The 56486-nt window shown below is 30.7% G+C and overlaps 1 protein-coding gene and 3 long non-coding RNA genes across 8 annotated transcripts; 2 read left to right on the top strand and 2 right to left on the bottom strand.

The window, feature by feature from the left end:
• Nucleotides 1-5841: 5841 nt before the first annotated feature.
• Nucleotides 5842-20715, bottom strand: LOC134696561 (all-trans retinoic acid-induced differentiation factor-like). Of its 2 annotated transcripts, none has more exons than XM_063558418.1 (7): nucleotides 20616-20715; nucleotides 12877-12995; nucleotides 11975-12046; nucleotides 9208-9279; nucleotides 8580-8695; nucleotides 7957-8057; nucleotides 5842-7355 (listed from the first exon to the last, which is right to left on the bottom strand). In XM_063558418.1, exons 1-7 carry the CDS (start codon nucleotides 20670-20672, stop codon nucleotides 7248-7250), a joined length of 645 nt encoding a protein of 214 aa, XP_063414488.1. In that variant the 5' UTR covers nucleotides 20673-20715; the 3' UTR covers nucleotides 5842-7247. The 2 variants fall into 2 exon arrangements, with proteins under 2 accessions (XP_063414488.1, XP_063414497.1); XM_063558427.1 differs by having other exon boundaries at nucleotides 12877-12991; nucleotides 20616-20713.
• Nucleotides 20716-21263: 548 nt separating this feature from the next.
• Nucleotides 21264-26170, top strand: LOC134711621 (uncharacterized). 3 transcript variants are annotated; one of them, XR_010106204.1, is made up of 4 exons: nucleotides 21264-21427; nucleotides 24312-24369; nucleotides 24623-24710; nucleotides 25073-26170. It is a non-coding gene; the product is annotated as an uncharacterized LOC134711621 (long non-coding RNA). The 3 variants fall into 3 exon arrangements; XR_010106206.1 differs by having other exon boundaries at nucleotides 21266-21357; XR_010106205.1 differs by lacking the exon at nucleotides 24312-24369 and having other exon boundaries at nucleotides 21360-21427.
• A 10481-nt stretch (nucleotides 26171-36651) lies between these two features.
• On the bottom strand, nucleotides 36652-43039 carry LOC134696553 (uncharacterized). The gene is made up of 3 exons (XR_010102969.1): nucleotides 42948-43039; nucleotides 38789-38911; nucleotides 36652-38452 (listed from the first exon to the last, which is right to left on the bottom strand). It is a non-coding gene; the product is annotated as an uncharacterized LOC134696553 (long non-coding RNA).
• A 2416-nt stretch (nucleotides 43040-45455) lies between these two features.
• Nucleotides 45456-55819, top strand: LOC134711617 (uncharacterized). 2 transcript variants are annotated; one of them, XR_010106202.1, is made up of 4 exons: nucleotides 45456-45602; nucleotides 52951-53089; nucleotides 54302-54351; nucleotides 55686-55819. It is a non-coding gene; the product is annotated as an uncharacterized LOC134711617 (long non-coding RNA). The 2 variants fall into 2 exon arrangements; XR_010106203.1 differs by lacking the exon at nucleotides 54302-54351.
• Nucleotides 55820-56486: the final 667 nt, after the last annotated feature.

Below are 56486 nucleotides of genomic sequence, written 5' to 3'. Positions count from 1 at the left end.
TGTTATAAAACTTCAACACAATACTTATAACGCCAAAATTCATATCAGGTACAAATATGAGGCAGTGTCACTTTTACCCTTCTTAATAAATCTGTATTGAACTGAATGCTGTTTTAAAATTTACTTAGCTTACTTCATTGGTCAAAGTTTCCTTGCGTGTTATTTATCAATGGAGTATATCTCATGAGATATACATCTAAGGAATTATTGTAATATCGTTTCTGTCTACGAAGAAATAACATCAAAAATGTGGTTCACACTAAATAACCAGCGTAGCGGTTTATTTTAAAGTATGCACCACATTTTGTATGTTATTTCGAATAGACAGATAATATATTACAGCTATTTGTTATAATATAATTCTAAATTCTATTTATAACCTGAGTAAACCATTAAAAAACGTCGATGACGTCACGGTCACATGACTAAATTATGTCTACGGTCTACTAAACGAAACAACATCAGCCAATCAGAAGACGCGTTACATCAAAAATTGAATTATATGAAAATATTAGTATTATACCTTTAAACATTATACAATGTTATACACAAAGTGAATAAACATAAATATAAATTCATGCTTTACAAATCATATCTTCACCCTAACGTTTAATGGTTACAATGTGTGTCTACTTTCTCACAAAAAAAAGTATAAAGTAATATATAGAGCGTGCTCCTTCTGGAACCTCTGGCTCCGAATATCTTTAGGAGCCGTACCAAATGAAGAGCAATTCAGCTCCTGGCTTTTTTGACGCAAATGGTAAAGATGGATTTACTCACATGGAAATGCACACTTCATCAACCAACAAGATTAATTGTATTACTCGGGAGATGATTCGATGCCCAATCTCGTGTTAGGTATATAAGATAAAAGGTGGTTCGGATTGAGGTTGGAGAGATCAATCCAATAACATTTGGTGACTTGAGGGAAATGAGAAATTAAACCAGATGTCAATTTCAATGGTATAACAAATTAAATTTGAAATAGGTGAGTGACCCCAAATGATATTAAAAGGAAGAACTGAGTGAAAATGAGGCATTTAACCATACACTTGAAAACTTCTCGTAACCACAGTATTTATATAAATAGTTATTTCAATATGATGACAAAGTGAAACTGCAATGGTGTTAATGATATTTATAATACCAAATTAAATATTAGAGTTGATCTTAATGCTACAAACATGTACATGTATATACAAATGAACAATATCAGAGATGTATTTAATTTAACTAACTGTTACATATATGTTGCTGTGTAAAATGAAAAGAGTATTTGACTTATCTCATGTATCGACAATACCAATCGAAATTTTATCTGCCCAAAGTTTAGATAAAGATATGCTTGAAATCCACACAATCACAAAAAAAATAATTTTCAACTAGAAATAAAAGACTTTCTTTCCAAAGCTGAAATATTTTTAGAAATTAACAATGGAAACAATACAAAATTTCAATCGTGGTATCTATGGTGAGTTTATTTACCAGCACTGGGTCGATGCCACTGTTGGTGGAGTTTTAATTCTCCTAGGGTATCACCAGCCCATAAGTCAGCACTTCTCTGCCGACATGAATTATAATTGATATGGTCAAAATTATTAATTGATTTAGGATCTTTGTCACACCACTGGAAGGGTGAGGGTACGTAATATTCCAGACACATGTATCTTATACCTCGAATATACTGCTTGATGGTAGAGTGGTGTTATTTCAGAATTTCAAAACAATGCCCCACGAATAGATTATTATAGTTCTTCCGATATAGGAGGTCATTTATCTCCTTTATAGTTTTTTTCCATTTTAAATCAACTTTTTTTTAAAGGTTATAATTCTGTTTCATATCACAGCTCTTCCTTTCTTGGTGACTGCATTGAACCATGTTTTTTTCTATTTTTATGTGGGTGTAGCTCTGTCTGTGAAGCAAGTGTTTGAAAGTTATCTGTTGACTAGTCAAAGTGTTAGAAATTTTGTTTTTGTGACCATGCACATGTTAAGCTCGGAAATAAAAATTACATAACGCCGCACACCATTTAAGTTAGCATGTAAGTTTTAAAAACATTCAAAAAATTTAGAAAACATTTCTAACATTTGCGACAGTAGCTTCGTATCAAATAATTTGTCCTAAATACACATCGCGTATATACAATTCATATATACTGCTATTATTGTTATTAAAATAAATAAAGCAGTTGTTTTTCACTTTTGACATTTGTTACATTTTAATGGTGACATCACCGAAAACGACTAGTCACCGATCCACTATGAGCAACCCGTAGGATACCACTAGTTGCGCATTACCTCTTCACCATTTTAAGGCGCCAGAGATCATTCCTAGTGTCAAACGGTGTTCATTTTGCTCAAGGTTTAGTTTCCTATGAAATGTTTTGTGAACTTAGCGGGTTTTTTTCTTCTTGTATAGTTTTTTGCTATTACGTTTTATGGTCTGAGTTCTTTTTAGCAACTGGTTATACAGTAAAATGTTTGCCTGTTGAATAAAGTCGCATAGTGGCCTTTTGGTTATTATTTCCTTGTCTATTGAACTCTGGTGGGTGTGGTTTCATTAAATGATCTTTTTTTTATATAAGCTTACATATAAATTTATTCTTTCAACACCCAGAAAGCCTGGTACACTTCCGTATATTTACTTTATCAACATTCCAATTATTTTGCACTGCAGATTTATCTATTTAACACAAACAAATGTTTAGTGTACAAACAAATAAAAAAAATCTATAGAAAATAATTCTAAACATGAACAATCCACCTATTTCAAATCCCATTATCTTGTATTTTAACATTTTAAAAGGAAAGAAAAAAGGGTTACCATAAATAAAAGCAAAAAAGTTAACTTCACAGCCGAGAGAAAACAAAATAAAGGTAGTCAGACCAAAACACCCCACACATTCCTTCCATTTTTTCCTTAAGTCAGAATTATCAATGCGTTTCCCGCGGTTTTGGTAAGAAACTCGGGCTTGTTTTCTCTAAATCGATTTATGACTTTTTGTCAGATTTTTTTCAACTATCGTCTTTCCATTCCATTTATTAAACAATGTTTTGCTAATGTACTGGATTTAGTACATATATGTTTTGGTAATTTTTTGTTCCGAGGACAAGCATCACAGTTCTAAAATATATGTCAATGTATTGCTTAATGTAAATAATATAATGAGGTGTTGTCATTTATATAGAGGACGATATCATAGAGGTTAATCAAAATGTATACCCAATCTTCTTATAACAAATTAATTTAGTGTTGGTGACATTTTTCAACTCTCAGCAAAAAAATGCAGCCATATAAATATTGTTTTCTTGCCGAATTCTAGTAATCCTTTTGATAGTTGCCTATTAGTCTGAAAGCTATCAGATTATGGTTCTTTTTGTAGTAAAGGTGAAGCATGCTGGTGTCAGACAAAAATGTCATGTTTATTATTTTTCGTTAAATCTTCGGGCAATCCTCTTACAAGTGTTGTATGTTGGTGATCAAGCGGTGCACTAGAATCAAATTCACTTCCTCGTCAATTAATTTCCGTACCTCTGCTTAAAAACTTTCTAAAAGGGGTAAAATTTAACTACTATTTGTTCCTAATGTAGAAAAGAAGCAATTTGGGTAAAAGAAAAAACTAAAGAAAAAACAACACGAACCCTACCAAAATCTAGGGGTGATCTCAGGTGCTCCAGAAGGTTAAGCAGATACCGCTGCACATGTGGCACCCGGGTAAGGTTGTTCAACCTTTTCTTTTTGGACTGCTGATCAGCTGTTTTTGGAAAATAAAATGTGCGTTTTGGACACTATTATCATTTGATCTGCTGTAAAATATTTTTTCTCTTTATACAATGGTTATGTATAATTTTTTGTATTCTTGTTTTTTATTTTCTCTAATGTTCTTTGTCTATATGCCTTTCTGTGTATCTTTGATACATATGACGTGGGTCTGTACTTATACATCCCGTCATTGTGTTATTGTAAGACATATTGTACTTTTTTTTTTCTTTTTTTGCTAATGTGCTTTGTCTTTACTTAGTATGTCTTTATGTGTTCCTTTCATACATATGACGTGGCTCTGTACTTATACATCCCTCCGTTGTGTTATTGTGCCATTGTACTTTTTTTGTATTCTGATCGAAGGTTGATCGCCTGAAAATAATATGGACGTTTTGCACACTATTATCGTTTGATCTGCTGTAAGATATTCTTTTTCTTTATACAATGGTTTTGTATAAATTTTTGTATTCTTGTCTTTCATTTTCGTAAATGTGCTTTGTCTTATGTCTTTATTGCACCTGTTACATATTCAATTTTTTTTTAGTGAACAATGTTGACTGTTGTACCCTTATTTTTTCTATTTTACCTATTATGTCTCAGTGGCGGATCCAGAACTTTGTGTGAGGGGACCCCGCCCCAGTGATTCTTCAGTGATTTCCTATATAATCAAACTAAATTCCCCCAGGATCTGACTATGTGTCTTTTTTTTTACCACATCGTTGTCAATATAATGGAGTTTGAGGCGACTGTAATACAAGAGAGAGGTTTAGCTAGCTATAAAATTAGCGTTTATCCACTTTTTTCTACATTAAAAATGTCTGGAGCAAGTCAGGAATATGACAGTTGTTATTCATTCGTTTGGTGTGTTTGAGCTTACGAAAATGCCATTTGATTAGGGACTTTCCTTTTTGTATTTTCAGTATTTTTGTGATTTTTTTTTTTTTCGATATATATGACAAACTGAATCATATCCTTATGCTCTATTTAGCAATGCATGGTGGCTATGTATAATGATTGATCAGTATAAAGATACACAATATAATTATTTATACAAGATACATTATGGACCAATTGGTGAAGGTGACCATTCAACTAAGGGAGTCGATTTAATTTTCAGTCTATCTTCCTCATAACTCTGTTGGAGCGTTTGTGTAAAAACCCTATAATAATGAAGTCCATATATAGTCTTAACATCCAGGAGTAACTTATCAATTGATATTAATAAACGCCCCACGATGGGAAAGAAGGTGTGTTACTGCTGAAAATGGGACATTGACGTTTGAAAGTTGAAATCATCATATTTATGAAATTTCTAGTAAAATTCGTCCATGTCGTAGTACTAGTATGCAAGAAGTGCGTTTGTATACATGAGATTCAGCAGCGTTCTTATAGGTAGAGTTTGAAAGCCAAATCAAATGCAAAGTTGAAGTAAGCGGTTCTAACAAAACGTCGATGAATACCTGTTGCATACTATTTTTCACCTTTTATGGCTCCTTATTCTCCTTTCAGCGAATTCCTAATCGAGTAATATAATGATTGCCTATAATTTGGGTTGTATTCGTTGTATTGCAAAAAGCTGCTCGCAACAATAACAAAATCTGAAAAGTTTGTAAGGTTAACATTGCAATAATTGTGTCCTACACATATGGAAAGCCCAAAAACTAAAGCTAAACACAGACAAGGAATCAGAGCATTGTATGAGGTAGTATAATTTTCATTTCAGATCAACTTTAAGTAAGAATTTGGTTGACTGTAGTCTTACTATTGACTAAATAACACCACTTGATAGTGGAAACCCATTTTCTTAATAAGATATCTTATTGTTATTTCATCTTAATTCAAGTAATGATGATAATGTAGGGTTCCATCATCCTTAGTTGTAATATACACAAATTTCATATTCCATAATTTTACTTTGAGACCTCAAAATTGTCCAAATTACCTTGAACAATTATTTTTCGTCTTATCCATCATATTTTATATTTTGACACTCATATACCAAAAATAAGTGTTTTAATTCATTTAAAGACATACAATAACATTTGGTTTATTAGATCAAACTAATAAACAATAATCAATTCAAAGAAGGTAATGCTTTTATTAACAAATTAACCTGATTTAGGTCAAATGAGTATTTTAAGAAAATTATTATATATAACAAACTAACAATATTATAAATTCTTATGAAAAAATGCAACTTTATGTTTGCTGCATTTAAATTACTCCTTTACATGCTGATTTGTTCTGTTTGACTTTTTTACATACCAATGAAAGCTTTGTAGTATTTTGCATACAATTTGTCTCAAACCATAAGATCATTAATCATAAATCACATGGTTGAAATCAAAAACTTCCCATCATCTTTTCTAGACCAAATGCTTCATATAGAATTTGTAGATCTAATGAAGAAGTTGCAGGTAAATTGGAAAACCCTTCCATGTTCAGTAGGTAAAATAAAAACTCAAAGTATCAACAAATTGGATGTGACAGCCTGGTAGTATTGAAAATGTCTAACTCTATAAAACACAATAGTATCCAACAGAGCCAGGCCAAATTTTAACTCATTCTTTGATACAAAATCTGAGTAAAAGAGTAATATGCTAAGAAAGTTAGCATGCCACTGTGAATTTGTGTACACAATTGGACATACTTGAAACTAAAGAATAATTTAACAGTGCAAGTCACCATGAAGTGCAAAGGGCACAACTTTCAGGAAAGAATGTAACCAAAACATGCACTGGAGGGTAAAAATTAATAGCTGATTCTTTAAGAACATACTAAAAATAAGAAATTATTTAGAAAGCGTAAGGGAAAAGTTAAATAAACAAAATGGGATATTCTTATACATCTTCATACCAAATATATCATTGACCTACCATTAATGGTTCCCTTCAAACAGACCTAATCACAAACTACTAAATGTAAACTTAGCAAAAGTTTAAAAGACAATATATAACATAAAGTCATTTGACTTGATTAAACCTGATCATTCTAACAAAAGAATTAAATCTCAATAGTTGACAATACACATATATCACATCATTGAACATGTATACCAACAAACTATATTAATCAAAGAAAATAGTTTATACTATCTTATATCAAATCAGTAATTATGATTCTATCAAAATGTTGCAGTATAAAGTAATATAAATAAGTGTTGCATTATCAAGTAATATAAATTACTGTCAGTAAATTAAGGCAGCAACAAAAACATAAACTTTTCAGTTCAACGTTGAAAAGTATAAATTAATAAAATAATTTCAATGTTAGCTGTTATGAAACAAGTTATATAATGTATTGAGAAAAATAGGTTTACTATTTAACAGCACATATTTAACATTATGTTGTCTCTTGGTTGCTACTACTAAGTAGAACATACCCAATCATAAGTAACTTTAAATATATAATCGTAGGATTTCACAAGGGAAAACTAGCATCTTTTGTGGAGAATTTCAAGACATTTCAAGACAATATATAAATTCTAAACTTGTTTTTTAGCCTTTCTTCTCTGTGTAACCCATAAAAGTCCTGATATCACCACTGTACTAACTCCCAGTCCTATCACAAAAGTCACTGTTGGAAATGTACCCTGAAAAACAACAAATAACATGCTTTAACTATTAGTGTGTTTTATCAATATTATTTTAACAAAGACATATGTTATGAAAGTAGAACATTTCATATAAAGCTAACATTATATAATCCAGTATGGATACATTTGAAAACTAGATAATACTTAGGATGGATAAAAAATCTGACACTTTATAATAAATGTAGCTTGCAACTATAAATCCTTGTTTGCCTTAAAAAGAGGTTAATGAAGGATTGAAACAGGTCAGGCTGTGAATCACAAACAGGTGCTTTTCCCTCCTCCTTTTAATAGTAATAATCTAATTTGATAATCTTTAATATCCTATTCATAATGGAAATTGTAAAATCAATTATTTGACTGTCAATCTTAAAAAACACCAAGTGTTGTCCTTTCATAACTTTAGCCAAGTATCAAACATCGGAACTAATATAAAACAATTCATTAAATTTAAATATTTTGTCCATGAAAAAAAATGTTTCATGACATACATCAGAATAAATAAGCCTAGAATTTTTGAGGCAATACTAGAGTATAATTAACATATACTCAAGGAAATCATTAAGTAATGCTGTAGTCATGTGAGACAAAAACATCTTACCTGACGTAAACATTTATAACCATGGTAACCAGGTTTACATAAACATTCTGTTACTTGTGGTCCAACATCAACACAATAACTGTTAACATTAGGACAGGTTACTGAAATTAAAAGAAAATTTCCTGTTAATACCATAACAATTAACAAGGTATTCATTAATCGTAATACCTTTATTTAAAATTCTTTAAAAACAAATTTTAATATACTGTGGATTCATTAATTTTCGTGGGTACTAGTTTTCTTGGATTAAGGAAAACTTGGATATTTGTGGATATTTAATTTCATGGTTTTGCTGAAGTCTGTATACAAACCTTAAGAAAATTAGTAATTTCTTCAACATTGAATTTCATGGTTTAATTGTAACCACAAAATCCAAGAAAAATTGGTATCCAAGGAATAATAATGAATCCACAGTTACTTTTTGTTTTAGAATATTATCTAAAGAAATCATTTCCCATTTTTTCAAGCATTTACCAATTGGCAAAACATCACTTTCCTTTTCAACCTGCATCAAGCAATGGTTTTCTATTCAATATTCTAAGGCCTAAATTGATATTTACAGATTTATTTATAGTATGGTTTAGCACTTGATTTGACAAATTGCACTGAATTGTTTTACCTACCATTATAAACAGTACATGAACTTAGTTCACCCGTACAAATAACAGCATCTTCTGTATGTTTTGTTTCATTCCATAACTCCCTCCCTCCTGGGCAATCTATCTTGGGAGGCAATTTTCTGTACAACAAAAATGTAAAAAGATGTACAAAACATTCTACTTCATATGTTGTACATATGGTATACAACAGTAGCCAGGGGATTCAGTACAACAAAAATTCTAAACTTCAGTTCAACAATGTACAAAACATTCTACTTTTTATGTTTTACATTTGGTAAACAATAGTAGCCAAGGGATTCAGGTAAACTCAACCCTACCCCCCTGAAAACAAAAAATTCTATTTATTTAGGACATTGGAATGCCATTTTTAACCATCACTTTGAAGAATTTTGAAACCCTAATTTGTCTTCTTTTTTGTGTATATTTCTTGCAACTGATCAACAAAACAAAGCTCCTTTTTACAACCTATCTTATACTGATTTCTTTTTTTAACATTTTGGTTTTCATAACTAGGTTAATGCCTGTTCTTGTATGTATTCTGGTCTTCAAAAGATTTGGTTTTTAGTTATGTGAGCGTACCACATCTGATTCAGAATATAAACTAACAAGACAAATACAAATACAAACTCACAAAGTTTGTAACTGTGTTAAACCATGGAATGCTTCTATAGTTGGCACTTGTATGGAATTATTTTGTAAATATCTGAAATTTAAAAAAAAATAACACTGTTAATGAGGTCATTAATTTGCAATTAATAAATTTAAATGAGCAAATTTTTCAATTGAAATTCAACAAATTTGAATGATGAACCTCTAAAAATGTTAGAATTTAATGCAAATTCATATTAGAAATAAACTAAGTCTTGTTCTTTCCATGCTGCAGAAAACATTCAATAAAAATCATGAAATCAATTTTCCTCCATTAAAAAAATCCTATTGTGTTAAGATTCTGATCAGTGTGCCTGATATTGGTTTCTAATCTGTTCTGAAACTGATGTATGAACAATATCTAATCTGTTCTGTCCAATGTGATGAACAATTATCTGATATTGAAAGATTATAATTTCAACCAGATGCTCTGCAGGGCGTAGCTTTATACGACCGCAGAGGTTGAACCCTGAACAGTTGGGGCAAGTATGGACACAACATTCAAGCTGGATTCAGCTCTAAATTTGGATTGTGATTAAATAGTTGACACAGCATAGGTTTCTGACACAGAATGAATGTGTTCTAATGAACTTAAAAATTTTGTTTTCTCTTAGAGCAATTCACTATGCTGTTGAATATTAATCCTCTCAAAAAAATGTTTGAAGAAATTTTCTTTATATTTATGAAATTTCTAATGAGAAAATTGAACCCAATTTTTTTAATCACATCCCCTTTCCCTTATTCCAAAACTAATCTCAATTAAAATTTCTAATGGAGTTTGCAACAATAACTACTCATTTAAATACATCATAAAATATTAAGATGTAAAAAAACTGCTTGTTATCACTGAATGGTAAAGATTATTTTAATTTATCAGTTGGTAGTAAAAAGTGAATATACATTGTATATTGTATATTACAAAGATTTGAGTTGATGCTGGACAAAGAAAGATAACTCCAATTAAAAAAAATTCTTGCAATTGCACAATATTGTGCAGTTAGATATTTCTTGCTTACTATTCTGGACAAAGAAAGATAACTCTAATTAAAAAAAAAATTGCTATTTCACAATATTGTGCAACTAGATATTTCTTGCCATTGCGCAATTCTGTGCAATTGAAAAGACTTGCTATTGCACAATACTTTTATAATAATTTTAGATCCTGATTTGGACCAACTTGAAAACTCGGCCCATAATCAAAAATCTAAGTACATGTTTGGATTCAGCATATCAAAGAACCCCAAGATTTCATTTTTTGTTAAAATCAAACTAAGTTTAATTTTGGACCCTTTGGACTTTAATGTAGACCAATTTGAAAACAGGACCAAAAATGAAGAATCTACATACACAGTTAGATTTGGCATATCAAAAAACCCCATTTATTCAATTTTTGATGAAATCAAACAAAGTTTAATTTTGGACCCCAATTTGGACCAACTTGAAAACTGGGCCAATAATCAAGAATCTAAGTACATTTTTAGATTCAGCATATCAAAGAACCCAACCGATTCATTTTTTGTCAAAATCAAACTAAGTTTAATTTTGGACCCTTTGGACCTTAATGTAGACCAATTTGAAAACGGGACCAAAAGTTAAGAATCTACATACACAGTTAGATTCGGCATATCAAAGAACCCCAATTATTCAATTTTGATGAAATCAAACAAAGTTTAATTTTGGACCCTTTGGGCCTCTTATTCCTAAACTGTTGGGACCAAAACTCCCAAAATCAATACCAACCTTCCTTTTATGGTCATAAACCTTGTGTTTAAATTTCATAGATTTCTATTTACTTATACTAACGTTATGGTGCGAAAACCAAGATAAATGCTTATTTGGGTCCCTTTTTGGCCCCTATTTCCTAAACTATTGGGACTTAAACTCCCAAAATCAATACCGACCTTCCTTTTGTGGTCATAAACATTGTGTTTAAATTTCATTGATTTCTATTTACTTAAACTAAAGTTATTGTGCGAAAACTAAGAATAATGCTTATTTGGGCCCTTTTTTGTCCCCTAATTCCTTAACTGTTGAAACCAAAACTCCCAAAATCAATCCCAACCTTTCTTTTGTGGTCATAAACCTTGTGTCAAAATTACATAGATTTCTATTGACTTAAACTAAAGTTATAGTGCGAAAACCAAGAAAATGCTTATTTGGGCCCTTTTTGGCCCCTAATTCCTAAAATGTTGGGACCAAAACTCCCAAATTCAATACCAACCTTCCTTTTGTGGTCATAAACCTTGTGTTAAAATTTCATAGATTTCTATTCACTTTTACTTAAGTTAGAGTGCGAAAACTAAAAGTATTCGGACGACGACGACGCAGACGACGACGCCAACGTGATAGCAATATACGACGAAATTTTTTTCAAATTTTGCAGTCGTATAAAAACTATTAGTTTTACTTTACATTATTTTTTTTATTTTTTCTATTAATTTTGTGTCTGTTTTTATCATACAATTATATATTACACGTATATACATTTTCATAATATTCATCAGGATAATATTTCACTAGTTTCATTGGATTAGCATACATTGTCATATACTCATGTATACTTGTCTGATCCAGTTTTCCTTTTCTACTGGATGATCATATACAGTTATTGTGAACTGCTCCTTAATTTTTACCCTTTAACATATTTAAAACAACCTATGGGAATTTAGTTTGAAACATAATGTCTGGTTGTAAATTAAACTGAAACTGATGTATGAACAATATGTTATAAGGCAGATTATCATACTTACAAAAACTTTAAGTTATTGAAATTGATGAACATATCTTCAATAGAAGTGATATGACAACTGGACAAATCTAACCTGAAATACAGAAAAATAACTATAAAATGAGTATACATGTAGTCATTTAACCCCGCCACATTATTTAAGTATGTGTCTGTCCCAAGTCAAGAGCCTGTAATTCAGTGGTTGTCGTTTGTTTATGTGTTATATATTTGTTTTTCGTTCATTTTTTTACATAAATAAGGCCTAAGTTTTCTCGTTTGAATTGTTTTACATGGTCTTATCAGGGCCTTTTATAGCTGACTATGCGGTATGGGCTTTGCTCATTGTTGAAGGCCGTAAGGTGACCTATAGTTGTTAATGTTTGTGTTATTTTGGTCTTGTGGGGATAGTTGTCTCATAGGCAATCATACATTTGTACCACATCTTCTTTTTTATATGATATCATAAATCTTGACAAATCTAAGTTGGAAAAAAACATTACCTGAAACAGTAAGCATGTCATTCGGGAATGCTGATAAATTATTTTGTATTACATTGTTCTATATTTCATTTTTTCTAAAAAAAAAATTATAAACTCAGGTTATGTATCCTTGTTTATTCAAGCAAGTCCAAAGCACTTTATCACTAGCAATTTTTTTTTATGTCCTTATAAATGTTGTTCTTGTTAGTAATTTGTTGCTGACCAGGGGCAGATTCAGCCATTTTAAAAAGGGGGGGTTCCTAACCAAGAACAAAGGGCCAGGGGGTTCCAACTACATGTGTCCATTCAAATGCATTGATTGTCCAAAAAAAAGGGAGGTTCCAACCCGCTGACCTTGGATCTGCCACTGGCTGTCTCATTACAGTACCTTGCAAATCTACTTTTTTTTCATAAATGTTTTACTTCCTAGTGTTAGAAATCTTACCCAACAACTGATGATTCTGTTTTTCCTTTATTAACACAACATCTTCCCAATTCTTCAGTGTTGAGTATAGAGCAGTTTAATGACATAGGATAGGAACAATTCTTCTGACATAATTCTATCTGAAATAATTACATTACATAAATGCTTCATCATAATAAGTTATTTTGATTGGTAAGTAGCAATCTGGTGTCATTCTGAAATTAACCTTCATTTCAAAATGAAATATAACATTCATGATAACAAAAGCTTCCAGAATGCATGAAACTGATGGGGAAAAGGTAAAGAAACCAAGGGTCATAAATCCTTAATCCTGGTCGACCTATTTCACAGAACTTACCCCCTGAATTTATTTTGAACAGATATATAATGTTATGGAGGGGTATTTGCGAAAAATACCAGTCAAGGGGATGTGAAATTCAACGAGCCGTAAGTCGATCGAAATTCTGTTTCAAGACCGATATTTTAGTCTCTGTACAGGTACAGATAAAAAAATAACTTGTATTAACGCTGTAATTCATCATTTCATAAACATGTTTTAATATGCATAATTTTTAGACTAGGTGGATATTATCATAGAACCGCGGGAATTATATGTAGTTATATGCATTAGCTTGCTTTTGTTATGTTAAATTTTGTCAGGAGGATGTTGGACCATCGTATTTGAGGAATTTTCATTGGCAGTGGTGAAAAACAGGCAAATTCGTTTATATTGAGAATTTTTTTTTAGAATATGCAAAAAATACACTGGCTACCAACCAATCAAAAGCTGGCATTCTTATATAACCTGTAATTATATATAAAATATTGATTGTTTATATTCTGACTTGAAACATTTGTCACTGGACATTGATAAAAAAAATATTGATACACCAATAAACATGATAAATGGGTACAAGTCAAATCGGCAACTGGTCAAATCGGCACCCATAGAAAAAGTCAAATCGGCACCTGGTTAAATCAGCATCTAGTCAAATCGGCACCTATTTAAAGTCAATTTGGCATCCAATAATATTGGATATAATATATGGGACTGGGACTACATGTATTATGCATAATAGTCCAAGATATTTATAAATAATTCTAAAAATTTATAAATTCGATCATGAGGGGTTGGATTTTATCATGCATTACATGTTAAAAAGCAGTAAAATACAAAAGTTAATCATTTAAAGTTTTCTCAAATTTTGTGACTGATGTTTCGATAAATTTTCTTTTCAATTAATTAATAAATTTAATCAAGTACATAGTGAAAACACAATGTAATAGCACCGGCTTTTGTTTCGCATATTTATGTCCTATTTTCACAACTATATGATACAATCTACTAGTGAGAATTAATACAAAAACATTATTAGACCACAAATAGACTTTTTATGGATATATATGCGTTGTGGTATCAGGAGAAAATTAAACAGGTTGGGAACAAACCCCCTGGATGGTGATTATACCTGTATAGAGGGATAAACCTTCTTTAGAGGGATAAAATTATCCCTCTATAGAGGGGTATTTGTGTTTGCACTAGATTTAAAGCAAATTAGGGCAGGATGGCATTTTCTAATTATATTGGCTATAATCTCTAGCAGTAGGGTCATCAACATATGCACTTTACTAAAAATTGGGATAACCCGTTTTCTGCTAAAGTGACAAAACTTGAAATCTATTGTATACCTATCTGAACACCTGATCAACATCAAAAGGAATAGTTGACCTTTAAATTTCTTGTTAAATCTAACAATAGAAATTCTGTTCAGTGAGGCATAAGTGAGTAGAATTTACCTGATCATCACAGCTTTCAATCATGGTGAACAATAGATTTTATATTTAGTCTGATATAAAGCAGCAAACTGGGCATGTGTATATTAAACTAAGTACATCAATTGGTGCATCAACTGTTGCAGGTTACTGCCATAATAAGTAGAGAATGCCGTTCTGCCCTGTTTTGATTTAAATCCAGTCTCAACACAAATACCCCTCTACAGAGGGTTAAAACAGTAAATTATATAAAACAGCTAAATTTCAGTAAATGGATTAAACTATCTGACTATTGAGTTTTATGGATTGAATGTTTTATAATAATTTCAGATATTAAATAAAGTCATAAATTGATAAAGATAATAACTATTTTATTTTGATATGCAGATAAGGTTAGTTATGAATTTAATATTTGTACTGCAGGTATATTCCATATTGATGACCCACCATGTCGACATCAACCTGATGTGATTGTATTCTTATTGTGTTCAAGCCTTCACAAATACCTGTGAGGTAGGTTATGTTATGTTGAATCTATGTGCGTTTTGCTTATTGTATTGTCTGCTCTAGAAAGTGCTTTATGCTTTGTTTGCACGTATGTTCTTGCTTTGCATGTATATGTTATTTTTAAATATGCTTATTTAAATTTGGTATTTAACAGTTCATTGCATTACTGTTATAATGTATTACTAATGCATCGACATATGCATTATGCAGGGTTTCAGCTAGGATTTTGAGGGCTTTAGTCACTTTTGCGCGTGATAAAAATCAGCCTTATTTTTTATAATAGCAAGGGGTCTAGGATGTTTATCAAACTAGCTATACATATATGTCCAAGTCCTTCAAGGACTAGTCTAGGATCTTTGAAGACTTTAGAATTGCTAATGTAGGCAGTTATTGGCAATATTGAATGAATTGACTGACGTGATGCTAAGATATAAAGATAAGAACAGGGATCTGGTAATATGGTTCACAACTTCACTTCAGTTATTTTCAGGGCACACCCCTAAACAAAAGTTGGGTGCCTCTATTTTTTAAACCACTGCACAAATGAACTTGTAACGACTTTTTCACTTCACAATCATTTATATCCTTGAAAATATGTTTAAATATCTATTTGGAATCAATTTCTTTAATATTTGATAGAAGGATCTGCATCTATACTTAATGTGACGATTCTAATGACTGTAGATCATGTTTACTTTCGATTTTTAAACGAAATGAAATGAAAATGGGAAGTGACAATTGAATAATAATTTCAGAATAAAACCAGATTCATCTACGAACTTTTACGCATGCGCAATACAGAGAACAGGAAGCACCTGTTTGCAAGTGAAAATATTTACGTTTTGAATAAAGTTCATTCTTTTTAATCGAAGTTGTCGAAAGTTTTTGATGAATATTTATATAAAGTATGACGAAAATACGTTAAAATGACGAAACTACGACAAGCAAACTGATCGTAAGGGAAATATTGAAATTAAAATAAAGTTGAAATGTCCGGGAAGATTATCAATTTTGTTCAAATGACGAAAATATGACAGAATTGTGAGAAATGATTAAAATGAAATGCTGACTGACTGATTTAACTTAAATAGATTATTATGATGGTCATTTATGAGGTTTTATAATAATAATTAAGGGATTAGTGACCCATCTGATTGGCGATAGGCGGATTACTTGTCATCACAACTTTTAACACCTTTGGTAAACGTTAATTATCTGAGGGTCATAAACTTGTCAGAAACATAAAGACAGGTAGAATTCAAGTAATTTGATGTGTAAATATTTTTACACTTTCCAAATTTAAGTGACGAAATTGATGTGAAATATTTTCGTCATTTCGAAAACCTTTTCGTAAAATACGAAAGTGACGAGCGCTAGCAAAATCACTGCATTATGATTAGATTTGGTATTTAGATGTATTCATGAGACAATAGAATTGGAGATAACATTTTTAAAGATAAACTTGTATCACCTGGTGTAAAAAAATGTGTGTCAAAAAACTTATAACTTGTACAAAAACCCTGTACACATTATAATTTGTACAAAGTTACATCTTGTACACAACCGTATATATATTAAACAAATTTAACATGGGTGCCGAATTGACTACATCAAGTGCCGATTTAATCAGGTGCCAATTTGACTAGGTGTCGATTAGACTATACTGGGTGCCAATTTGACCGAGTGCCGATTTAACCAGGTGCCGATTTGACTAGAATTCCCAATAAATTAATCTGGTAAAAAAGTGTCCCTCTTCTTTTAAAAGGCTTCTACCAAGGATATCGTGCCAATCACTAGAAGAAACAAATTTGACAGTAAATTAAACATTTGAAACCATCTCAGGAATATGACAGTTGGTATCCATTCGTTTGATGTGTTTTGTCCACAGGCACTTGTTTCTGTCAAAATGGGGTTTACTGTTACCTGTTACCTATTCTGTACTTTCCACCTTTCTCAGATGAACCACTTCAGTCGGAATATCCTCTTGAAGTGTAGAATCCCTTATATTCTCTATTGGATTAAAACATCTTCTTTATACACTTATATACACCGCCACCACACTTATTTAAAAGTATTCAAACTGTATATACAGTCATATTTTAAAATCTAAAACTTGATAGATTCGTCCATTGTTATTTTGTCCTTTATCTCACTCGAGTCTCTCTCCTCATCGATAGAATATATATACATCACATCTATCCACCATTCACATAGACTGTGACACTTGCTCAGCTCAGCAAATGTCTAATTCACAATCCTTATACTTAAACATACTCATCAAATGCAAACTGTAAGTCCTAACCCTTACACTTACACATAGTATATACCCCTAATCAGAGAGCCTTATTACAGAATAAGATTATTCATAGACTTAAGGTAATGAACCATTACATTGTTATTTGTACTTAAGACTTAGCGCCAAATAAACATTTAAAATCTAAAAATAATATGTAAAGTTATTACTGATCATAAAGCGTTAAAAAGACCACTTAACTTTAACAATCAGTTTAAATCTTAACTTATCATATTCATCTATACCACACTCAAAAAAAAAAAATTTCACTATATATGTCTCTTTAACTTGGAAAACTATATGAACAGTCTTTATAGTAACAAACTAGTTCTCTTCTGATGTAGACCAAAACATAAACTGCTCGACAGGCGCTCAATAGTTGTCCATAATTGTTTTAAAAACTGGAATTTTGTACAGTCCACTATTAATTGTAATAGATTATCTTCAAAGTTAAATAAGTCGTCCACAAGAAGAGCATTTATCTTATCATTTAGTAGATTTCTTAGTAGCATAATGAATTTCCTTCTCACTCCTTCCAAAGAGTTACATTTTATAAGAAAGTGCATTAAGTCTTCAGATTGTTTAAAACACAGAGGGCATAAAGAACTTGTTCTATTTCCATTAAATTTTGCTCGATCAGCTTGAAGAGTGTAAGTCCCACTTATTATTTTGGCTTTGACACATGCTCTTTTAACGGATAAAAGTTCTGGACCACAACTCTCCCAGATATTATGAACTACACCAACTTTAAAGTTATCAACATTTAGCATTTTCATAGATACTTTTGTCCTAGCTTCAAGAATTAAAATGTTTTTCCAATAGTCATTCACTGCGTTATAAACCAATTTTTTCCAAATATGCTTTTCTGGGACTAAATCCATTACCTCTATAGGGGATGGTAATTCATACATTTCTGTTAATTTTATAATTTGAATAAACCAGTTTTCAGAGTCTCTTGTTTTCAAAGCAAGCTGTCTTTGAGCGATACTACGTTCAACTGACCCGTGATTATCTGCAATGTTACGAAATAGGGAAAGCATTTTTTTGTGAATTTCAGATTCTATAGGAAGCTGACCAGTCAAGACTAAAACAGCAGAATTCGCAGTGCGTGACGGCAGATGCTGGATTTGTTTCAACAATTGTATATAATAAACAGATAGTTTTGCTATATCAGTTTTTGTTAATCGAATAATATCCAGGCCGTACAGTAGCCTCGGAGTGACAAAGCACTTTATCATATGAACTGAAACCTTCGGATTTATCCCATTCAGGCCATAGAGACCAGCGCCCATCAATGCATACACTGTTTTACGAGCAGTTTGTATTCTATCTGGTACAACTTCTTTAACTCCAAATTTAGAATTTATGTCCCTTTTTATTCCTAAGTGGGTAGCATTAATTGGTGTATTTAACTTTTGGTCGTTCATATACCAGGAATGTTCTGACTTGTCTCCTATTTTCAATACACAAGATTTCTGTTCACTAATCGTATATCTAAATTTATTTGCATGGTCCATTTGAATATTAATCATAGTTTGTAGATCATATGGATCATTAGCTATCAATGTAACATCGTCTGCTACAGTTGGAGCACCACAGTATATTGAACCTATGTACGATCCAATTTTGTTTTCCTCATAAATTTTCAGTAAAGAGTTGATAAAAACTTTATACGCAGTTGGAGACCAAACTCCTCCTTGACGAACGCCTTGTTTTTCTTTAAACCCACGTGAATAATTACCTTCCCATTTTACTTTTCTAGTTAAATCTTCATACCAAGCCCTAAATAATAACCAATTATCTCCAGATATGTTCATTTTATGCATTTCTCTAAAAAGGCCAGCATGCCATACTATATCAAAGGCTTTTTTAGCATCAGTTAATCCAATATATATGGGTAAACGTTTTTCTTTAGCTTCTATTCTTAGTTCATTTACAACCAGCCCCGCTACAGTAGGGGATTCCCCTTCAGTGAACCCTTTTTGTAATCTACTTTGCTGATTTTTAATGGAGCTTTTGTTACGGGATAAATGTAGCTTTTCTATAGTTTTTCCAATAGCACTAGTTATAGTTATACGTCTATCAGTCAGGGGTACTACTTGTACAAGTGTATTTTATTTACTTGAAGAAGTAAAAAAAAATATACACATATGAGTAAATTTGTAGGATACTTATACAAGTGAATTTTATTTACTTGTATAGGTAAAAAAAAAATTGGCTGAGTTATGTCCCTTCCGCATTCAGATTTTTTTACTTGTATAGGTAAAAAAATCATCCTTTCTTCTTTTCTTGAATTCTGAAGATTTCTTTGCTCTAATAGAATTTTAAATTGTTTACCCTTTGCAGATGTCTTTACTAATCATTTAAGTGTAATTTCATGGACAATGAAAGTCCCATTTGTCTGTTATCTTCTTAACACTGCTCATTTACAAGCCCCAAAGGAGCAATTTTTGAATGCCTTGCGCAAATATACAAGATCTTTGCTCAATCAGTTTCTTTGATGAATTAATGAGATGAAACATTGAACTTTAATGAAAAAATTTGAGCAAACCTGGGAAAAATCATTAAAGGCATGATTTTTCATCTCAAAACTTGAGCATTTTTGTGGGATTGTAAGAAAAATTTACTTGTACAAGTAAATTTTTCAGAAAAATTAAGGGGAGATTATTCAAACATTATTTATTTACTTATATGTGTATATTTTTTTTCACTTCTTCAAGTAAATAAAATACACTTGTACAAGTAGTACCCCTGACTGTCTATATGAATTTGGATCTTCTTTTGGTTTTCCTCCATTTTTAAACAGAGGGCATCCTATCCCAATTTTTAAATTATTTGGGACAGCAACAGTTTTAAAAATTAAGTTTATCAATTTAGTTTGTATATTTATAACTGTCTGTCCTCCATATTTCAAGTGTTCTATGGTGAATTTATCAACATCTGGAGCTTTTCCATTTTTAAAAGATAAAATACATTTATTCAATTCGTACTCAGTCACTTCCTGAATCGGTTCTCTTGTACTTAAAAATACTGGTATTGATAGTAAACCCCATTTTGACAGAAACAAGTGCCTGTGGTTTTGTCATTTGATTTTGCCATTTGATTAGGGACTTTCCGGTTGAATTTTCCTTGGAGTTCATGATGTTATGGGAATTATTGAAACTATATTCCTAATATTCATCGTTACCTTTTCACTCTCAAACAACGGTAATATCATACATGTGATTATTATGTAGACCAACATCGTTCAATGTTGATTTTCTTCCTGGTGAGAAGGGAAATAACTCTATTCTAGTAATATGACCTAAAACCAACATAACCTATAAAAAAATGTGTACAGTAACGTATTTTATTTACTTTCGGTTGAGGTGTCATACCACCAATCTGTTCAACCAAATTTTTACAATTTTCACAGCTCTCTAAATATTTTACCTTAAGTTTAACTTCATAGAAACCAGGTATATCCTGAATCGCACATGTATCAGCTTTCTACATGCCAATTTTCAACAGGTGTTTAAAATCATATAAAAAAGAAAAGGTCTTCCGAATAGAGGTACCGCTAAAAATAACCCCTGGTTTTCTGGAAATCTTAAATTAGTATACTATGGAGTGCATTAATCCTCAATTTTGAATGCAAACTCATAAACAAGTAAATTTTAGCTCAAAATGGTCTTAACATATTTCTCTTTCACCAAAAGTTTCATTTCTGCCAATTTGTTGGTTAGTTTAAGTAAACAATGACATCAAATGCACTATTTTTTGACCGAGTAGGCCTACTTTCACATACGTTCTAAATTTGGAGTTATTAGTATACGCATAAAAAGTGGTTGGACTGAACTGAAGGACTGCAACGTCACATTAATTTTAACCAATGAAATGTGCTGTTGCAATAATGTACTCTTCAAAAAAGAAAATACAAAAGAACTAAGGTTAATAAATAGAACAACTATATAGATACGAAGTTACTATACACATCTATTCATTAGTATTTATGAACAGGTAGGTTCTGTAGATAGATATATAAATATGCACGAATATGCATCTACTACAATGACAAAAAGGGAGGATTGTCTTTGTAAATATGTTTCTGGCACATATCCATTAATTAATCCCGAATGGCAGTGCACAAGGACTTCACTTCACTCTCCCAGCTCATAATTTAGCTGTTCTTTTGATATCGGAGGAATTTTCGCCCATTCACGTTCCAGTGGAGGATCAAGGGGAGAGGAGGGTTCCAGGGGTTGGAAACCCCATTTTTTGAGACGATCTATGCATTTGAATGGGGACATATAGTTGGACCCCCCCCCCCCCCTCACCTTTTTGTCATGGGTTGGAAACCCACCTTTTTTCCCCTGCATTCGCCCCTTTCATGTTTGCATCCAGTGCGGATCCAGGATGGGGGTTCTGGGGTTGGACTTCCCCTTTTTTGGGACGATTAATGCATTTGAATCGGGACATGTAGTTGGAACCCCCCTTTTTAAATGGCTTGATCTGCCCCTTGCATCCTACATTCGAACCCAAAGTCTGTTCACGCCCAAATTTTATTTTAATTATCCTATACTATGAAATACAAATTGCACATTGTAATGTCATATTTTATTTGTTTTGTAATAAAAATGATCGGCTCAAAATTTTATTGGTTCTGTTTTCTGGAAAGTGTATTGTTATAAATCTTTTTTTTTACCGTCACATGCAGTAAAATGTAGTAAGATCATTATTATTATTATTATCTATTGAATTCATTTTACGCACACATGAACCACTTTTGATATGTGTTAAATTGCTAGTTGATCCCAAATTTTATAAATAACGTTTAAAAATATCCGGTTACAGCAAGAGTCAAAACCTAGTTATCTATGGCACGCCGTTTTTATATTTATTCAAATTTGAAGATATTTTATTTATTTAACAAGATATCTTATTAAGTATTAAGATATGTTTAATTTTTATATTTAATTTGAAAGTAAATAAGATATCTCTATTAGTTTATAAGATATCTATATAAGTTAATAAGATATCTCTATTAATTAATAAGATATCTTATAAAGTATATAAGATATCTTACTTCTTTATAAAGATATCTTTTAAATACATACTTTATAAGATATCTTACATGTATTAATTAATAGAGATATCTTATAAACTGATAGATATATCTTATTAATTAATAGAGATATCTTATGAGCTAATAGATATATCGTATTAACTTATGGAGATATCTTATTAAGTAGATAAGATATCACTATTGTTAACTATATAAAAGATATCTTATATAGTTAATAAGATATCTTATAAATTAATAAAGATATCTTATATTTCAAATAAGATATCTTATATATTTAATAAGATATCTTTATAAACATTTTAATAAGATATCTTTATAAACATTTTAATAAGATATCTTTATAAACATTTTAATAAGATATCTTATTTAACAAATCAAATATCTCAACTTATATATAAGATATCTCATTTTGTTATTAAGATATCTCAATTAGTTTATAAGATAACTTATTTACCTGAATAAGATATCTCGAAATTGAATAAATATAATAACGGCGTGCCATAGTTATCATTGAAAAAACTCCAAATTATCTTCCCTTTAAAGGAGCACTAGCTACGATATATATAAAAAAATAAAGTATGATTTTTTTTAGATTAATCATTAATTAAATTGGAATAATGAAAGAATAATTTGCTTTTAGCAATCAATTTGCTTTAATTTTGTTGAAATAAGCGATTATACATAATTTTTGACTGGTTCACTTGCAAGTGAAAACGTCATCATCATTCTAACCGGTATTCATGTGAACTTCAATTTAACCCCTAGCTAGAGACTGACAACGCATGCATTGTACGTGAACTGGTTATTTAAAGAAAAAAAATGTCAACAACAAAAAAAATGTCAACAAAAAAAAAAGTGAAACTCTGGTAAATCATTTGATTACTAATTCGATCCACATAAATCATTCTTATACGGTTAAAAACAATGAGAAACTTATATTTTTAATCTATAAATTCAAATCAAACAGATCTATAAAAATCCAATTGCACGTGCTGGTTTAACCTTTTCATATCTTTATTTGTGTTTACATCGCTTATATGGTCATCTGAGGTCAAATCGATAGTTAATTAGATGGCATCTGGATTTAAATACACACGAAACGAACCTACTTATCATCTACCCCATGCTTTGTAAACTGTTTATTTTAAACGTTTGATAGATTGGATAAATGTTTTACATTGTTATTAATCAAATATGAGAATTTGAGTCAAATTGGTGACCATGAATTTGACAGCTAGTGCCCCTTTAACAAAAATGCCTTTTTTTGGCATTAAAAAAGGAAATATTTTTTTAGAATTAATAATTCTATTTTATTTTTAATAAACATGTATTCAGTAGAAAAGTATACATTAAATTGATCCAGAACTTATCCTAAAGGGGGGGGGGGGCTCTGACTGACCTAAGGGGGCCCTCTCCAGTCATGCTTCAGTGATTCCCTAAATATTCAACCACATTTTTCCCACAAAAAGGGGACCCAGTCCCCCCCTGTTCCCCCCCCCCCCCCCCCCCCCCCCCCCGGCCCCTGGATCCGCCTAAGGCCTCCAAAGAAGGTATTGTTTTTAAGTAGAAAAGGCAGTTCTAAATCACTAATTTTAATCTTATTTTACTTGTTGCAGTCCCATTATAAATAACATGGAACTTTGTACCCCAGTTATATGCCAATTTTTGTTTTGTATACAAACATTTTAAACCTCATCTGGTCAATGAAAAACCATTCAGAAAATATCTTGATTTCTTTTGCTCAAGTAATTTTAGTTTTATTGTTTTATGGTGTTTAAAAAACAATATTTTAATCATATAATAATATATATATTGCAGAAAGTCAGAAAAGATGCTCTAATCAAGAGAAGAAAACGTCAATGTGACAGTGAAAAGGGTAAGCTATTCTTTTTTTTATTGAATATCACAAGAAAAATTTTGCCTGCTGCATATAATAGCTGAAAAGCTGATGCAAATACAATCTTTCAATTAGTTTAATTGAAGTCTGAAGCTTGATTATCAGTTACTGAATAAATCAAAAGCTCAAACATATTAAACAAATGAATAACCATACCACTGAACCATATGCCTATTATTTTCTTAATTTTTTTTACTGTATGAGTTATAGTTTTCGTATAATTTATTTATAGGCTAGGACTTGGATGAGTCTGTTCAGAGAAGAAGAACAGCCAAGTTTTATATGTATGTACTTAAAGGGCAACCAAATAAGATTTAAAGGTTAGTTTTTAACTTGTATACTATAATTTCTTATTATTTAACATAAAAGGATAGTATATAAAAAAAAACACTTAAAATTGTTTGAATAATGATTTGTTTACAAATAGACCATCTAAGAATTGAAAAATTATGTTATATGTCAAACTGCATTTAAGTTCTACTGCTTTTGTAATTTTTAATGGAGTCAATTACGAATCTCATTATTTTGATATCTTAAATTTTGAGTATAGCAATAAGAGTATATACACCCTCAGGTATGATCATAAATGATAGTTTTTTATTCATACTTTATTCTCTCTATTAATTTAAATGAGCATTTGGTATTAAATTATTACTCAATAATCATTTCATTTCTTTTTCAGTATCCAGTGAAGGTCTTACAAAGATAGATGATATTTCACTGTTATAAAGTAAAGGGACAAAAGCTCAGAGCAGCTATATTATAATGTACCATCAGTGCTCTTTCAACAGCTGCATATCAATAAACAGATAAACATATGAACAATTTATTCATGATAAGGGATATGCCCTTGAAATAACATTTTATAATATTTTGTGATAACTTATTGAAAATGTGAGACTTGATTTGTCAGAATTTTGATATAAATCAAGAGTTTAAAATGATCTTGGTCTTGAACATTAAAAAAAAAATTGATTTGAAAAAAGTTGAAATGTTAAGCAAAGAACAATAACAATTTGCTAAGGAGAGAAAATTATGGATAAAATAAGAGATATACAACAATGCAATAATTTCCAAAACTGATGGAGAACTGCAAATTGAGTTATTAGATATAGGAAGATGTGGTGTGAGTGCCAATGAGACAACTCTCCATCCAAACAACAATTCAAAAATTAAACCATTATAGGTTAAAATATAGTCCTTTATGCAACATTTTTAGCTGTATTAATTTGCTTCCAATCATGTATTGCTGTTATGAAATATTTCTGAAGTAAAACTAGTGAAAATGTTATCAAATATATAAACTCTGTATTATGAATGAGATTTTCAGTAAAACTGAATAGATTTTAAATTTAGGAAGCTTGTAAAACAATGGAAGATTTTGTTAAAAAATATTTGAAATTATGAATTATAGATATGTTAACAAAGTAACAATCCTTTTTCATCTTTCAAATTTCGAAAACAAGTTTCCAATTCATTGTTTCAATTTCCTAATGGCTAGTCTGATTGTTTCTTTATAATTTGGTATAGATTCAAAATTTAGAAGTAGAGGTGTTTTCGAGGTGTTTCTGACCATTACCAAATAAGATATATTCCCTTTGTCTATTTCTTGATTTTTTATGATGTGTATATATTGTGTCTGACAATTTTGCATATGTGAAGAATGACATTTATAATGTATTCATATTTTGACCAAAAAAAACACATTCAGAAATTATTTAGTACAATTTTGTAACATTTGTTAATTGTGAAAATTATTAAAAGAACTTAAAAATCATAATCTGTCTCAACATTTCTGTACAAACATCACCAGTCCTTAATATAGTACCTAGATCATCTACTTTCCTTGGTCAGTGATATGTAAAGATAAGATAGACTGTTGTTAAGTTAAAGGACCTAGAACATCTACAGTCCATGATCACATTATATATGATATGGACTGAAGGACATTAATATGTAAAAATAAGATAGACTGTTGTTCAGTTTTAGGACCAAGAACATCTACAGTCCATGATCACATAATATATGATATGGACTGAAGGACATTAATATGTAAAAATAGGATAGACTGTTGTTAAGTTTAAGGACCAAGAACATCTACAGTCCGTGCTCACATAATATATGATATGGACTGAGGGACATTAATATGTAAAAATAGGATAGACTGTTGTTAAGATTTAGGACCAAGAACATCTACAGTCCATGATCACATAATATATGATATGGACTGAAGGACAATGATATGTAAAAATAGGATAGACTGTTGTTAAGTTTAAGGACCAAGAACATCTACAGTCTGTGCTCACATAATATATGATATGGACTGAGGGACATTAATATGTAAAAATAAGATAGACTGTTAAGATTTAGGACCAAAAACATCTACAATCCATGGTCACATAATATATGATATGGACTGAGGGACATTGATATGTAAAAATAGAATAGACTGTTAAGATTTAGGACCAAAAACATCTACAGTCCATGATCACATAATATATGATATGGACTGAGGGACATTAATATGTAAAAATAAGATAGACTGTTGTTCAGTTTTAGGACCAAGAACATCTACAATCCATGGTCACATAATATATGATATGGACTGAGGGACATTAATATGTAAAAATAAGATAGACTGTTGTTCAGTTTTAGGACCAAGAACATCTACAATCCATGGTCACATAATATATGATATGGACTGAGGGACATTAATATGTAAAAATAAGATAGACTGTTGTGAAGTTTTAGGACCAAGAACATCTACAGTCCATGATCACATAATATATGATATGGACTGAAGGACAATGATATGTTAAAATAGGATAGACTGTTAAGTTTAAGGACCAAGAACATCTACAGTCTGTGCTCACATAATATATGATATGGACTGAGGGACATTGATATGTAAAAATAGAATAGACTGTTAAGATTTAGGACCAAAAACATCTACAATCCATGGTCACATAATATATGGTATGGACTGAGGGACATTAATATGTAAAAATAGGATAGACTGTTGTTAAGATTTAGGACCAAGAACATCTACAGTCCATGATCACATAATATATGGTATGGACTGAGGGACATTAATATGTAAAAATAAGATAAACTATTGTTAAGATTTAGGACCAAGAACATCTACAGTCCATGATCACATAATATATGGTATGGACTGAGGGACATTAATATGTAAAAATAAGATAGACTGTTGTTAAGATTTAGGACCAAGAACATCTACAGTCCATGATCACATGATATATGGTATGGACTGAGGGACATTAATATGTAAAAATAAGATAAACTATTGTTAAGTTTTAGGACCAAAAACATCAACAGTCCATGATCACAAAATATATGATATGGACTGAGGGACATTGATATGTAAAAATAGAATAGACTGTTAAGATTTAGGACCTAAAATATCTACAGTCCATGATCACATAATATATGGTATGGACTGAGGGAAATTAATATGTAAAAATAGGATAGACTGTTGTTAAGATTTAGGACCAAGAACATCTACAGTCCATGATCACATAATATATGGTATGGACTGAGGGAAATTAATATGTAAAAATAGGATAGACTGTTGTTAAGATTTAGGACCAAGAACATCTACAGTCCATGATCACATAATATATGATATGGACTGAGGGACATTAATATGTAAAAATAGGATAGACTGTTGTTAAGTTAAAGGACCTAGAACATCTACAGTCCATGGTCACATAATATATGATATGGACTGAGGGAAATTGATATGTAAAAATAGGATAGACTGTTGTTAAGTTGTAGGACCAAGAACATCTACAGTCCATGATCACAAAATATATGGTATGGACTGAAGGACATTAATATGTAGAAATAAGATAGACTGTTGTGAAGTTTTAGGACCAAGAACATCTACAGTCCATGATCACATAATATATGGTATGGACTGAAGGACATTAATATGTAGAAATAAGATAAACTATTGTTAAGTTTTAGGACCAAAAACATCAACAGTCCATGATCACAAAATATATGATATGGACTGAGGGACATTGATATGTTAAAATAGAATAGACTGTTAAGATTTAGGACCTAAAACATCTACAGTCTCTGATCACATAATATATGATATGGACTGAGGGACATTAATATGTAGAAATAAGATAGACTGTTGTGAAGTTTTAGGACCAAGAACATCTACAGTCCATGATCACATTATATATGATATGGACTGAGGCACATTAATATGTAAAAATAGGATAGACTGTTGTTAAGATTTAGGACCAAGAACATCTACAGTCCATGATCACATAATATATGATATGGACTGAGGGAAATTGGTATGTAAAAATAGGATAGACTGTTGTTCAGTTTTAGGACCAAGAACATCTACAGTCCATGGTCACATAATATATAATATGGACTGAGGGACATAAATATGTAAAAATAAGATAGACTGTGGTTAAGTATTAGGACCAAGAACATCTACAGTCCATGGTCACATAATTTATGATATGGACTGAGGGACATTAATATGTAAAAATAAGATAGACTGTTGTTAAGTTTTAGGACCAAGAACATCTACAGTCCATGATCACATAATATATGATATGGACTGAAGGACATTAATATGTAGAAATAAGATAAACTATTGTTAAGTTTTAGGACCAAAAACTTAAACAGTCCATGATCACAAAATATATGATATGGACTGAGGGACATTGATATGTTAAAATAGAATAGACTGTTAAGATTTAGGACCTAAAATATCTACAGTCTCTGATCACATAATATATGGTATGGACTGAGGGACATAAATATGTAAAAATAAGATAGACTGTGGTAAAGTTTTAGGACCAAGAACATCTCCAGTCCATGGTCACATAATTTATAATATGGACTGAAGGACAGTGATATGTAAAAATAGGATAGACTGTTGTTAAGTTTTAGGACCAAGAACATCTACAGTCCATGATCACATAATATATGGTATGGACTGAAGGACATTAATATGTAGAAATAAGATAGACTGTTGTTAAGTTAAAGGACCTAGAACATCTACAGTCCATGATCACATAATATATGGTAAGGACTGAAGGACATTAATATGTAGAAATAGGATAGACTGTTGTTAAGTTTAAGGACAAAACATCTACAGTCCATGCTCACATAATACAAGATATGGACTGAGGGACATTAATATGTAAAAATAAGATAGACTGTTGTTAAGTTAAAGGACCTAGAACATCTACAGTCCATGATCACATAATATATGATATGGACTGAAGGACATTAATATGTAGAAATAGGATAGACTGTTGTGAAGTTTTAGGACCAAGAACATCTACAGTCCATGGTCACATAATATATGGTATGGACTGAGGGACATTAATATGTAGAAATAAGATAGACTGTTGTGAAGTTTTAGGACCAAGAACATCTACAGTCCATGATCACATAATATATGGTATGGACTGAAGGACATTAATATGTAGAAATAAGATAGACTGTGGTTAAGTTTAAGGACAAAACATCTACAGTCCATGCTCACATAATACAAGATATGGACTGAGGGACATTAATATGTAAAAATAAGATAGACTGTTGTTAAGTTAAAGGACCTAGAACATCTACAGTCCGTGATCACATAATATATGCTATGGACTGAAGGACATTAATCTGCATTTCCATTGTCAAAATAGCGGGACGTTTTATTTGTCTAAGTTGCTCGTCTCTCAACCCACAAGAATTACAAGATACTTCACAAGAACCTATTAACGAACATCTAAAGATTGAGTTTGCTGCACTTAATTTGGTCCCATGAACAGAGGCTGGAATGAACTTTTGTCTTGGAAAATATGTTCAGTTAAGCTTCTGCAGTTCAACCAGGGTCTTTCGTTAAGAATTTGGCCTATCATCAACCAGTATCATATGAAGTGACATTCATAATACCACGATTTAGATATTTTTCAAGTCTTGTGGACAACTGTTACAGTAACGAATAAACGAATAACCTATGGTAGAAAGTTCATGTTTTGAACAATAAATGCCCTAATAAACTTGGAAAAATTGTTGAGGTAGGAGTACAAAGATAAGACACCTTAAGCGTGAAACTATTCTGGAAAATAAAGACCGTAACTACCATGAAGACAAGGGCCCAGGCAACTACCTCACTAAAATTTCAACATTGGCCTTCTTTCGTGTATTTTTTTTACAGTAAAATACGAATTATAGTTTTTTGTTGTTCTGTCTCAAATTTAATTTCTATATCTTGTCATCAGTATAACTCGGCATCTAAACGGTCGATGTTTCTCGAACAAACACAATAAAGGTAATCATCATGATTCTCTGGTTAACGCAGGCTCTTGGAGGTAAGGCCAAAAGCAATACTGAAGGTGAGGAAGTCATTGTTCTATATTGAAATAACCAATGTTGTAAGTGATCACAAAAGGGTAAAGAGTTTTTGTATTGTATATAACTTCATTGGAACTAATCCAAAAACTATAAACAGACTGTACTGTCGAGCTAAACGGTAATGCGTTCGGATTCAAATAACGTTATAATATGATTTTAGAACAGCAACCATTTGCCAATAAAGAAATAAAATCACCAACATCCACATATCTTCAGAAAGGACCGAACGTGTTTTTCTTATTTCAAAATATAATTCTATAAATTTTTGCACCATACATTTATTTTATTGAACTCGCAAATCTTTCTGACTTTTGCGTAAAAAATTGTTTGTCCGGCGTAACATTTCAGATTAAATCAAATGCATTTCTTTATGTTCCGTTGTTATTTAGCACATACAATCTGCGAAATTTAGTGTGTCAGTTTCCTACTAGATTTAGATTATAACATCATACCCGTTTGTTGTATTGGCTGAAATGTGAAGCAAGCCTACAACGAAATATTCAGCAGAGGAACCTGTTAATGAGTTTTAAGGAAAGTTTATCAGAACTTCAGTTTTATTATTATCCATATAAAATAATCAAATCATATTAAAACTATACTCAATAGAAAGTGCAGAAAAAGAAAAACATTTTCAAAGTTTCAAATATAAAAAAAAACTTTTTCTTGAAGCAGAATTTAAAAAAAACCGAATGTCTAGCCACTATGTCCAAACCGGCGTTATTTTTGTCCATTCCTTAGGTGAAACATGTTGTATTAATACAAATGTGCATTTAGAAACTGATTAGAATCCGAGTTACAATCGGTAATTATCTTTCTATAAAAGAATACTTGATTAAGGTTGAAACTTCGATATAAATGAATGAAATGTGCTGTCAGAGTGAACATGAACTGACTAGTCATGAAACATTTGCCACTGGACATGAGACAAAAATTAACTACCAATCATGTATTCAAACCCTTATGTCCATGAATGATGACACAAACAACAATATTTGTAATTGCATATTCACAAAGCAACACACTTTCTGTAATTATCGGTTGTCTTTTAAACAAACCAAATAAACATGCGACATGAAAATAAATCTATCAACACACTCCATTTCTCTAGACATGGACACTGTTACAGTAATGTACTTGTTTTCATTATTTCTTTTTACCAGTACATTTTTGGCGGATTCTTTACGGAGAACACACCAAACTATACAAAATTCTGTTTGGTTCACCCCTACTTTAAGTGTTTAATGTATTTGCTTTAAATAATTCACTCTTCAATAAATACAAAAATTGTTGCATGAAGACACACAAAACTCAAATGTTCTTCCCAAACAAATTATGTATGTACCACACCGAATCAACTTAAAATCTTACATACAAACTTTTATTCAGTAAAACCTAATTGGAGCCTTAGGTTTATTATTTCCCTCCTTCGGGAGAAACACATAGTAGCGTATCGCCATGTTAGTTATTTGACAAAACTTAAAAAAGTGCATTTAGTTTTACAAAATGTTCGCTACTCGGCACCTCAGTCAGATTTTCTGAATTTGGTTTGAGTAAATATATGCCATTATTTCCACTAATACCAACCAACCTTGATATTCCTAAGTTGCATTACCTGTTCTCAATCATTCAATGGACAAGGCCAATGAGTTTTGATATCTATTTAAAATTAAAGTGGGAATAGAATTATGGTCACTTTTGCCTTTACAATTAGCAGTAAACCCTAGGTACGGGGCGCCGAATGGGACTCTTGTGGTTTTGTACAAAATTCAATTCTGTCATAACAAAATCATTTTTGTCTTACAAAACTATGTGCTACAGACTTGTTTTGTGAGAACTTCAATTTTGTGATGACAAAATTCATTTTTGTAGACAAAATTCATATTTGTCATGACAAAAGTCAATTTTGTCTTAAAGGTATGCAAATATAAACATATTTGCATACAAAATTGACTTTTGTTACCTGATATGGAAATTAAATCACAAAAGTCAATTGTGTACGGTAAGATTCAATTTTGTGAGACAAAATTGACTTTTGTGAAACAAAATTAACTTTTGTGAGACAAAATTGACTTTTGTGAGATCAAATTGACTTTTGTGAGACAAAATTCAATTTTGTCATTTTTGTTGAGACAAAATTCAATTTTGTCATTTTTGTTGAGACAAAAGTCAATTTTGTTAATTTTGTTGAGACAAAAGTCAATTTTGTAAATTTTGTTGAGACAAAAGTCAATTTTGTTAATTTTGTTGAGACAAATGTCAATTTTGTCAATTTTGTTGAGACAAAAGTCAATTTTGTCAATTTTGTTGAGACAAAAGTCAATTTTGTGACGACAAAATTCTTTTTGTGATGACAAAATTCAATTTTGTAACAACACAATTGACTTTTATGAGACAAAATTGAATTTCGTGAGACAAAATTGACTTTCGTGAGACAAAAATGAATTTTGTTGAGACAAAATTGACTTTCGTGAGACAAAAATGAATTTTGTTGAGACAAAATTCAATTTTGTTAATTTTGTTGAGACAAAATTCAATTTTGTTAATTTTGTTGAGACAAAATTCAATTTTGTCAATTTTGTTGAGACAAAATTCAATTTTGTCAATTTTGTTGAGACAAAATTCAATTTTGTTAATTTTGTTGAGACAAAATTCAATTTTGTCAATTTTGTTCAGACAAAATTCAATTTTGTCAATTTTGTTGAGACAAAAGTCAATTTTGTCAATTTTGTCTCACAAAAGTCAATTTTGTGTAACAATAGTCAGTTTTGTGTAACAAAAGTAATTTTTGTGTAACGAAAGTCAATTTTGTGTAACAAAAGTCGATTTTGTATGCAAATTAGTTCACAGAAACCAAACTAAACTAATTTAAATACAAAATTGACTTTTGTCGCTCAATTTTCAAATTAGGTAACAAAAGTCAAGTCTGTGTAACAAAAATGAATTTTGTCATGACAAAAGTGACTTTTGTCCGCTGATAGATAATTTTGTATGACAAAATTTCAAATTTGTAGTATGATACAAATTTTGTTAAACTGAACTCATTTTTGTTGAACAAAAGTCACTTTTGTCCGTACAAAATTGAATTTTGAGTACAAAACCACAAGAGTCCCATTCGGCGCCCCGTACTAGGTGCATGGGACGTCCGTTTGTTTGGTCGAGGTATATAATTTTCAACAAATGTCAGAGTGTGACGTTTTATTCGATGCCTCGTGTAGAGAGAGTATCAGGCTCTCTGCAGGTTATGAAATATTGCAACAAATCAATGAGGGGTGGTCGGTAGCCTTTTGCAAGGCAAATGTTTGTCCCTATTCAATATACGTTTATCATCCAGCAGCACTTCAAGTTTCATTGACCTTTTTCACCCCGGATGGTATCTATTATAGTACCTGACCGTTGTATTTATTGTTAAATTGTTTACACATGTTATATTTGTCACTGGACATTAAGCAAATTATAATATTTTAAGTACTTCATGAATTATGTTATTCTAACTATGAAGACTCACAGGAGGATAAGTTTTAACTAATGATATTATTCTCTTGAAATAAAGATAATGTATTTCTTCGTTCATTTTTCCTAATTTGCTTTGTCTATTATATGCCTTTTTCAGCTCATCTGGCCCACCACTTGGCGTCCTTCGACCTGCGTCGTCCGTTATATTTTATAAAAACCTTCTCCTCTGAACCTACTGGGCCTAATTCCAAATTCAACCAAATTTGGCCACAATCATCATTTAGGTATCAGATAGTTTAAAACATGTATCCGATGAACCGGTCAATCAACCAAGGCGGTGGCTGGCATGGTTAAAAATAGAACATAGGGGTAAAATGTAGATTCTGGAATATATCTCTAAATCCAAAGGATTTAGAGCAAATCTGAAATGGGTTTAAATTGTTTACTAGACCAAGATCTATCTGCCCTGAAATTTTCAAACAAATCGTACAACCCGTTGTCGGGTTGCTGCAACTGAAATTTTAAGGAAATTTTGCATGTTTAGGTTATGATCATAAATATAATAAAAAATAGAGCTAAACTGTACGATCTACAAAGTCAAACATGACCAAAATTTTCAATTGACCACTTGATTTTTCTTCTCCTTTGAAACTACTGAGGAAAATTTAACCAAACTTTGCCACAATCAGCATTATGGTATCTAGTTTTAGAAATGTGTTTGGTGACCCTGCCATCCAACCCATATGGCAGACATGGCTAAAAATATAACAAAGAGGAGAAATGCCGTTTATGACTTTAATGTCTGAAACTAAAGCAAAAAATTAACGGTTGCATTATTTCATGCATCAATTAATCAAATACAAATATCAGGAAAGCTACACAGGCTCTTTGTAGCCTCTAGTTGTGTTTCCTTGTTACATGTTTGTTGTTATAGAGATTATAACACACTTTTGACTATTGTACCCCTATTTTTGACATTTTTAACTATCATGTTTGTTTTAAAATGTTCACATATTGTTGTTAATATAGTGAAATTTTATACGGCTGTCACCCAAGGGAGAGGTTCAGAGAATATGTACATTATGTAATGAGGGAATAGGGATGAGTTACAGTACATATATTGTTCATCTGTAAAAATGCTGATGCAACTGCTCTTAAATCAACGTTTATACCAAATTATTAGGTTATGAATCCAAGCAAGAATATATTTACTGGCTTGCTGTCTATATGCAACGTACAAGTTCAAAGGAAATTATGAAATATTTAAACTTATTATACCAATTGTCCTTTGTGATATACTATGTATTTATGTTTCGTCTGTCCTGTCTCGCTATGTATTATCTCATGTTTGTATATATTGTCCTCTTGTACATCTGTATGAGTCTGAGGTTATGAATAAAATCTTCAAAAATCTTGAATCTTGAAACTATATCTATAAAACCAGATTTAAACTACCGTTTTATAAGGAAATGATTTTTTTCAAGTCAGGAATAACATGGAAGTTGTTATCCGTTCATTTGATGAGTTTGGGCTTTTAATTTTTCCATTTGACTAAAGACTTTCCATTTTCTTCGGGGTATGGTGTTTTCTTATTTTACTTTCTATATTGTTCAATTATATCCGTGTCGGACTAATGGGGTGTCAGAATAATGGGGTTTCGGACTAATGGGTGTCGTAATAACGGGCTGCCCCGATCCAGGGCCAGCCCCGTTATTCCGACACCCCATTTTGGATCAATCTGTTCTATGATCGGGTTGTTTTCTCTTTGACACATTCCCCATTTTCATTCTCAATTTCTTACGGATAGATTTAACTGTTTCAGTATATGTCTGACAGTCAAAGACATATATAATGTGTATCTAGGACTGCTGAGTTTGTCTCCCCTTGATGTACAACACTGTCTACGGAAAGATTAGACTGTTTCAGTATATATGTGACAGTCAAAGACATATATAATGTGTATCTCGGACTGTTAAGTTTGTCTCCCCTTGATGTACAACACTGTCTACGGAAAGATTGAACTGTTTCAGTATATATGTCTGACAGTCGAAGGTAATCTATATATTAGTCACATTGATGCTCTTGATAGTTTTCTGTTCGGTGTGAGCCAAGGCTCCAGGTTGAACACTGTACAATGACCTATTATGGTTTACTTTTACAAATTTTGACTAGGATGGAGAGTCATTTCATTGGCACCCATATGACAGCTTCTAATAATTATCTTATAATACCTTGATAATTAGCTTAAAATGTGTTTTGTGATTTTATTTCAATTATTCATCATCAATTTCTTTGTCGGTTTAAATCTATAAGAATATTTCTCAACACCTTACTGTTTCTTTAAAGAGATATATTATTAGTTTGTATATTTTGACTAATTTGATTCATTCCAGAATAAAGTCACATGTTTAACAATTTATTCAAAGGTTGACTGAAAAGGGCAAATTAAAAAGTGATATATTTGTTGACTTTAATTGTTCTTAAACTGTAGTCTAAAATGCAGATCTATTTGATATTTTTTAGTGTTGGATGATAGATTGTTCCAGTCTTGTATAGTATCATAGACAAAGCTGTTTTTGAACAGTTTTTAATATTTGGTATAGAATAATCAGTATGTGCAGCACTTCCAATATTATGATTATTCAAATAAAAATTTTCACATAAAGACTGTGTATTAAATACATAATTTAATCAAAGTTGAGTAACTTAATCTTTTACACATAGCATATTAACATTATCTAAAAATCACATGTAATTCTAAACCCTGGACCCAGACCAAGGAAGTATCTCACCAACTTATTCTATACAACTTGCAATTTTCTTGTTATCCCTCAGCCCACACTATTATACCATGAAGAACAAGATTAATCGAAATAGCATTGTATCGGAGTCGATGCCAGAGTCATCCTTGATATAGTATGGAAATATTTGGCATTCTATAGAAAAAACTCTATATTGAAACACAGTAATTTTTTTGATGTTGGAAACTATTTGTTCACAATATTAAAAAATAATAATTATGAGAACTCCTAAATATTTGATAAAATCTGACAATCTTATAAGGTGATCATTACATTTTACATGAAAATTGATATTTTGTCTATTTTTTTTTTTGAAATGCTGTTTTTACTAGAATAAAGAGTGTATATCTTTTTATCAACTATCTGGAAATAATGTCTGCATTTTTATGAGTATGTTAATAAATAATCAACATAAAAAAAATCATTTATGTCTTAATCAATATTGATTGACATATCATTCATATATGTTAAAAATTACAGTGGTCCAAAGATACCTCCTTGTGAGACAGTTCCTGTGCCTATCATGGATTCTGAATTTTTGACATAACATATTTAAATGTACAAATTAAATTCTATCAATAAGGTAAGATCTTAAATGGTCTACAGATTAGTCTACAGATTGAACACCCATAACTTCAAGTTTGAACATAAAATATTCAACAGATAATATAAATATATACTTTTCAAATTCTTGGTTTTTATCACATTGAGAGATTTACCTTTTAGGATTATTAAAAAACCAGGGACTTTAAGGTGGTATCTAACACTACAGGGAGATAACTCTGTAAAATCAGCTTAACATTTTAATTACGTGATGTTGTAAAAGAATATTAAGCTTCTCAATGATCAAAATTAGTGTTTTGTCAAACCAGTGTAGTTTGTCTGATATAATCTTTGGTTAAAATTGTTTGAAATTCTGAAATTTTTGTCAAAGGGTCAAAGTAAATACTTTGTCAAAATTTTAAGAAAAGTAAACCAGCCAAATCAATTTCAGTGAAGGTGTTGGATACCATCTTAAAAAATTATTGCATTTATTTTATCAAGATATAAAAAAAAAACAGACTAAAGATGACATAGTCAACATTTAACCATATTGTTGTAATCTTATGATGAATGATATTGATAAATAGTCCTGAAAGTAATAGATGTGTGTTTTTGTTCATTACATACTAAATAATAAATTGATAAAGAGTCTAAACAGTACAACCAATTTATTTTTCCAATGCATTGTTGTTTTTTCCGCATACAAATAATTTTATATGGTTAAAAAAGTTATTTCTTGTCATGTATGACACTGTATCCTTCAGTTTTTTTTATCTGGCTATTAAATTGTTCTACCACTTGGCTGCTTATGTCTTTGTATTGTGGAAAACTTCTCATTTCATAGCTATCACTGCAACCTGCAATACAGGATTATAGTCCAAAGTATAGAAATTGAATGTGCTTCTGTTGACAATATAATAATGAATGTGATTATTTGAAATGTACAATAAGTCATGTTTATGCTATGATGAAGCTGGCTATATTGATTTTTATTAATATATTTTAATGAATTTCAAGAACAGAATATAAATTTCAGCCATCTTACATTCAAATTATTTAACAAATATTTAGCAAGTAAGCATGAAAGTGAATTTAAAAAGTAAAAGAAAAAGAAATAGCTTATAAAGCAAAAATATATTATGACAAAACAAGTGCTTTTCAAAAAATGTCTTGGGCTAAGGCTATTAACTTACCAAAATGATTATCCCAATGAAATCCATCAACTTTGAACTGTGTATTTTTGAAAAAGTGTGGATCACGATTTAAGCAGTATCAATGAAGATTGCAGGCATTGTCATAGATGATGAGTTCAGGAGCTGAAATAAAAAGTCTAGCTTTAAACATACAGTTAGATTAAAGAAATGAGTACCACATTTTGCAAATTACCTTCCAATTTTCAAGCATTGGGATAAATAACAACAATTTCTAAAATTAACATATCATATTGCATATAAATACCTACAACAAATATATTGTTTGAAAAGCAGGTTGTGACTAACATTTAATATGAAATGGAATATTAATTTGTATGGTGTAAATAGGTAAACATAGAAGGGAGATAATATTTACAGTCCTACATACATATTTTATATGTATAGAAGACTGATAACCTTAACAAGAATCTGTAAATAAGTAAACATAAAAGGGAGATAATATTTACAGTCCTACATACATATTTTATATGTAGAGAAGACTGATAACCTTAACAAGAATCAGCAAACAGGTAAACAGAGAAGGGAGATAATATTTACAGTCCTAGATACATATTTTATATGTAGAGAAGACTGATAACCTTAACAAGAATCTACAAATAGGTAAACATAGAAGGGAAATAATATTTACAGTCCTAGATACATATTTTATATGTAGACAAGACTGATAACCTTAACAAGAATCAGCAAACAGGTAAACAGAGAAGGGAGATAATATTTACAGTCCTACATACATATTTTATATGTAGAGAAGACTGATAACCTTAACAAGAATCTACAAACAGGTAAACATAGAAGGGAGATAATATTTACAGTCCTAGATACATATTTTATATGTAGAAAAGACTGATAACCTTAACAAGAATCTACAAACAGGTAAACATAGAAGGGAGATAATATTTACAGTCCTAGATACATATTTTATATGTAGAGTAGACTTATAACCTTAAAAAGAAACAGTATATAGGTAAACAGAGAAGGGAGATAATATTTACAGTCCTACATACATATTTTATATGTAGAGAAGACTGATAACCTTAACAAGAATCTACAAATAGGTAAACATAGAAGGGAGATAATATTTACAGTCCTACATACATATTTTATATGTAGAGAAGACTGATAACCTTAACAAGAATCTACAAACAGGTAAACAAAGAAGGGAGATACTATTTACAGTCCTACATACATATTTTATATGTAGAGAAGACTGATAACCTTAACAAGAATCAGCAAACAGGTAAACAGAGAAGGGAGATAATATTTACAGTCCTAGATACATATTTTATATGTAGAGAAGACTGATAACCTTAGCAAGAATCTACAAATAGGTAAACATAGAAGGGAAATAATATTTACAGTCCTAGATACATATTTTATATGTAGACAAGACTGATAACCTTAACAAGAATCAGCAAACAGGTAAACAGAGAAGGGAGATAATATTTACAGTCCTACATACATATTTTATATGTAGAGAAGACTGATAACCTTAACAAGAATCTACAAACAGGTAAACAAAGAAGGGAGATACTATTTACAGTCCTACATACATATTTTATATGTAGAGAAGACTGATAACCTTAACAAGAATCAGCAAACAGGTAAACAGAGAAGGGAGATAATATTTACAGTCCTAGATACATATTTTATATGTAGAGAAGACTGATAACCTTAACAAGAATCTACAAATAGGTAAACATAGAAGGGAAATAATATTTACAGTCCTAGATACATATTTTATATGTAGACAAGACTGATAACCTTAACAAGAATCAGCAAACAGGTAAACAGAGAAGGGAGATAATATTTACAGTCCTACATACATATTTTATATGTAGAGAAGACTGATAACCTTAACAAGAATCAGCAAACAGGTAAACATAGAAGGGAGATAATATTTACAGTCCTAGATACATATTTTATATGTAGAAAAGACTGATAACCTTAACAAGAATCTACAAACAGGTAAACATAGAAGGGAAATAATATTTACAGTCCTACATACATATTTTATATGTAGAGAAGACTGATAACCTTAACAAGAATCAGCAAACAGGTAAACAGAGAAGGGAGATAATATTTACAGTCCTAGATACATATTTTATATGTAGAGTAGACTGATAACCTTAACAAGAATCAGCAAACAGGTAAACAGAGAAGGGAGATAATATTTACAGTCCTAGATACATATTTTATATGTAGAAAAGACTGATAACCTTAACAAGAATCTACAAACAGGTAAACATAGAAGGGAAATAATATTTACAGTCCTAGATACATATTTTATATATAGAGAAGACTGATAACCTTAACAAGAATCTACAAACAGGTAAACAGAGAAGGGAGATAATATTTACAGTCCTAGATACATATTTTATATTTAGAGAAGACTGATAACCTTAACAAGAATCTACAAATAGGTAAACAGAGAAGGGAGATAATATTTACAGTCCTATATACATATTTTATATGTAGAGTAGACTTATAACCTTAACAAGAATCAGCAAACAGGTAAACAGAGAAGGGAGATAATATTTACAGTCCTAGAGACATATTTTATATGTAGAGAAGACTGATAACCTTAACAAGAATCAGCAAACAGGTAAACAGAGAAGGGAGATACTATTCACAGTCCTAGATACATATTTTATATGTAGAGTAGACTTATAACCTTAACAAGAATCAGCAAACAGGTAAACAGAGAAGGGAGATAATATTTACAGTCCTAGAGACATATTTCATACGTAGAGTAGACTGATAACCTTAAAAAGAAACAGTATATAGGTAAACAGAGAAGGGATATAATATTTACAGTCCTAGATACATATTTTATATGTAGAAAAGACTGATAACCTTAACAAGAATCAGCAAACAGGTAAACAGAGAAGGGAGATAATATTTACAGTCCTAGATACATATTTTATATGTAGAGAAGACTGATAACCTTAACAAGAATCTACAAACAGGTAAACATAGAAGGGAAATAATATTTACAGTCCTAGATACATATTTTATATGTAGAGAAGACTGATAACCTTAACAAGAATCTACAAACAGGTAAACAGAGAAGGGAAATAATATTTACAGTCCTACATACATATTTTATATGTAGATAATCTTGATAACCTTAACAAGAATCTGTAAATAGGTAAATACAAAAGGGAGATATTATCTACAGTCCTAGATACATATTATACAGGCACATTTGTACTTTTGACATTAACAATTACCTTTACATATATAGTCAGGCATACAAGGGAGATAATATTCACAGTCTTAGAAATATATTAAAAAATTCTGAAAGTTAATGTGAATTTTTGAATGCAAATAATGTGATTGGACCTTTACCAGAACCTTTAAACACATATAGATATGCAAATCCAGATTCAAAATTGTGCCTAGACTCACAAGGATATTTATCTTGACATTATCATAGAAAAGTAGATTTAGATCTTTCTGTTAAGTTTTTTTGTAAATATCAATTTTTATGTATACATGTCATGCATGTAAGTGTCAAAAAGGTGGTTTATATTAATTTGATAAATGTCTTTTTAGCCTTGTGAGTTTCGTCCCTTTCTAAAATAAATTAATGTAAGTTCATATGCAATTGGGACTCATCAGTAGGCATTGCATATGATTTCAAAAAAAAATATTGAAATGTATTTATATACTTTGTATGTATGTTCCTCGCAGTTTAAATATTAAAATTTAAGGGGCTATACATTTGTTTGTAAATACAGATTTCACTATTTTTTTGGTGTAAATGAATTTTATCTTATTCCCAATCCAAAAAAAATAAATGATGTATAAAGGAACAATAATAACCTTCTCTCTTCTTTAAATTATGAGTGTAAAAAAGGATAATAAAATTTACTGTATATTATGCAAGTTATGGCAGATGTTAAATAAGTGAATTAATCATATTTTACTTCAAATAAATATTAATATATCTGACTGTTTCGTAGCTTTGAGATAGCATAAGTAATATCAATTTCATTCAAACTCAAATTACATTGTTAGCAAGTAAAGATCTGCTTTGAAACTGCTACTACACTCTGAATCTTCACTTGTGCCTTCACTTCTACTTGCTTGTTTCATTTTTTACTATTATCTAAACTTCCTTTCTGTAATCTCTTACCTAGCAGCACCTTTGAAGTATCCAGGGGATCCTCTCCTTCTCTACATGAAGATTTAAACCCATGTTCAGTTTTAAATCTAGTTTTCTGAAAATACAGTTTTTAATTATATATATATTTTAAGTCTTACTAGCATAATAAAAAAAACTAGTTTTTGAGAGTATTGGGTGGCAATACACAGGGCTCACACTACTTCAGAATGATAGGGAGAAGCTACTTTTCTTTTAAAAATTGAGAGGGAAATAGGTGAGATTTGAAAAAGCTTTTGTTTGCTCACTGCACTACACTACAATCATGACTATGTTGTATATTTTTTACTATTAATACATTAAGGGTCATTCTTTTACTGTGGATTCATTATTATTCGTTGGATACCTTTTTCATGGATTTCGTGGGTACAGGTGAACCACCAAATTAAATGTCAATGAATAACAAATTTATTATAGGTTCGTCTGCAAAGTTTGACAAAACCATGAAATAAAATATCCACGAACATGCAATTTTTTCTCAATCCTCGAAAATTGATACCCACGAAAATAAATGAATCCACAGTATATTGTTAAAATTGTACCTGGATATACAATTAAAGTAACTGTTGTTTAATTTTGTCATATCAAGTGTTTTTGTAAAAAAGGCAATTAATTATAAATATCTATCAATAATAAAAACATACATGACATATATCAAAAACGAAAAGAAAATTGTTATATCAATTAAAAGTCAATTGAAAAACTACTATGTTATCATGTTCATGAAGCAAAGTATTTTTCATTAAACAAGAAACAACAGTTCAGCTCTGACATTTTAATATATAGATTCTACCACTGCATCGAGTGAGATAATATATTTATCCACTCCAGACAGTTAAATTTTCAATTTAAAACGTGAGGCTCGCTGAGCGTTTTTAATATTTAAATTAAACTGTCGAGAGTGAACAAATATGGTATTACAGGAGATTTGGTGGAGCATCTGTTTCTCTTTTTGATTTTCAAACAATATGCAGGCAAATGTATTCCTTCTTTATGAAAAATCTGCAAAAATATGTGTTCTTTCTATGTGACGTCATCAGGCATGGTGGTCTTTTTTCATACTGTCACAATAGGAAATTTAAAGGAAAGCAAACAAATCCAGCATAATAATCGGATTTTAACCAATGATGAACTGGGATCAAATGAACCACACATGAAATTTGGTATACAATGAGTTCAGAGGGGATAAAGTCACGAAGAATTAGAGAAAGTAATTTATATTAGTGTAATTGTCCCAGAGTTCAGCAACTTTAACTTATAAGTTAAAACAATACAATATACATATGATATAAATGAAAATATATATAATAATCAAGAAGATCTATAAAAAAAAAATTATATGCGTGAAGAATGCCTTATTTTTTTCTTTTGGGATCAATTTTAGTCTGTCATCAGTGCCATTCTTGTGTTTGTAGTCATTATCCCAACTATGCAGATTTCAGTTAATGTTAGTCCTTTTCCAATGAAATCCCTACAAGATCTGTAGTTGTACAACAATATGCCCAATAACTTGAATAGCAGCCCCAGACAAAGAAAAATTATACAAAATAAACAATGTTGTTTTGATCTGAGCGTCACTGACGAGTCTTATGTAGATGAAACGCGCGTCTGGCGTATTAAATTTTAATCCTGGTACAAAATGAGCGTCTGGTGAATTATATTTTAATCCTGGTACATTTGTACCTTTAATAACGATTGTACATGATATTGCGAAAAAATGTGACATTTTTAATGCAAAACATGAACAACAAATTACTTCTTGGAGTGCGAAAGTGAGTTAGGCGCGAACGGACATGATACCTTCTGACATACACCTTTATATCACTATTAGCCTTCCCAGCTGGCCGACCTGGCCGCTCGACCTTTTGACGCATACAGCAATCACTTTTCCATTGTGGTGTCACATATTTTGTTTTATGACGTCAAAAATTTACGGGAACCTGTGTGATATCCAGTAATGGCGGACAAATAGCGATAAGGTGTATTGACCCAAGATGCAGGATTTAATGCATCATTGAAGAACACTTAATAGCCTTCTGCTGTTGTTTACACTTTAGTCTGGTTATTGTCTCATTAGCATATTCCCATTTCCTGTCTCAATTTTACTATCGGGAGAATTTTATCAGGGAGTTGTTTACAAAGCAAAAAAACACGGTCATATATTAATTACAATTAATTATTTTTACATCCAATGCTTCCTTGGTGTCAATCCACAAATTATTTACCTAACCATAAAAGTCAATAGGTGAAGTTACTTTCTTATTATATCGTTTTTCAAATTCAATTTTCTTAAAATCAGTACTCGATAGTTCTATTTATTAACCCAAGATTAAAATTCTTATTATTTTATCTCACCTCTGAAGAGTGAGGTATATAATATACAAGGTTATAGATATTGTAACCCGGACTATAACCTCGTATTTGTGCGCATGCGCGACCGGAACTGGGCGGATCCGGTAATTTCTACTTTCACTTTTTGAAGAAAATCTCCTATGTGGAGATAGATTTGTACGCTTTTATTTACATTTATCAAAGAAAATACACGTCGTGCTCAGTTGTTGAAGTGGCTCTCTTCCCAGTCCTTCAGAGCACACATAACGTCTAAAACGTAAAAAAAACATGTGAAAGGTTTGCAAAATAATGCATTGTAGCAATGAAAACATACATGATCAACTCTAAATGCAAAATAACATTAACCCCCCCCCCCCCCCCCCCCCCCCCTTCTTTTCCTTTTCCAACTACAAAATGTGATTTGGTTCAAAAGAGTCCGACAATAAATTCTTTTCATGTGTATTTATTATGTCAGTGTTCATAGGAGGTGACCAAATGATTTCTTGCGGCGTCAAGAAAGTCTTAAAAATATTGTTATGGATCGTGCATGTATGAGGGGGGATAGGGCCTTTATCAGGACTCCAGGATCTGGTGTTTTTAGGCTCAGGGTTTAGAGATCTATTAAGAGATACAGGAATTCTTTTTTTGAATTACTGGATGTCAGAATTGTCAGAATTTAAATTTATTTAAATTCGGGATTTCATGTTTAAGGGATCAGGGCCACCTCCTATCCCTGGTCATGTATGAGGGTGATACTTGTAATCCCTGGCAAATCAGGAAATCACAAATAACCGTTAAAAAAAATTGGCAAATGACGTTTATAACAGTAATTTTTGGTGCATGACTATAAAAAAGTACACATTCCTTTAGGTGATATCAAAATCAATTAATTTTGACACTGTCAAGAGTGGATAAATATGGTATTGCAGAAGATTATGTGGTGAAATCTGTTTCTCTGTCTTCATGTCGTCACAATGGGAATTTCAGATAATAGCCTGAAAATTTGACGTCATAATCAAATATTGACCAATGAACAACTAACATCAAACTAACCACACCTATATTAAATGAAAATAATCATCAGGTCGGGAATGCCATAAAACGAGTTAAAAAAATCTTCATAATAAAAAATTTATTTATTTTTTATCACCAATGTAAACATATATCACCATTGTATATATATATCACCATTGCAAACATCTATCACCAGTGTATATATCTATCATCCTACTGTTTTTATATATATCACCAATATAAATATCTATCATTACACTATATATTACCAATATGTTAAAATCTCCAAAGTGAATATATCTAACACCACTCTGTATATATATTTATCAACACTCTATAAATCTATCAACACACTATATAATAATCAGCATTCTGTATTAATCACCACTTTGTACAACACTGTATATCTCTATCACCATGCTATATATTTACCACCATTCTGTATCAATCACCACTTTGTACAACACTGTAAATATCTATCACCATGCTATATATTTATCACCACTCTATAAATCTATCAACATATGTTTATATCTAAAACCGCTGTATATATTTATCACCATTCTGTATTTATCACCACTCTGTAAAAGGCTGTATATATATTCTGTCACCATACTTTATATATCTGTCACCAGACTTAATATTTCTGTCAATACACTTGACATATCCATCACCACACTTTATATATCAATCACCTGGCTATATATATCTATCACCTGATCACTTTATAAATCAATCGTCTCACTATATATATCTGTCACCATACTTTATATATCTGTCACCATACTTTATATATATGTCACCACACTTAATATATATGTCACCTCACTGTATATATATCTGTCACCATACTTTATATATCTGTCACCATACTTTATATATCTGTCATTACACTTAATATATCCATCACCACACTTTATATATCCATCACCTCACTATATATATCTATCACCTCACTTTATATATTTATCACTACTCCATATATATCTGTCACCAGACTATATATCTATCCCCACACTTTATATATTAATCACCTCACTATATATCTGTCACCATACTTTATATATCTGTCACCATACTTTATATATCTGTCATCATACTTTATATATCTGTCACAATACTTTTTATATTCATTGTGTATTCATACGTTTTTTGATTGAGTTAAGTCTGCAAATTGATATTTTATCGTGTGTTTTTCTATGTTGTGATGTTATGCTATTGTTTCAGGAAAAGGGAGAAGGTTTGGATCCATTAAAACGTTTAATCCTGCTGCAAATGTTTGCACCTGTCCTAAGTCAGGAATCTGATGTACAGTAGTTGTCGTTTGTTTATGTAATATATATGTGTTTCTCGTTTCTTGTTTTGTTTATATTGAATGGTTTTGCACTAGTAATTTTGGGGCCCTTTATAGCTTGTTGTTCGGTGTGAGCCGAGGCTCCGTGTTGAAGGCCGTACTTTAACCTAAAATGGTTTACTTTTTAAATTGTTATTTGGATGGAGAGCTGTCTCATTGGCACTCACACCACATCTTCCTATATCTATTTATTTATCTGTCACCTCACTATATATATCTGTCATCATACTTTATATATCTGTCATCATACTTTATATATCTGTCACCTCACTTAATATATATGTCACCTCACTATATATAACTGTCATCATACTTTATATATCTGTCACCATACTTAATATATATGTCATATCACTATATATAACTGTCATCATACTTTATATATCTGTCACCATACTTTATTTATCTGTCACCGTACTTTATATATCTGTCACCATACTTTATATATCTGTCACCATACTTAATATATATGTCACCTCACTATACAATGCTATATATAACTGTCATCATACTTTATATATCTGTCACCATACTTTATTTATCTGTCACCGTACTTTATATATCTGTCACCATACTTTATATATCTGTCACCTCACTTAATATATATGTCACCTCACTATATATATCTGTCATCATACTTTATATATCTGTCACCATACTTAATATATATGTCACCTCACTATATATATCTGTCATCATACTTTATATATCTATCACCATACTTTATATATCTGTCACCATACTTTATATATCTGTCATCATACTTTATATATCTATCATCATACTTTATATATCTATCATCATACTTTATATATCTGTCATCAGACTTTATTTATCTGTCACCATACTTTATATATCTATCACCATACTTTATATATCTGTCATCAGACTTTATTTATCTGTCACCATACTTTATATATCTGTCACCATACTTTATATATCTGTCATCATACTTTATATATCTGTCATCAAACTTTATTTATCTGTCACCATACTTTATATATCTATCACCATACTTTATATATCTGTCACCTCACTTAACATATATGTCACCTCACTATATATATCTGTCACCATACTTTATATATCTGTCACCATACTTTATATATCTGTCACCTCACTTAATATATATGTCACCTCACTATATATATCTGTCACCATACTTTATATATCTGTCACCATACTTTATATATCTGTCATCATACTTTATATATCTATCATCATACTTTATATATCTGTCATCAGACTTTATTTATCTGTCACCATACTTTATATATCTATCACCATACTTTATATATCTGTCATCAGACTTTATTTATCTGTCACCATACTTTATATATCTGTCACCGTACTTTATATATCTGTCACCTCACTTAACATATATGTCACCTCACTATATATATCTGTCACCATACTTTATATATCTGTCACCATACTTTATATATCTGTCACCTCACTTAATATATATGTCACCTCACTATATATATCTGTCATCATACTTTATATATCTGTCACCTCACTTAATATATATGTCACCTCACTATATATATCTGTCATCATACTTTATATATCTGTCACCATACTTAATATATATGTCACCTCACTATATATATCTGTCATCATACTTTATATATCTGTCACCTCACTTAATATATATGTCACCTCACTATATATATCTGTCATCATACTTTATATATCTGTCACCATACTTAATATATATGTCACCTCACGATATATATCTGTCATCATACTTTATATATCTGTCACCTCACTTAATATATATGTCACCTCACTATATATAACTGTCACCTCACTATATATATCTGTCATCAGACTTTATTTATCTGTCACCATACTTTATATATCTGTCACCTCACTATATATATCTGTCATCATACTTTATATATCTGTCACCATACTTTATATATTTGTCACCTCACTATATATATCTGTCACCATACTTTATATATCTGTCACCTCACTATATATAACTGTCATCATACTTTATATATCTGTCACCATACTTTATATATCTATCATCATACTTTATATATCTGTCATCATACTTTATATATCTATCACCATACTTTATATATCTATCATCATACTTTATATATCTGTCATCATACTTTATATATCTATCACCATACTTTATATATCTGTCACCATACTTTATATATCTGTCATCATACTTTATATATCTATCATCATACTTTATATATCTGTCATCAGACTTTATATATCTGTCACCATACTTTATATATCTATCACCATACTTTATATATCTGACATCAGACTTTATTTATCTGTCACCATACTTTATATATCTGTCACCATACTTTATATATCTGTCACCTCACTTAACATATATGTCACCTCACTATATATATCTGTCACCATACTTTATATATCTGTCACCTCACTTAATATATATGTCACCTCACTATATATATCTGTCATCATACTTTATATATCTGTAACCTCACTATATATATCTGTCATCATACTTTATATATCTGTCACCTCACTTAATATAACTGTCACCATTCTTTATTTATCTGTCACCATACTTTATATATCTGTCACCTCACTTAATATATATGTCACCTCACTATATATATCTGTCATCATACTTTATATATCTGTCACCATACTTAATATATATGTCACCTCACGATATATATCTGTCATCATACTTTATATATCTGTCACCTCACTTAATATATATGTCACCTCACTATATATAACTGTCACCTCACTATATATATCTGTCATCAGACTTTATTTATCTGTCACCATACTTTATATATCTGTCACCTCACTATATATATCTGTCATCATACTTTATATATCTGTCACCATACTTTATATATTTGTCACCTCACTATATATATCTGTCACCATACTTTATATATCTGTCACCTCACTATATATAACTGTCATCATACTTTATATATCTGTCACCATACTTTATATATCTATCATCATACTTTATATATCTGTCATCATACTTTATATATCTATCACCATACTTTATATATCTATCATCATACTTTATATATCTGTCATCATACTTTATATATCTATCACCATACTTTATATATCTGTCACCATACTTTATATATCTGTCATCATACTTTATATATCTATCATCATACTTTATATATCTGTCATCAGACTTTATATATCTGTCACCATACTTTATATATCTATCACCATACTTTATATATCTGACATCAGACTTTATTTATCTGTCACCATACTTTATATATCTGTCACCATACTTTATATATCTGTCACCTCACTTAACATATATGTCACCTCACTATATATATCTGTCACCATACTTTATATATCTGTCACCTCACTTAATATATATGTCACCTCACTATATATATCTGTCATCATACTTTATATATCTGTAACCTCACTATATATATCTGTCATCATACTTTATATATCTGTCACCTCACTTAATATAACTGTCACCATACTTTATTTATCTGTCACCATACTTTATATATCTGTCACCTCACTATATATATCTGTCACCATACTTTATATATCTGTCACCTCACTATATATAACTGTCATCATACTTTATATATCTGTCACCATACTTTATATATCTATCATCATACTTTATATATCTGTCATCATACTTTATATATCTATCACCATACTTTATATATCTATCATCATACTTTATATATCTGTCATCATACTTTATATATCTATCACCATACTTTATATATCTGTCACCATACTTTATATATCTGTCATCATACTTTATATATCTATCATCATACTTTATATATCTGTCATCAGACTTTATATATCTGTCACCATACTTTATATATCTATCACCATACTTTATATATCTGACATCAGACTTTATTTATCTGTCACCATACTTTATATATCTGTCACCATACTTTATATATCTGTCACCTCACTTAACATATATGTCACCTCACTATATATATCTGTCACCATACTTTATATATCTGTCACCTCACTTAATATATATGTCACCTCACTATATATATCTGTCATCATACTTTATATATCTGTAACCTCACTATATATATCTGTCATCATACTTTATATATCTGTCACCTCACTTAATATAACTGTCACCATACTTTATATATCTGTCACCTCACTATATATAACTGTCATCATACTTTATATATCTGTCACCATACTTTATTTATCTGTCACCATACTTTATATATCTGTCACCTCACTTAATATATATGTCACCTCACTATATATAACTGTCACCTCACTATATATATCTGTCATCAGACTTTATTTATCTGTCACCATACTTTATATATCTGTCACCTCACTATATATATCTGTCATCATACTTTATATATCTGTCATCAGACTTTATATATCTATCACCATACTTTATATATTTGTCACCATACTTTATATATCTATCACCATACTTTATATATCTGTCATCATACTTTTTATATCTATCACCAAACCTTATATATATGTCACCATGCTTTATATATATGTCACCCCACTTTATATATCTGTCTCCACACTTTATTAAAATTTTTCACCTCACTTTTTATATCTGTCACCACACATTATATATACATCACCACACCTTATACACATTACCACACCTTATATATCTATCACCTCACTTTATATATCTTTCACCTTAATTTATATATCTATTTCCTCATTTTATATATATATGACATCCCTGAAAATATTTTCTTGACCTCACTGTTGATAATTTTTCACCATATTTTATATATGTATCCCCTCCCCTTATGTATCTTTTAACTAAATGCACTGCTTAAATCAATCAATCACAACACCATTGATATATATGTCACCACACAGTATGTATATATATATCATCCTTTGGTTTATATATCATCACACTGTATATATCTTTATACTATTCAGTTGATCCTTTTAATACCTCACTGTATATACACATAACCCCACTATAACTAAGTCCACACTTATCACCTATCTATATCTGTATATCACCATCATATCATATTTATAGTAACACAATGATTATATCTATCATCATTCTTTATCTTTTTTTCACAAGACTGTATACTATAACTTGTTGTATCTTCTATAAGTCAGAGAAATGTACTGGTCATTGTATAATTTACAGTGGGAGGAGATATGAAGATATGCAATGTCCACTGAGATATGTTTGTATAAGCTTGCATACTTATCATGTAGCAATTATCAAATTTATTATTTATATTTGTGTTCTTCTTACAGAAATACCAAACAACATTTTGCAGGGATTTAGAGGTCATTGGTGAAAAAGGAAGAAAGGACATGGGTACATCTAATTTTAAATGAAATAACAAGAATAGTTAAATAATTTACAACCAAGCAGCACTCAGCAATAGTGATGGTAAAGTATTTTTATAAAATTATACTCAAAAAAAGATATATACAGTGTGGTGGTTTATATATTCCTCCATTGCTACAGTCGCTGCATTCATCACCACACTCTGCATATATATCCCAACAGTCTCAATAGGTACCCCAATACTATGCTTATCTATCACTACAGTCTCAATAGCTACCCCCATACTATGCTTATCTATCACTACAGTCTCAATAGCTACCCCCATACTATGATTATCTATCACTACAGTCTCAATAGCTACCCCCATACTATGATTATCTGTCACTACAGTCTCGATAGCTATCCCCATACTATGATTATCTATCACTACAGTCTCAATAGCTATTCCCATACTATGATTATATATCACTACAGTCTCAAAATCTATCCCCATACCATGATTATCTATCACTACAGTCTCAAAAGCTATCCCCATACTATGATTATCTATCACTACACTCTCCATTCCGATGCCAACAGTCATTATGTATATATCATAATAGTCTCTATGTATATATCAGGATAATACAAAAGCTTCCCCTTTACTTTATTTATCAATCACCTCACTTTATATATCAATCACCACACTCTCTATATATTTCCCCATACTCTCTATATCTACCCCAAAAGTCTCTCTGTATATCTCCACATAATAAACACCTTAGATTACCTTACTTTATTTATCAATCACCTCACTTTATGTATCAATCACCACATTCTCTATATATATCCCCATACTTTCGATATCTATCCCCACAGTTTCTATGTTTATGACCACATTATTAACACCTATCACCTTATTTTATTTATCAATCACCTCACTACATATATCAATCACCACATACTCTCTATATATATCTCCATTCTCTCTATATTTACCCCAAATTCTCTATGTATATTTCCACACAATATACCATATCACCTTACTGGAAATACCAATAACCTCACTTTGTAAATCAATTGCTCATTTCATATGTATCACCTCACTCAGAATATCTATCAGTTCACTGTTAATATTTTCACCTCAATTTATACATTATGTCTTTCACACCACTGGGTATATCTCTCAAAGCCCTATTTATTCCAACTTGAAAGTGGATATGAGTATGATAATAATCCATGTTTCTGACCAGAAATCTGTTTATGCTAATTTAGATTTTAAACTTAAAATGACTCAATGTGACACCTATCATTGTTATTATTTTTTTTCTTCAGAAAAGTGAAACAAGATTTTTGATAGATAGAAAAAAGGAGAAAAGGAAAAGGTAATCTTCATTGAAATTTAAAGTATTATAAATATGTATGTTAAGAGTTAATTAGCAAAGTATTATACATATGTATGTAAAGAGTTAAGTAGCAAAGTATTATACATATGTATGTAAAGAGTCAATAAGCAATAAACAATCCTGGTTGAAATGAAATAGTTTAAAAGAAATGTTTTTTAAAGTATAACCGCTCCAACATGTCATGCAATATTTTATGTAAATATCATGTCAGGTATCTTTTCAATAAAAGTAGCAAATATGATATACTAACTGTGGGTCAATGATTGTGACATTCAAAATGAGTAAACCTTATAAATATATTGTTTCAGTGTTATTGCACTTGTAGCATTGTCTACAGTATACATCTGCTGGCACACACATAATGTATATACCACCACATATTATGTATCTACTGCCACACATTACATAATTATGGCCACATATAATATATCTACCGCCACACATAATCAATCAACACACAGTGTACATCTATCACCACATTATGTTTGTCTATCACCACACTATTGTTTATCACCACACTATTGTCTATCACCACACTATTGTCTATCACCACACTTTCTTTGTCTATCACTACACTATGTTTGTCTATCACCACACTATGTTTGTCTATCACCACACTATGTTTATCTACCGCCACACATAATCAATCAACACACTGTGTACATCTATCACCACATTATGTTTGTCTATCACCACACTATTGTTTATCACCACACTATTGTCTATCACCACACTTTCTTTGTCTATCACCACACTATGTTTGTCTATCACCACACTATGTTTGTCTATCACCACACTATGTTTATCTACCGCCACACATAATCAATCAACACACTGTGTACATCTATCACCACATTATGTTTGTCTATCACCACACTATTGTTTATCACCACACTATTGTCTATCACCACACTTTCTTTGTCTATCACCACACTATGTTTGTCTATCACCACACTATGTTTGTCTATCATCACATTATGTTTGTCTATCACCACACTATCTTTGTCTCTCACCACTGTATGGTTGTCTATCACCACACTTTATATTTTAATCATCAAATTTGTAAAGCAAAGAAAAGTAATTAACCAAGAAAAAAATGATTTGAACTTTTCATTTAAATAATTGGTCTCACAAATGAATTGTATTTCTATAAGTTTTACATTTTGATATTGTCTTGGGATTCTGCCATTGCAAGGATAGAACACTCCTATTTGTCCTTAGATGGAAAACAAATAACAACTGTTTAGGGCTTTTAAATTTTGTATTGTTTTGAATAATTATTTATTCAACTGAACCATATTGTTATGTTTTAGGTTAAACAAGATTTAGTGCCTGCCACACAATTAAGAAAGAATGAGAGGCACGAATGTTTACAGAACAGAGGAGATTATTTGTACTGCACTTAGATTTGTGTTTTAGTTATATTCAATTAGTATTAAAGAGTTATGTACAATAAATCATGTTATATTATGTTCTTTTAAAATACTTTATGTCAATTCTCCTTCTCATGCTTGGGGTTCTTTGGTAACATGGGATACTCTTAGTAAAGTGACAAATGCATATCTTTTTTAACCTTTTTCTAACATGTGTATCTGTAACAACTAGTAAATTCAGAAGCAGTTTTAATATACCTTTATACTTGATAACCCTTAAACGTAATGTAGCTCCTAGGAAAGTTAGTGTTTAGAATTCATTTTATAGGGGAGTCATATTCAGTGCCAAACAAGTATTATTGAAGGAGCTATTCCCCTTGGAAATATAAATTATACGAAAAATTGCATGGAAAGCCTTTTCAAATCTACATCATTCATAGGATTGCTACGAAATTTATATTGAAGGTTTATCTTAGCAAGTATTAGGGTTAGATTGAAATTCATTTCAAATCCACTATTTCACCATGAGTAATGTCCCTTGGAAATATTTTTTTTATAGGAAATTGCCTTATACATGTTTTATATCAAATGCACTTTTGGCAATTACAGAATGATTTTACATCAGACTAAACTGGATTGATTTTAACCTACTCACTTTCTGAATGTGTTGTCTACACTAATGACATGGTTGGTTTTCTCCTTTTGAACTACATTATACAATATGGTATGTGTTTTGCCATT

Source organism: Mytilus trossulus, chromosome 1 (assembly GCF_036588685.1).
Source record: "Mytilus trossulus isolate FHL-02 chromosome 1, PNRI_Mtr1.1.1.hap1, whole genome shotgun sequence".
NCBI classification, from domain to species: domain Eukaryota; kingdom Metazoa; phylum Mollusca; class Bivalvia; order Mytilida; family Mytilidae; genus Mytilus; species Mytilus trossulus.
Note: the sequence above shows the minus strand (reverse complement) of the source record. Positions and strands in the feature narration are given on the sequence as shown.

Bases quoted from the DNA above. Each gene is read 5' to 3' on its own strand.
- LOC134696561 (XM_063558418.1), bottom strand. From the start codon at position 20,672: ATGTTGGTCTACATAATAATCACATGTATGATATTACCGTTGTTTGAG. The intron at 9,280-11,974 runs GTAAGTATGATA...TTTAAATTTCAG, and splicing joins TTCAATAACTTAAAGTTTTT to ATATTTACAAAATAATTCCA. The intron at 8,058-8,579 runs GTAGGTAAAACA...TTTTAATTTCAG, and splicing joins TTCATGTACTGTTTATAATG to TAACCTGTCCTAATGTTAAC.